General features: G+C 35.8%; 1 protein-coding gene and 1 pseudogene across 1 annotated transcript; both read left to right on the top strand.

Moving 5' to 3' along the window:
• The first annotated feature begins 40,935 nt into the window (after window positions 1-40,935).
• Window positions 40,936-42,283, top strand: LOC149547465 (putative glutathione S-transferase parC). The gene is made up of 3 exons (XM_089791655.1): window positions 40,936-41,013; window positions 41,156-41,475; window positions 41,565-42,283. The coding sequence occupies exons 2-3, from the start codon at window positions 41,167-41,169 to the stop codon at window positions 41,931-41,933; spliced, it is 678 nt and encodes a 225-aa protein (XP_089647781.1). The 5' UTR covers window positions 40,936-41,013; window positions 41,156-41,166; the 3' UTR covers window positions 41,934-42,283.
• A 2,640-nt stretch (window positions 42,284-44,923) lies between these two features.
• On the top strand, window positions 44,924-68,430 carry LOC149547464 (putative glutathione S-transferase; annotated as a pseudogene).
• Window positions 68,431-72,089: the final 3,659 nt, after the last annotated feature.

The following is a 72,089-nucleotide window of genomic DNA, read 5'->3' as shown; positions in this document are numbered from 1 at the left end:
TTCAAATTCTAAGCTCTAGGTCAAAAGTTATGGCCCTGACAAGTTGGGGTAATTAGACACCTAGTTTTGAATATTTAGTTTAATTTTTTTGTTTTTTATTTTAGCCACATAAAAAATTTGAATTCATGACTATGGTGGTTGTTGATATTTCATCATTGTATATATTATTTCATTTTCAATGAATAAGATGGCTTTTAGTTTGCATACAACTCTTTCAAGTTTTACAAGATTTTCCAAAACTTGAACATTGGTATCGCAGGTAATTGATTCACCAGATATCATGTTTGCATCCCACTTCATCAACTTAGATCAATGGTATCAGAGAAAAATGCTCCTATATTCCAAATAACACAAGAACTTCCTATCAAAGACTAGGATTGGTTACAAGAAATTTGTCATAATACCTTCCTTTGCAGTGCACAAAACCAAAGATGTTAGAAAATTCGGCAGAATCTATGAAAAAGATAGTGGAAGAGGCTTTGGCTAGGCAATGAGAAGATATGATGAGTAAATTTTCAGAAATTTTGAAGACCCAACAAGTGCTAAATTTAGTAGCAACATTCCATGGGAACACCCCTTTTAAAGTACAAGTGAATTTTGAAGGAAAAATTGATGTTGATGCTTTTGATAATTGGTTATCCAAGTTAGAATGATACTTCTCCATAAATAATTTTTCTTATGTGAAAAAGATAACATATTCCCTCTTGAAAGCTAAAATCCATGTCAAACTAGCATGGGAAACTAGAGTATTAAATAAAAAAAGCAAAGTGGGAGAAGAGCTAGAAATACTCTCTAATGAAAAACCCACTTGGGGAGAATTTGTGGAATACATAAAAGAAGCATACTTGCTTGAAGATGTATATGAACATAAATATATAGAATGGCAGTTGCTTTGACAAAAGAGGGACCAATCTATGCAAGATTACACCAATAAATTCCATGCACTCTCTGTAAAACTTGGTATAGAAGATTTAAAGAAGCATCAAATTTTGAAATATCATAGTGGGCTTCATAGATACATTCAAAGTGAAATGTAATTCTTGAATATTAAAACATTGGAAAGTGCTTACAAATATGCTAGAAAACTTGAATTAAAATAGAAAGGAAAAAGGGATTACTTTTCAAATAATAAGCCAAGGGGTGAACGTAGTAATAAATTTTGAGGAAAATTAGTGGGGAAGGACCCTCCCTTGAATCCACCCAAGAATACCTATTGGGCTACCAAAAAGACACAAATAGATACAAGCATGTGGTGTGAGATACATAAGAGTCCAAATCATAACACAAAGGATTGTCAAAGAATTAAGAACTTGATGAAAAAAATACAAGGAGAGGAAGTTGAGCCTGAATCCACACCAATAGAAACTCTTGAAAATGATTCATTAATAGAAGCAGACCCATATGCGATAGTTGCAACAGAAAAAGTAGTTCCAGGAGAAGATGAAGAGAGACTGTTACATTCATATATGTGGGTTGATGGAAAGCCTCTACATTTTATTGTTGATAGTGGTAGCCAAAAGAACTTAATTTCCATGAAGACAACCAAGAGATTAAGTTTTAAAACAACAAGACACCCACAACCATACTCTATGGGATGCATTCATGAAGGAAAAGACATTTAGATAAATTAGTCGTGTCACCTATCATACTCAATCAAACCATTCAAGGATGAAGTAATATGTGATGTAGGACCTTTAGATGTATGTGATGTTTTGCTGGGACAACCATACATGTATCAAAGGCATGGGGTGTATGAATCCAAACCACGTAGTGTCACAATCAAGCTCGGTGAAAAGAGATATCAAATACTTGAGGTATGCCCAATTCAAGTTGCTTTGTTAATAAGTGTTGAATAATGTAAACATTTAATTGCTCAAACTAGAAATTTTGTACTCCTCATGATTCATTCTGAGAAAACAAAGTCAGTTGTTCTTAACGCACATACTAAGGTGGCCACCATAGTAGACCAGAAAAAGGAGATGGATAAAATCTTAGAAGCATACCATAGTGTGTTTAAACCACTAGGAGGGGTCCCAACACACTGTCAAGTCAAGCATTCTATTGATCTGGTTCTAGGAACACCATTGCCACATGAACCAATATATGGAGATCAGTTTTGGAAAATGAAGAAATTAAGAGACAAATTTTGGAATCGATTGAAAAGGGACATATCAAGACAAGTGCTCCACCTTGTGGTGGCCCTATTGTTTGGCCAGAAAGAAAGATGAGACATGGAGACTTTGTATTGATTATAGGGCACTTAACAAAATTATTGTGAAAAATAGATATCCAATTCCTCAAGTTGATGAACTTTTGGATCAACTTAAGGGGCTAAGTTCTTTATAAAAATTGAGTTGAAATCTAGATATCACCAAGTACCAATTGATCCAGAGGATGTATGCAAGACTACATTCAAGTGCAAGGAAGGTTTTTTTGAATGGTTGGTTATGCCTTTTGGCTTGACAAATGCTCTAGCCACATTTATGAGGTTGATGAATGATGTGCTTAAACCCTTAATTGATTCTTTTGTATTTGTTTATTTGGATGATGTCCTCATATTTAGTAAAACTTGGTATGAACACTTGCAACATGATGAACAAGTACTCTTGAGTTTGTAGAAACATAAACTCAATGCCAAATTAGGCAAGTTATCTTTTGGTATATAAAGCATCCAGTACTTAGGGTACATCATTGATCATGAGGGTGTTCACATGGATCTTACAAAAGTACAAATAATCAGAGATTGACCACCTCATAAAAATTTCACAAAACTTCACAATTTGTTGGGTCTAGCCAACTTCTATCATAGATTTGTATTTGGTTTTTCACATTTATCATGGCCTCTTAATCAGTCACTCAAACGTGGAACACAAGAAAAATTTTGGTGGACAGAGGACAAACAAAAGGCATTTGAGGAATTAAAACTTAGACTATGTTCAACTCTAGTATTGGTCCTTCCAGATTTGCAACTATCATTTGAAATAAAAACAAATGCACCAGATTACACTCTTGGCATTGTAATCATGCAACATGGACATCCCATTGCATATCATAGTGAGACATTTTCTGAAATAGTTTGAAGGTACCCAACCTATGACAAGGATTTGTATGCCATTGTTCTGGCCTATAAATAGTGGAAGCACTATATTTTGGGAAAGGAAAATGTGATATATACAGATCATAAACCTCTGCAATTCTTGCAAACATAAGTTGCAGAATCATAGGCATTAGTGGTGGTCAACTTATTTGCAACAATTTCACCTTAACATTTGTCATAAAAATGGCATAACTAATAAAGTAGCAGACTATTTGAGTAGGCCTCCAATCATAGGTTTGACAATGGTGTTGGATTCCTGTGACCATCAAACAAAAGTTTGGGCTCAACTATATGGGAAGGATCCTAATTTTTGTAACATTTACAATGCAGTATTAGAAGGGAAGAATGTTCCTAGATTTTATATATAGGATGGGTTACTTTTTCATATCGGTCACATATCTGTCCCTAATGAAGAAAGAAAGAAATTAATATGGGAAGCACGCTATAGCTAGGTGGCAGGACATTTTGTTATTGGTAAAACTACTACAATTCTCCAAAAGTATTTCTATTGGCCAAAAATGAAACATGATATGATTTTATATATAAAATCTTGTGTTGCATGTGCAATTGCAAAGCCTTCAAACCATAAATTGGGCCTCTATCTACCATTATGTATCCCTGATAAACCATGGAATTCTGTTTCAATTGATTTTATGTCTAGGCTCCCAAGTAGTAGAAGGGGAAATGATTGTATATATGTGGTAGTAGATAGATTCTCTAAAATGGCTATCATGGTGGCTTGTAAAAAAATTAGTTTAGCAGAGGAGATCCAGCTAAGCTATTTTTTAGCATGTTTGGGTTCACTTTGGGTTACAAAAAAACATTATTTCAAATAGGGATAGTAGGTTCCTCGACAATTTTTGGTCCTCATTATGGGCTAGAATGGACACTAAGTTGACAAAGTCTACAGCATTCCATCCTCAAACAAATGGCAAATAGAGGTAGTCAATAGAATGATTATCCATATCCTTTGATTGTACCACTCCAAACACCCATGCACATGGGATGAGAGCTTGCATTATGTACAACATAGCTATAATCGTGCACTCCACACTACTATAGAACATAGTCCATTTGAAGTTTTTCTTGGGTATCAACCATTGGCACCTATAGATGTAGCACTACCCATCTTGCAATCTACTCAGCTACTTTATACTAAAAAGGAGATAGATAAAGCAAACAAATTTATTGAAAGGATCAAACAGTTACAAGAACAATTTCATGATATTTTAGAATAGAGCAACAAGAAGTATAAGGAAAGACATGATCAACATAGAACTCCCCATAGTTTCCAGATTGGGGACAAGGTATGGCCACATCTTCAAAAGGAGCACCTTCAAGGACCTTATAGAAAGTTGTGTCCTATTTGATATGGGTCATATACCATTAAGAAAAAAGTTGGTGAGAATGCTTTGGAACTTGATCTGCCATAGTTTTTGGGATTACATCCAGTTTTTAATGTGGAACTGTTGCAACCCTATTGTCCTCCATTATTGAACATCTCTCAAGCTACTGAACATATTCATTCTATAGAATTAAATCTATTCACTAATACACCATTGCAGTGTGATCATGTCATTGAAGTCATGTTGAAATCTTTAAGGAATCATAAAACTTCACTTTATAGGATGGTTTGAGCTGGTCAATTCTCTCATTAGGGAAAATGGTTAACCAAGGAACTGATTACAGCACAATTCCCTCATCTACTATAGAAGATTGATGCAATGGGGCCCATTTCCTCTTAAGGGGGGGGGAATGATCCATATTATATAGAAGATCTAATTTTTGAAAGTATTTTTTCATGTTTTTTTTTAAGTTTTTCTATATGTTTTTGTTTGGCCTTTTTGGAGGTCTTCTGCTCAAAATTTCAAGCTGAAATTGTAGTCAATCCCTAAAATTGGGCAGCCATAGGCTTACTATTTTGGGGATGGAAACTAGATTTTTATTCTTCTTTCCAATGATGTATGGCCATTAGAGACCTAGTTTTGAATAGTTTAGTTTAATTTTGTTGTTTTTTTTTTAAATTTTAGCCACATAAACATTTTGAATTCATGGCTATGGTAGCTGTTGACATTCCATTATTGTATATATTCTTTCATTTTCAATGAATAAGATGGCTTTTGGTTTGCATACAACTCTTTCGAGTTTTGCAAGATTTTCTAGAACTTGAACATTGGTATCATAGGTAACTGATTCACTAACTATCGTGTTTACAGCCCACTTCATCAATTTAGATCACATACTAACGAAACAAGTTCATAACCAAGCATCCTCTCTAATCCCATCCTAGCCTGAACTAGCACTCAAGGCATTGTTGAGGGAAAAAAATGACTCTTATTAATTCATTTTACTCTCATTTAATGAAATGTTATCACTTATTAAATTAACCTACAATGGGTTACAAATGTTAGAGTAACTAATTATTTACACTTATTAATTAAATCATGTTGATTTAATTAATTATGTCATCCATTACTCTAGTCTACTTAAGCTTACACTTAGTTGCATATAATTAATATTTTATATTAATTATAATGTGCAAACCTATTTTTCTTTCCCTTTAGGGTTTCGTTCACCTTTAAGGTTGAACTTTTGTACTTTTTGTTTTCATAACTTGGAATACAATTTTTCTCTCACATCGTTGAGATTTTCCAAGCTTTGCTTTTTCCTTTTCTGGTTTCTCTTCAATATAGGTTATTTACATGTAGGTTTTCTTGGTGTTCTTGGTGTTCTTGGTGTTATTTACATGGTATCAGAGCATCCCTGTTGTTTCCTGGTTTGAAGAATCTTAAAGCCGCAATTTGAAAATATAAACCCAACTTTTTCAAGGTTTTTTTCTTCAATTGAGAGAACGGCATTTTTTTGGCTCACTTTGGGCCAAAATAGATATTGTCATCATGCTCAGAAGGCCCAGTACAATAAAAAATCATGGAAAATTTTTTATTTTTGGTCACTATAGCTTCTGGGAAAAAATTTTGGCCCTCGAAAGGCCATATGAACATGATTTTCAAAAATAAAAAATTAAAATGTTCTTTTGGGCCACTCCGCCAACTGGCCACCCCGACACCACCCCACAATTGTCAGAGTGTTGCCAGTGCCTAGCCTGCGCTCAGCCATAGTCGGCTCACCACTCGCAGTGCGACCTCTGCCCCACCATCACCAACAGGCAGCCCTTCAGCCACCACTGCCAGCACTGTGCCACTCGATGACCACCACCACCAATGTTGCTCCACCCAGCCACTGCCAACTTATTGACATAGTTCTCTGGCCAACTGACACAGAAATCTGACATGTGACATCAATTTTTTTTGGTTGCCATGTCTGCGTTTTTTGTGATGACATCATCTTCTAGATGGCTGACATCATCACCCTTCGCCACCCTGCTGACCTCACTTTTTGGTAGGCTAACATCATATTTTGGCTACTAACATCAACAATCTAGTGGCGAAATTTTTTTCTAGCGACGTCCTCTTGATGGTCATATGGTCATCAAATGTTTTGTTGTGTCTATAATTTTCCAATGAGCTTATCTTTTGGAGCAGTAGTTGGTTTTTTGGCCATAACTTGAGCATACGAAGGTTTTTTTTTTTATCTGAAAGAAGCACTAGAAAGCTAGTTCAGAGATAGAGACAATGATGCTAGTTTCATCTCATTCTAATTTTTTTTGAGCTCTAATTTTTGGTGTTGAAGTAGAGGCTTCTATTTCCTCCTTCTCTGCATCCAAAATCAAAGTTTTTTTCTCAATTTTTTGTGCTTTCTATAGTTGTCTTTCTTTGGTATTTGAGGGATATCTTTATACATTGTGGGGGGGCATTTTATTTTCTGCACTTTACTTCAAAATAAGACCCTTATGCTTCCATCTTCTTCTCTCAATTTTGGATCCTTTTGTGACCCATCTCATGTGGCACAACTATCACACTTGGAAAGCATGAATGACTAGGCTTCTCATGTCACAAGGCTTATGGTCATGTCTAGATGTGAACCAACCTACTCTACAGTGCCCTTTTGAGGTTCTTCAGCACGGGAACAAAATGGATGAAGCCATGGGATTACTTGCACTAAACATCTCTGATAGTCTATTGTTTCACCTGGATGGTTTGACCAGTCCTCAAGCTATTTGGACCAAGTTTCACAACTTGTTTGGCACAGTGAATGAGTTCTAGGCACTACAACTTGATGCAGAGTTGACTTCTTTGGACCAAGTTTCATAGCTTGTTTGGCACAGTGAATGAGTTCTAGGCACTACAACTTGATGTAGAGTTGACTTCTTTGACACCTACCAATTTCCCCACCATTGAGGACTTCTTGATGAAGTTCAAATCTCCATGTATAGTTTTGTAGGGATGTGGGAAAAATAAAACAGATGATGAGTGTATTTTTTTGATACTCTCAAAGCTACGAGCACAGTATCAAATTTTTCTTCCACTTTCTACTCCACTATGGATGCCTTGGGTAACAGACATCATATGCCTTCTTTTGAGATATTCTGTGATAGGTTAACTCATGAGTAGTACAAGCTCACTCGGATTGATTCACTTATAGTCACCATGAGCATTTCTTGCCAAGGATACACAAGAGTAGAAGCTGAAGCAAATATCCGATTCCTCTTCTCAATACTCTACTGGTCCATCCTCTTCTTCTAAGAAGAAGGAGAAAAATAAGACTAAGACTCCTACATGTTCCTATTGTTGGAAAGGATCTCATAATGAGGCACATTATTTTTAGAAGAAATTTGATGACTATGAGAAACAGATTGCATATTTGCAAGCTCTTCTTCAAAAGAGCATTATTTCATCTCCATCTTCTTCTACCTCACAAGGGTCTACCTTTTAGTCTTCTTCTATATCTTTGACATCTAAATCATATTTTGGATAGGGTCATGCATTAAAGGCATCCATTGCATCCCCTTCCCATGTTCCTTGGATACTGGACTTAGGTGCTTCTCACCATATGACATCTTCTTACGGTGTCTTCTCTACTCTTGAGGCTTCTCCCATTCCTCATGTTCTCATGGGGAATAACGTTTCCCTATTAGTCTGCTAGAAAGGTTCAATTAGAATTTAAGATGGCACCTTCAATGATGTATTGTATGTTCCATCTCTATCTACAAACCTTTTCTCGATTTCTCAAATTACACACAGTGGATCAGGGAAGACAGTTGAGTTCACTGTTGATTCAGTCTTCATTCGGGATTGTGCAATCAGATGTCTTATTACTACAGGGATAGTTGATCATTCCACCCATCTCTACACATTCATGTACTTTGGTCCACCATCTTCATTATCGAAGCATACTTCTTCTCTTTTGTGAGAGCATCATGTGGTGTAGTCAGGACACTTGAACCTTTTTATTGTTCCTGAGATCACCACACCACATCTAGTTGAAGTATTTTCTCTTCCATAGGATTCTTCTTCAGCTCTACTAGACCCTTTAGCTCCACTCATCGAGTCTTCAGGTGCACTTGTTGCAAATTCTACAAAGGATGTTCATCTCCTCTTTCATGACAGCGTTAGCACACATGCATTAGGGATTCCCTTTTAGGATCCTAATGTTTTCTCCTTTGAGCATCAGTTAGGCCTTCCAGTCATTTAGTGGTTTCCTTATTCTATGCCCTTGTTTCTTCTACATTGGAGTTCCATTGGTTCATTCACTTCTATAGTGGCTCCATCATTTCGGGGGGGCTTTGGTGTCTCATCTCTCTCTCATGGGGGACTGCTTCTGGTTTTGAGAGAGTCTCTTGAGCCATTTTCTTTTTCTCATTTTTTCATCTCTTTTTGGAGAGGAGTTTTTCTCATTGGGTTTTCTCCTTTGTCTCTGGTTTACAGAGATTTCCTTGTATTGGGTACCTGATCAGGCCTTGTTGTCGAGACCCTTTTTCCTACTTTCATAGCTTTACTAGGTTAGCTTACCTCCTAAGCTTCGCTTAAAGGGGGGTGTTAGAGTAACTACTTATTTATGCTTATTAATTAAATCATGTTGATTTAATTAATTAAGTCATCTATTACTCTAGTCTACTTAAGCTTACTCTTAGGTGCATATAATTAATATTTTATATTAATTATAATGCGCAAACCTAGTTTTCTTTCCCTTTAGGGGTCCATTCACCTTTAAGGTTGAACTTTTGTACTTTTTGTTTTCATAACTTGGAATACAATTTTTCTCTCACATCGTTGAGATTTTCCAAGCTCTGCTTTTTCCCTTTCTGATTTCTCTTCAATACAGGTTACTTGCATGAAGGTGTTCTTGGTGATCTGTGAAGCTAGTTTTCACAACTTCTACAACCTAGGCAAACACTTTAGGGCTCTGACCTCCATTGCAAGCCACTTCCCAACATGACATAAAGACAACCTATCCTAAGCTCAATATATGCAAAAGGTCTCATATGACCATAAAATACACATTAGTTCTTAAACAAGCAATTGGAAAGCACTAAAATATCAGTAATCAAAATTCATAGATTCCATTGATACAATCATCCAAAAAGGAATGATCCAAGATCAAGTACACAAAACACAAGCACGACATCACATGACATGACCAAAACAATAACTCTTGGCCTCTAGTAGACATCTCAAAATTGGTCAACAATCTAAGTCAACCCCAAACCCAACACACAAAAAAACATACAACTGGCACTGTAGTTTCATAGTTTCTATTTGGTTTTGAAAACACATAGCTTGATATAATAGTAAAGTTCAAGTTTACATTTCGTTGTAAGTTTTTCATTTGATAAAGTTTACATATTTATCCCTTATAACTGAACCCCTTTTAACAAATCAATAATTTATTTAATCAAATCAACATCATATTTAAAATAAATAATTCAAATATAATCTTGTTGGTCTAAAATATAAAATCATTTTCAAATTCATAATTTAATAATGATCATTAGAAGCCATAGTCATTAAACAATAATATAATACAAAATTTATTTAAAATTCATTAAATAATATCTAATATTAATTTAATTAATTAAATATAATTTAGAACATTATTAATTACATTAAATAACATAACAATTTAAACAATATTAAAATATTTATTAATTTTTAAAAATTTAATAGAATTTTAAAAAATTATTTTTAAAACTTTTTTTTAAAAACAATTATTAAATAGATTTTTAAAGGCTCGTCGGCCTAAAAAGGACTATCGCAATAGAGTATTGTTGCATCACTAGAAGTATCTGTTGTTGCTACAACAATTTTGTTGTGTGTGCAGCACAATACCATTGTCGTGGAGCAGAGGAGGGGAGGTGGGGTATGGTGACCTGCTTGCCACTCACAATTTTTTTTTTTTTTGTATAATAAAACAAACAAATCCCCCTCCCCCCAACTCAATTTCAATTTCACAATTTTCGATAAAATATTATATGTGATAAAAATTAACACGGTAAAATATTTACTGTGGTAGTTTTTATTAACATATTTTATTTTTATTTTATTTTCTATAAAATTATGAATTAGATTTGATAGGGAAAACTCGAATAACCAATCAAATTTTTCATTTTAAAATTTGATTTCTTTTCCAAACCCTACCCGATTAAAATACCATACTCTAAAGATTTACAAAGATGAGGGTTTCTAATTTAGAATTCATATATAGATAATCTCAAAAATGAAGAATGATAAATTTACAATAAGGGTTTCAACCCAATTTAAAACTCTAAAAATATAATCATCCAAACACAAAGAAGATAGAGAATACAAAGAATGGAAAACTACTTTGCAAATAAACCCATAAGATCCTACCTGAATCTAATGCTAAAACAACAAACACACAAAGCATGCAAGTAATCCCTCTTCTTCTAAAAACCTTCTTCTCAAAAAATTGCTCCTCCAAATGGTAATCGAGAAATGAACTCTAAATTCCTAATAAGGAGTTTTCCCCTAATTTAGGGCTTAGATTGTGCAATTAAGTGAAATTCATTTTCTTAATTACTTTATTATATTTTAACTTTCATGTGCAACCTATTTTGCAATTTTAATTAGAATATCTTTGTTAAATCAATTCCTTTCTTTCTTTAAAGAATTTTTGAGATGTTTTTGATAAAATGTTTATTAATGTAAATAATATTAATATTTAGAGTTTATTATAAAATAAAACTCCTAAATATATATTATTAAATTAAATAAATATGATAACACCAAAATTAGAACTTTAAAAATATCTTTAAATTTAATAATTTTATTTACCTAATTTCTCAATTAATTAAATATAATTAAATATTAAATTTTCTTTATAAAATTTTCATTAAATTAAATCATTAAATACTCTTTTTTAATTTTTTATTTAATTATAATAGAAAATCATCACAGACCCACAAGACTAAATATGAAAACACATAATAAAGTACAAAAAAATAGATCAAACTCAATGGTCATAATCATGAATTTACATCACTTGACAAATTTGGAAGGGTAAACAACTCAAATACTTGTCTTACTTTCTAGGACAAATAGCTTAAGGTTAGGATTTGGACTTAAGAATTATCTCTCCTCTTTTACCATTGAGATAATGTGATAGGGTATGCTCATACTAGCAATTCAGGAAAGTTGGTACTCGATATCTATAATCTGCATAAAATCCATGCATGCATATACTCATATATTCTAAACTAAATGGGCAATGGCAGGGTAGATCCCAACAAGCAGGTGACTATGACTCCCTCTCTCAACCATATCAAAAACATCACACATAAAGTAAAACATACAAGTACACCATACACATGCAAGTATGGGGTAAGTATCAATAGAAAATGCATATAAATAATCCATCTAACTATCATAATGAAAAAATTGAAAACATTGTATACTAGCATCATCATCAAAAGAATAATTATGCATGTAGACACCTAAATTTGATTACACTGCTTTGGTAATCTAATTTAGCCATCTCTAAAGGAATCATTAATTAAATTCTTATTTAATTAATCCTTTGCCATCCCTAGTTGATTAATTTAATTAATCATCTATAGTCCTAATTGATAAATCAAATAATCTATTATTTATCAATTAAATCCTTTTCTCCTATCTAATTCCAAAAATCCCCATTTATTAAATAAATCTATTTGATAAATGAAATCCTCAAATTCAAAAACCCCTAACCTATCTCTAATCCTCCATTTAGCCTAATCCACCCCATCCACCCATACTAACCAAGCTTAGCCACTAACTCACCCACCCTCATTAATGCCATCCACTTGCACATCTCTAACATCCCTAATCTAATCCTAAACCCAAGCCTAATCCACCCCCTAATGTTGTCACATTCCTTAAACAAGTTTAAGACTTTCCTAATCCAAACCAAAGTCTCCCCTCAAAAAACCCAACCACTAATTCATGAGTGCTCTTACAAAACATAAAAGACTCTTACAAGCCCACTCATGACTCTTACACCCATCTTCCACACTCTTCCCTCTTCCACACTCATTCCTCTTACATCCCTCTTACATACTCAACCCCACTCATCATGCCTTTAACCAACCCTTTACCCTACCCTCTCACACTCATCCTCCTTGTGACAAGTGTCACCTTCCCATTGGTGCTAAAAAAGCACAATCCATGTGCTCTCCTTTGAGTGCATCCTAGCTCTCCTTAAGCCTTCATCCATCCTTGCATCTAAGCCCTCCATCCCTCTACCCCTTAGCCTATAAAATGAATCCCATCCCAAGCCATTTCATCAACAATCTTTGAGCTAAAGTTACCATGCTATTTTGAGAACCAAAGCCATCAATCTTACCCTTATAATGCCAAATTGAGAGCTCACAAAGCTACCAATTTGCCATTACCCATCTCCATTGAAGCAGCTTTTGAGCATCTTGAGCATACATCCACAGCAAAAGGACACATCTACATAATCAAGAAAGCATGGAGTGTTTTCTCTTGTGAAGTTTGCACTTCTTGTTTGCTTTCTTTGTCTAAGCATATGTGTGAATTTAGTTTTTGGTTTGTGAATGTTTACTTTATTTGTTAATATTCTTTGCATACTAAATCTTGTTCTACATTTTGGCACGCCCGGTGGGACCCCACTATGGGTCATTTTTTTCTAACCATCTAATGTTTGTTGTTGTTTGAGTGTGTTGTGAGGGTGTTTTTCTTTTTTTTGCAAGTTAAAGAATGCACTTAGGAAGAAGAAATACCATCTGGAAAAAAAAAATTTACATTTTTCAACTTTTTTGGCCCAGTGTCATCTCTGCAGTTTTGGCATCTGCAACCTATTCTGTCGTCTCCATCGCCGCCAATCCAAATCGTCATCTGCGAAAATCCACATCTGCATAAATCGACGTCTCCGCCACCGCCAATCCAAATTGTCGTCTGCGAAAATCCACATCTGCGCAAATCGGCATCTCTGCTTGTCACCTGTTTTCTACGTCGCAAATCTGTTCTGTCGTCTCTGAATACTAGCGTCTTTGTATTTCAACATCTTCGTATTTTGGCATCTTCGCTTGATAGACTGTCGTCTCTGCCTTCTTATGTTGCATTTATGTTTTAAAATCTTTATTTCTACACTTTGTAGCTAAAAAAAAAAAAAAAAAAAAAAAGAGTATAAATCAAAATTTGACTTTTGGTGGTTCCGTAGGATTTAGACCATTTTAAGCATTTTTACGGGTAGGAAAAACAGCAAAAACAGTTTTAAAAAAATTTTCCATAGTTAAGCTCTCATTTTTGAAGATTTTGGCTAACTAACTAAATTGCTTTTTTTTTTTTTTGTCTCATTGCAGGTTGGAGCACATATGGAACCACTAACCATGTTTCTTGCAGGTTTTCATGTTGCTAAAAAATGAACTTGAATGTTTAACCATTTTTCTTTGAATGCATGTTGCTAAAAATGAACTTGAATGGTTAAACACATTTTCCATTGAATGAATGTTGCTCAAAACACACTCTTGAATGCCATGGATTAAAATCAACTTTCCTTGGAATGCATGCTTAAAACAACAAATCCAATCTTGAATGCCAAGGATCAATTAACCGTTGCAATATCAAACACTTCATTTGGAGCTTCTAAAATTGAACAAAACAAATCTCTTTTCCACATGCAATCTAGGTAAAGTTTGATTTTTGGACATTTAAGAAACTTTGTTAAGTTAAAATACAAATTTACAAAAATCAATTTGAGTAGTTCCTTGGACTCACCTCTTTTCTAATCACCCATCAAATATTAACCATTGGTTGCAATCTCAGCACCATTTATGGGGATGGGTCTACTTGAAAAAGGTGTTAAATGTTCCACAATCTAACTCACTCACTTGGTCTTTGAACGTTTGCTTTAACTTTATCAAAATTCTTAAATGGCCAAAACTCTAGATTAAATCGATCACACTTCAAGTTTGGGCACTAAAATTGAACAACAGCTGACGTGGTGAGCCTCCGAGCGCGCGCTTGAAATCGAATCTCACACACTTTTGTTTTGGGCTTAAAACAAACTCACACTCCATCTTGAATGCCTTAAAGAAAATTAATCGATACTTGACGTGGAGGGCCTCCGGGCGCGCGAGTTTGCTTTTGTTGACCCTAACTCTTCTTATTGTTTGCATTCTTCGATCGATTTACTTTTGTTGGCGCTTCAAGTTGGAATTGAACATTGTCTCTTAAACATGAGTGCTTGCAGAGTCTAGATTAGCACACATAAGAGTCAGTTGGTAAAAGAACAAGCGTGTTTTTTAGCCCAAGGTCATCCAAGTCTTCTCTCCCCTTGTCGTCTTTCGAGGCCATCTTGGGTGCATAAGATTAGGATCCAAAACCTTGGTTCTTTTTAGGAGGCCTGCTTGGGGATTTCATCACCTCTTGGACGACCTCAACTCCAGCGTTCCAGCAGAGTATAAGAATCGGGAGGTGAATCGAAAGACACCTCTCTTGGGATCAAGATTTTGTCATTCGGGCTAAGCCTCAAGGAACTTTATACCCTTGAGAAGTGAAAGAGGAGAAGTGGGTTACCGCTCCTCTCGGTTGTGTGACATCCTTTTGGTCTCATCTACGGATTTGGGCCTCACGTACCTTGCATATATCGAGGACTCCCTAGCTAAATCAACTGTCAGCCTTACAGAAAACCATCTAGGATGTTAATGTGTTTGGAGTGACTGATCAAAATATTTGTAGAACATACACACTCCTCGACACAAGTATCACATTCTGAGAACCACAAACTTCTATCTGGGTGTTCCTATCTATTGCTTGTTTTTATTTTACTTGTTGAATGAATGTTTGCCAAATTTGGTCAATCCTAGCTTAGGGCACACTTAGCATAGTCACTGCCTATTTTAGAAGTTGAACAAGTTGAAGCAAAACAACCAGAATCTCCCAAAGCCAAGCAAATTCAGAAATTTATGTCGGAACAACCCAAACCCAAATAGAAGTTTCACAAAGTCAAACTCAAGCCATCTCTAGCATACCAAGAACTTTCAGCCAAGAGAAAAGAAATAACACCAAGTCCACGAATTGCCAAACTCCACAAAGCAGAAGACAAAGCTACCGAAGAAGCACTTCAAGAGGCCTGGTTAGAGCACACCATCAAATTTAGCCAACATCCAAGAGTTAATACTACTTATGCCTTACCAACTAGGCATGATTTCTATGATTAGACACCCTTGTTTCTCCACATCTTCTTGGATAAGCTTCACTTTAGAGTCATCTTTGTAGAAAAGCCAGCCATCTTAGGTTATCCCCTTAAGTATTATTAGCTCATCCATCTCATTTAGAATCAAACCATCTAGCCAACAATCAAAAATCTACACATCTAAGCTTTCAAAATTGTTGTCACCTTGCTAAAAGTTTGCCATTCCTAAAATCTTCCAAATCCACCAATCTCACCAAGGTTATCCCTTTGACAGAGCTTTGTCTAGAGTAATCTAGCTTTGTCACTTGTTATCCCTCATCACCTTGAGCTAAAGGTTGGGATCCGCGAGTGGTCAATCTCATGTTCTTCCTAAAGGATCATTAGTCTATCCTTAAGTTGACACAATCACCACCAAGCTTGCACATAGGAAAGCAGACCTTTTGTGCTTTGACAACATATCTTTGAAGTTAGAATCCCCAACCCAATCCTCCTTAGGTTTTGTCATATAGCTTTGCCTCAACCTAGGAAATCATTTGCATAGAAAAGCCTTCCCCCTTTTGCATCCATCAGCATTATTGCATCTCATCCCTAGGAGCATTTCTCATGCCACCTGTCACTCGCTTAGCCAAGAAGAAAGAAACAATAGAGCCCTATCATTTGGATTGAACAGCCTCACCCCCCTTGAGCACTCAGCCATCCTTCAACCCAAAGCAAGCTATGCCATCACCTACTGACATTGAAGCTTTCATGAACCAACCAGGAAATGCAGTATTGGTAAACGCCATTATAGACAAAAACAAAAAGACAATCATGGCTAATTTTCGAAGGGACAATGTAGGAACCTTTGACTTTGGAAGACCCCCTCCATTATTAGATCCATCTCACCCTTTGTTTGGGCAGTTGCCACCACCCATAGGCTCTTATGATCCAAATTATCCTCAATATATTCCAAAAGAAGAGCCTCCAACCAATCCATATGACCCAAAAGACCCAAACATACCATCATCCACCCAAGTTGAAATCTCCATGCCGCAAGCCAACCCAGCCACCACCACTCCATCCTTGGTTCATACCTCTCCGCTCCAAACCCCCTTTACCCAAAACACCTCACCATTCACCCCCTTCACTATTGCTGCTGCTCCCCAACCCAGCCTTCCAAATCCACCCATTTCCCAAATCAGTGCTAGCATCTTTGGCCAACCTCAGCAACATACAACAGGGATGCCATGTATGGGGCCAAGTAATCTACCTTTCATCACCCCCAGCTTGTTCACCATAGCCCAAAGCACAATCCCATCATTTCCATTAGGTCTTGGGAACTCAATACCATCAGCCACAAATCCACAAGCTACTACCTTCACTCCACAAAGATATCAAATCCCACAAGCTACTGCCAATCTTCTACCAAGCTCCCAAGTGACCCCAGCTCCCACCACCACTCTACCAAGCTTCCAAATCTAGCCACAAAGCCATCAAACCCCATCAGTTCCATTCCCAAGCTTTCAATTCCCACCACCTCCACCACCAACTAATCCATTACCTCCAATTACCAACTACTTTTCAATGCCACTTCTAGGAGGTAATCCACCACCCCAGCCAACCACCAATTATTTGCAGATACCATCCCAAATGGGGGCACAACCCACATATATTGGTCAAACCCCACAAGCCCCCCGATCCTTTCCCCAAGCCTCACAACCATCTTATACCTTACTCCCACAAAGCAATCCATTTATCCCATAGCCAGCTTATGTTCCTCAATCCCAACCTCAAATCCCATATCAACAGCAAGCCTCGCAGCACATGCAGTAATATGTGCCACCTCCCCCTCAACAATCCGTCATCCACCATGCAGCTGCCCAAACAATGTACAATCCCTCACAGCCATCCATATTTAGTGGCCCCATCCAGCACATACCTACCTCAAGGCACTCCTACATTGGGGGCACCCCAACCATCACCTATCAATTCAGAGTGGGAGCAAATGAAGACAGCTCTAAAAGCCATCCAAGAAGGGAATGATCCAAAGACATTCAAGTTTGAGAATGTGTGTCCTTACCCATTTGACAGATCCATTACCACGACACCATTTACCAAACACTTTGAGGTACCTAAATTTGACAAATTCAGAGGAAAAGGAGACCCTGTCACACATATCAAAGAATTTTACATGCACTACCAGGACATGGCATACAATGATGTCTTCCTCTTGCGCCTTTTTCCCAAAAGCTTGGCTGGACCAGCTCTTGAATGGTTTTATAGAATCCCCTATGGCACAATTAAAAACTTTGCTGAATTATCTGAGGCATTTGTAGCCCAATATGCCCATCTTGTTGAAACAAAGCTATCAATAGTTGATCTTGTCCACACCAAGCAAAAAGGTGGAGAAAGCCTTGCTGAATACCTGCAAAGATGGCAAACCCTTACCACCCGCATATCCTGCACCTTGCCAGAATGCCATGTGGTGAAAATGTTTATTGATAATGCACATCCTAGCTTGGCTCACCACATGACCATGAACTGTTTGCAGACCTATAAGGATATCAAAGAGAAAGGAATGATCCTTGAGCAAGGACTCATCAAAGATGGTGTGGTAAAGATTTACAAAGAGGCCAACCAAAATCAATCACATTCCAATGACAAGTCTAGGTATTGGAACAAAAACAAGCATGTTGCAACAGATGGGGTTACTGACACCAGACATGTGAATATCGTTGGTCCTTCTCAAAACTAGTCTAACCCACCATATCAAACAAACAACCAACAAGCTATCAATTACCAACAACGAAATAACCAAAGCTATCAAAACCACAATACAAGACCCAACTTTCAAGGGTCTAACAATCAAGCTAATGCCATCAATGTAGCTGCAGGGCAAAAGCCCAGATTCCAACCTGCACCTAGAAACTATACACCCCTTGGTGAGCCATTGGATGTTATTTTTGAGAAATTGGCTAAGGAAAAACTCATCAAATTTCCTCCTACCCAGCAAATTGATCCAAGCCAATCCAAAGCTGCATGGTACAAGGACAATGAGTATTGCAAGTTCCATAGGGTTAACGGTCACACCACCCTCAGATGCATGAAACTGAAAGACTATGTGTAGGACCTCATTGATCATAAGGAAATCACTGTTGGTGCCCAAACCTCTCTCAATGCAGGCTTACAAATTTATCAAAATGCTTTTCCTCCACACAACAACCAAAATCCTAGAAAAGCACCTATCCAAAACAACACCACCAACCGCCAGCCAAACCAATAGCATGGGAAGAACAATGACCACACTTCATCCTATATAGACTATGGTAGCCTTATAGGTTGTATATCTAAGAAAGAGCCTTCTGTCAATGTTATCAATATCCGAGGACCAGACAATGAGTGTGCGGTCACCACTCAAAGAGCACGATTTAACATCGCAGGCCCACCAGTTTCATCAGCACCATCAGCTCCATCAAAAATTTGGTACAATATCTTGGAACACCTTGGGAACATGCCAGCCCAAATATCCATTTTAGACCTTCTCCGCACTAGTCCTGTGTACAAAGACATCCTTGACAGTGCTCTCATAGAATCCCGTGTCCCTTCTGATATCAATGCTACTGATTTTTGTAATCTTGTTGGACACCTTTCATCCTCATGTGCCCTATCTTTTAAACCCACCGACATACCCGCGGTTGAGCCAGATCACACCCTTTCGCTTCGCATAGCCATCATGGTATCCAATTTTGCCGTGAAAAGAGTAATGATAGATAATGGATCAGCCTTGAACATTTGCACCCTAAAATTCATAAAACAAGCTGGGTATACTGAGGCAGATATGATAAGTGAGGTTATCACCATCAAAGCTTATGACAACTTGGAAATGACCACAGAAGGGACTATTTTGCTACCAATCAAGGTTGGGCCGGTCATTCAAGAGAAAGTTTGCCATGTTGTTGATCTAAACCTACCATTTAACATCCTCCTCGGTCGCCCATGGATTCATGCTATGAAGGCCGTTCCATCCACCTACCATCAGTGCATCAAATTTCTGCATCAGGGCACTGAGGTAACCATCCATGCCGATCCAGAACCCTTTTCTTACTGCAATGCGGTTGAAGCTTCATATACAAACCATTTCCCTGGAATAGACATCGGCACAGTCATCGCCAGCTCATCCCACACTTGTAATGACGCAGAAACCATCCTCGCCTCCACCCTATCTACTGTAAAGATCGACAACAAAGGTTGTGGAGAATATAGTCTATCAGATGCATTTGCTGTCGGAGCAATCCCACTTGATCCACATACCCATGGACGGCCAACATATCACAAAGCTAAGGAGATTCCACCTCCTCGATACAAACAGTTTGGCCCAACCACCTTTGTGTCCTCAAAAACCCCTCTTCATGAGGAGCTCACTCCAGATATCAACAATTGGTTACATAAGGATGCACCTCCAAGAAATCAAGCACGCCTTGATCACTTCAGCCAGAAGTATCCCCAACAACATAAGCTCATCACTGAAAAATGGAACTATCAAGGAGGTGGACTAGGACCAGAAGAAAGGGGCATGCAATGTCCCATCGAAGCACATAATTGGGAAATGAAGTCAGGTCTTGGCTTTGGCATACCCACAACTGGGGGCACCAATGAGAACGGTCACGCTTTTTCGAACATCCATCGCGACCTTGTCGAAATCGAAGACATTCCTGAGGAAGTTGAAAAGAGAGCCTACGACAATATCCCATACCAAATCTTCCTAGGAGACTCTATTCTCCGAGAACTATCCATCCATTTCATTGACCTACCACTCGCTCATCCACAACTCATAGATTGGGACCAACCAAGTGTCATACATATTGATGAGTTCGCATCAGAGGAAGCTCTTCTAAGATTCATGGGAGCCGAAACTCCTCATAAGAAGATAAAGCCAGATTTTGCCTACATCTACAAGCTAGATCCCAAGGGGTATTTTGGAGAAAATCCCCAACCTAGTTTCGATACACCCAAAACTGAAACTAAGGCAAATCTGGGACTAGCTAAGGTAGCGAAGAGAACCCCTCAGCAAGAAAATCTAGAGCCACAAGCAGAACATGAGGATTTAGTATTGCCTCCTCAAGATAATCGACCAGAGGTGTCTTCTATTCTAATAGAGGATACTAGAGAAGTCAACATTGGTTCTTCAGAGATCCCTAGAATTGTTCACATTGTTGCATCCCTATCACAAGACCAAGCTGACCTCCTCTTTGAGGTTTTACGAGAGAACATTGGCCGATTTGCATGGTCATATCAGGACATGCCAGGACTTGATCCAAAGGTTGTAGTTCATCATCTTGCAGTCGATCCAAAGATCAAGCCCGTCAGACAAAAGCTTAGAAAAATGCACCCCAAGGTGGCATTACTAGTCAAAGCTGAACTAGAAAGAATGTTAGCTGCTAAGGTTATCCGACCTATCGACTACTCAGAATGGATCTCCAACATGGTCCCTGTCACTAAGCCTTCTGGTGACATCAGAATCTGCACTGATTTTAGAGATCTTAACAAAGCTTGTCCAAAGGATGATTTTCCCTTGCCCAACATAGATATGATTGTAGATCTTACAGGTGGACATGAAATTCTGTCCCTTATGGATGGATTTTTCGGGTATAATCAGATCAAGATTGCAGAAAAGGACAAGCATAAGACAGCATTCACTACCCCTTGGGGAACCTTTTGCTACACCATGATGCCTTTTGGCCTAAAGAATGCTGGGGCTACCTATCAAAGAGCTATGACAACCATTTTCCATGATCTTATCCATAGCATTTTGGAGGATTATGTGGATGATATCCTAGTCAAATATCACACCTTCATGGATCATCTTGCTGACCTGGAGAAAGTCTTTGATAGGTTGGCCCAATATCATCTCATGCTAAATCCTGAGAAGTGTGTCTTTGGGGTCACATCTGGCAAGCTTCTAGGCTTCATAGTTTCTAAACGAGGTATAGAGATCGACCCCAAAAAGGTCAAGGCTATCTTAAACATGCCTCCTCCCCAGACACTGTGATAGCTTCGTTCTCTTCAGGAAAAACTTCAATCTGTCCGGCGCTTCATCTCCCAACTTGCAGATAAGTGTACACCATTTTCACACTTGCTAAAGAAGAATGAGAACTTCAAGTGGGATCTTTTATGTCAGCGCAGCTTCAATCAGCTCAAGCAGTATCTCACCAATCCCCCTATCTTGGTTCCACCAGTTCCTGGTCGTCCCTTGATCTTGTATATATCAGCAACACCTACTGCTCTAGGAGCACTTCTAGCACAACATGATGATTATAGCAAAGAGAGAGCCATCTACTATATCAGTAGAACCCTAGTTGGTTATGAACTCAATTACACTCCTATGGAAAAAGCTTGTTTGGCAGTTGTTTTCTCAACTCAAAAGCTTCGCCACTACATGCTAAGTCATACCATCCAACTAGTCTCCAAGATTGACCCTCTCAAGTATATGCTCTCCGGAACAACACTTACAGGTCATTTGGCCAAATGGGTTATGCTACTAAGTGAGTTTGACATCCAGTATGTGGACAGAAAGGCAATCAAAGGGCAAGCTATAGCAGATCACCTAGCTGATGCACCTCTAGTAGATGCATATCCTTTGCTCACAGAATTTCCAGATCAGCATATCTGCCTAATTGAAGAATAGCCCCCATGGAAGCTTTATTTTGATGGCTCATACACCTCTCATGGATCAGGGGCAAGAATATTATTAGTTACACCTCAAGGAGATTACATTCCAAAAGCCTTCAAGCTACAATTCCCTAGCACCAACAATATAGCAGAATATGAAGCTCTTGTAGCAGGATTAAAGATAGCTGCAGAATGGAATATCACTGAGTTACAAGTCTTTGGTGATTCCCAACTCATCATCAAACAAGTCTTAAATGAATATCAAACCAAAGATGACAAGCTATTACCCTACAAAGAGATAATTGATCAGATGACCCAGCATTTTACAAAGCTTCAGTTTACACAAGTGCCATGAATGCAAAATAATGCAGTAGACGCCATGGCCACTATCGGCTCGCTCTTGGAAATTCCCCAAGACGCTACGCAGTATGAATTTTTAGTTGAGCAGCTCCTCACACCCACTTATGCGAATGAGGATTCAAACCATGTTTGTATCTTGGTTGGTCCCCAATCCCCTTGGTACCATGAAATTCACGCTTACCTTAATGATGGTATCATATCCCCTCACCTCACACGCACCCAACGCCAGAACCTTATTCGAAAATCATCCCGCTATGTTATCATAGCCAATACCCTATATCGTCGGGGTTATCACGATACTCTCTCTCAATGTTTAAATGAAAATGAGGCCGCGATGGCATTAAAAGAAGTACATTTCAGACTTTGTGGTGCCCACACGAGTGGTATTGTCCTAGCACGAAAAATCCTTAGAGCAGGCTACTATTGGCCTACCATTGAAGAAGACTCTTGTGACTTTGTCAAAAAGTGTCTCCCATGTCAGCAGCATGCAAATCTTGTGCACGCTCCAGCACAAGATCTACAGCCTATTGCACCACCTTGGCCTTTCACTTGTTGGGGCCTTGATCTAGTTGGAACTATCACCCCTCTCTCATCTGATGGACATAAATGGATAATAACAGCTACAAACTATTTCACTAAGTGGGTGGAAGCAGTCCCCCTAGTCTCAGCTACAGGAGTTCAAGTCTCCAAGTTCATCTTGTACCACATTGTTTGCCGCTTCGGCATCCCATCCACCATCTTCACTGACCACAGAGGTAACTTTGAAAATCTCAACATGAAAGAATTATGCACTTCCCTCCACATCCATCACCGCTTTTCTAGCCCATATTTCCCACAAGGTAACGGCCAGGCAGAGGCAACTAATAAAACCCTCCTCAAAATCCTAAAGAAAGTTGTCAATGATTCCGGCCATGATTGGCACCTTCAAATAAATCCAGCTCTATGGGCCTATCAAACTTCCTTCCGTACATCCACAGGCACAACTCCATACTCCCTAGTCTATGGTGCCGAAGCGGTATTACCTATAGAAGTTGAACTTCCCTCACTACGCATATCTTTGCGAGGCAAATCTCAGATGAAGAATACAGAGTAGCTCGACTCACCCAGCTAGATCTCTTAGACGAGAAGAGACAACAAGCCTATGACCATCTCACAGACTATCAAACTCGTCTCAAAAGGAATTTCAACAAGAAGGTGCTCCCATGACACTTTCAACCAGGTGACATGGTCCTCAAAGAAAATATGAAAGTCCAAGCAAATCGAGAAAAGAAAGGCAAGTTTGAACCTACATGGCTTGGTCCCTATGTGGTTACTACCTCCTTTGGCACCGGAGCCTATCAATTATCTACACCAGAAGGAGAACTCTTGAATGATCCCACTAACATCATTCATCTCAAGAAGTTCTATGCTTGAAGATCCTTGGTATACCCAGCTTTTGAAAAAAATACAAAAAAAATAGTAAAGAGAAATAAGCATCCAATGGTGAAAACTTGGCAATTCAAGCGCCTTGGATAGGTACCTTGGTGAAAACCTAGTAATTCAGGCGCCTTGTGTGCTAAAGACTAATCCATTATCCATCACTACCCTATCCCTCATCCATTCACCCACCATCCCATAAAACACTTGCTTGTTCCCTTGGTGTTCCAATCAAATATCCAAAATCTGATGGAGCTTGTCAATACCTCCTGTACAGCTTGTAAATCTTGTACCAAAGCTTGTATTATACCTTGTAAATCTTGTACCATACCTTGTATATATTCGAATCTTGTCTGAAGCTTGTACCATATTCCAGCTTGTAAATAATCTTGTATCCTAGCCTGTATCCTATCACATGCACACACAGAATCCCATTTTCCTTAAGCTTTTCACAAACCATCTATCTATCCACCTATCAACTATTATAGACATCCCATCCTTCACAAACATTTCCATCTCACAAAAAACCAAAACATGAACAAACTTGTACATTTGTAACATATCTTGGTCTATCAGCTTGTATATCCTCTTTAGCTTAGTATCATTGTATCTATTCGGCTTTCGTGTTAGTTCATCCTTGGTCAACATCTTGCACACATCGCACACCTTGGTTAGATATTCCAATGCATCCTTTAGCTAGATCTCCTGTCACCAAAGTGTTATCCTTCTTAGTTCAGCTTGCCAGACGCATCACTCATCCAGATCCATCAGCTTAGGTGCTCTCTGATAGATCCTTGCAGGATATAGCTTTCCTCATGTCTGATCTTGGTCCGTTAGTACCTCGTCCTACCCATCTCGTTGGCAAATAGTTCTCTTTTGGATTTTTGCTTTCTTTTGATTTGGGATCTTCCCTTTTGGGTCTTGAAATATCTTTTCCAAGCAATCTCCTTGTTCCCTCCTCAAGGTTGCCACGATCTTCCATATCATGGTATGCTGCGAATGGGGCAATTAGAGCGTAAGGTCTTGATCAGGTCTTTTGCTTGTTTTCTTTTTCTGCTTGTGGGTTACCTAGTGTCGTTTCCACGCTGCTTCCTCTGGGATTCATGTGTGATACTGGGGCAATCCTTGTGTGTTTGTTTTGAGTCAGTTCGTCAGTCCTCTGGACGGTTGGTAAAAAGGCCTTGATGTTCTTGGTAACCCTGGCAATTAACCAACAGTCCTATAGCAAATCTAGTGCTCAACTACAGGGTGGTACTTCTCTTTTAAGTATCCCCCCGCTCAAAAAGCTTCAATGGATTCCCTTCATCTCCATTATCCCCCATCCATATCCTACATCTGTCGCTCCTACCCCAGCTTATACATCAGTATCTCTTTGAATCACTCCTCACGCTTAGCTTTAGGGATCCACAATCCTAGTCTTAGGGATCCACCAATCAAATCAATCCACCAAGCCTCATCTTTCGAGATCCACAATCCTAGTCCTAGGGATCTCCGAAACCCATCGTCCACCAATCTGACTCTTTGAAATCCTGTTGCATCATCTTTATCATTCTATCATCCATCTCCCTACCATGGATTCCTTTTATAGTGCTCCGCTCCTCCATCTCCCCCCCCCCCCCCCAATCCTAGAAAGTCTTAAGCTTGCTTTACTATTGTGCCTCTAATTTCCCTTTATCATTCTCCCGTAGTGAGAGTTTGAGCTAATTCAGCCCCTTCTCTTCGCCAACCTGCGTCTCAGCTCGTCTCAATTTCTTGTACTTTTCAAGAAGTCGTCGAGCCTCATTTCTCTCCCCACCGCCTTCTTGAGGGGGCATCATCTAAGTCTAGTCTCTCCTCTTCTTATTCGAGACTGGGGCAACCTTGTTGCTAAAACATCTTCCTCGTGTCGTCTTCATTCAAACTTCTTTGAAATAGTGTTGTCTCAACACTATGTCAAAGAGGGGCAAAATGTAGACACCTAAATTTGATTACACTGCTTTGGTAATCTAATTTAGCCATCTCTAAAGGCATCATTAATTAAATTCTTATTTAATTAATCCTTTGCCATCCCTAGTTGATTAATTTAATTAATCATCTATAGTCCTAATTGATAAATCAAATAATCTATTATTTATCAATTAAATCCTTTTCTCCTATCTAATTCCAAAAATCCCCATTTATTAAATAAATCTATTTGATAAATGAAATCCTCAAATTCAAAAACCCCTAACCTATCTCTAATCCTCCATTTAGCCTAATCCACCCCATCCACCCATACTAACCAAGCTTAGCCACTAACTCACCCACCCTCATTAATGCCATCCACTTGCACATCTCTAACATCCCTAATCTAATCCTAAACCCAAGCCTAATCCACCCCCTAATGTTGTCACATTCCTTAAACAAGTTTAAGACTTTCCTAATCCAAACCAAAGTCTCCCCTCAAAAAACCCAACCACTAAGTCATGAGTGCTCTTACAAAACATAAAAGACTCTTACAAGCCCACTCATGACTCTTACACCCATCTTCCACACTCTTCCCTCTTCCACACTCATTCCTCTTACATCCCTCTTACATACTCAACCCCACTCATCATGCCTTTAACCAACCCTTTACCCTACCCTCTCACACTCATCCTCGTTGTGACAAGTGTCACCTTCCCATTGGTGCTAAACAAGCACAATCCATGTGCTCTCCTTTGAGTGCATCCTATCCCTCCTTAAGCCTTCATCCATCCTTGCATCTAAGCCCTCCATCCCTCTACCCCTTAGCCTATAAATTGAATCCCATCCCAAGCCATTTCATCAACAATCTTTGAGCTAAAGTTACCATGCTATTTTGAGAACCAAAGCCATCAATATTACCCTTATAATGCCAAATTGAGAGCTCACAAAGCTACCAATTTGCCATTACCCATCTCCATTGAAGCAGCTTTTGAGCATCTTGAGCATACATCCACAGCAAAAAGACACATCTACAGAATCAAGAAAGCATGGAGTGTTTTCTCTTGTGAAGTTTGCACTTCTTGTTTGCTTTCTTTGTCTAAGCATATGTGTGAATTTAGTTTTTGGTTTGTGAATGTTTACTTTATTTGTTAATGTTCTTTGCATACTAAATCTTGTTCTACAATGCATACATGAAATAAATACTACCAAGGTAACTCATCATATAATCAACTAAGTAGGAAATAATATCCAAAGATTTGGAAAACAAATGTCACTAATCATCAAGCATAATCATCAAGCTGGCCTAAAAGAATTCGACAATAATAACTGAATAGTAAACTAGGGGTAGGCACTACATGATTGAGTGATGGTTGCCAGACATAGCTTCATAAGTTCTTACCATGTCTTGAAGTTATATTTTTTCACCTTGGGAATCTCACTCCTGTAAGACATCCTAATCTTTAGCTTAGGTCCTTGAAAGTTTCTCTTCAAGCACCAAAAGCTCTAATACCAATTATTGGAAATATAAGAGGAGTATCTAAGAGGGGAGGGCTGAATTAGTTACCACTAAAATAAATCCCAAATCCCTTAGATGTCAATACAAAACATAAACTCTGTTCAAAACTGTTGTTACTCGGTTAACACACAGGCACTCAATTAACACTAATAGTATGTTGTAACTCAGCAAACACTATAAAATCAACTATTACTTAACAAATACTAAACATGCAAATCTTAAGATATTAACTGTGATTAACCTTAATTAACTTAGTTCCATGCACATAAAAGAAATAGCATAAACACAGGTGATACCAAGATTTAATGTGGAAACCCAATTTGGAAAAACCATCAATTGCAACTAGTTACTATTTTTCACTCTTCTGAAGTAAGCCCTATTAGGAACCAACCCTGTTAAAGGCTACAAAATACACTATTAGGTGCGTCCCCACTAGAGGATTCAATCACCCTATTAGGAGTAGCCTTGTTAGAGGTATTTAGACACTTCAATTTAGAAATGCCAATCTTGTTAGAGGATTTGGAAAATAGTTGTTAAGCCAACTCGGTTAAGGGATTTGATACATTGCTACAATGGTTAGAGAGTAACAATGGTATGACGTAATTGTTGATGCAACTATATTGTTGATTGTAGATCTTAATTATGACTTGAATACTTGGTCCTTCTTAATCAAATTAATCTTTTCCACCCAACAAAGATATTTTTCTTATCCTTCCAATTCGCTTCCTCGAAGCATCTTCTTATCTTCCACACATTCTCACACATTCAATCCTCAACTTGACCTTATACTTATATCACATACATTGTCAAGTAGGCTTGAATACAACTTAGAATAATTAATATTCATCTCCTCAATCGGCTAGAACCAACAAGAAAATCCATTAAACTCAATATGCCATAGTAAGAAAATCCTTTGTTAGCTAACCCTACTCAGTAGACACTAACATTGAAATGATTTTCTTGTGTTGATCAAGTGAACTCAATCAACATTGCATCTTCATAAACTTCCTTTGGTAATGAGTTAGCTCGGTTAACATTGGTTATATCCAACTTTCCTTTGTTAACCAAGTGAGCTCGGTTAACATTCAACTTCTGTGAACTTCTCTTCGACACCCAAGTGAACTCGGTAGACAATGTCTTATGAACTTAGCAAACACTGGAATGCTTGGCAAACACAAGAATTGTCTTCATCATCCTAGTGAGCTCGGCGTACACTAACTAGTAAAGCTATGACATTTTGTGTAACATCAAAGACAATATAAAATTGATCAATTGTTTTCAACACATACATCATGTGTTTGAATGGGTTGAATCAAGTTATAGGGTGCCCTATGACCCCTTTTGACCCATTAAATGAGAACATATGTTCCTAGGATTATATATCATGTATTTAAATGAGTCGAAAAGGGTTGTAGAGTACTCTAGGACCCCCTTTTGACCCATTGTATGACAACACATATTACCCCTAGGGACATACATCATGTTTTTGAATGGATTCAAAGGGGTCATATGGCATGCTTTGACCCCTCTCGACCTATTATATGACAACATATCTTCCTAGGAATATACATCATGTGTTTGAATGGGTTGAATGGGGTCATAGATTTCTCTATGACCCCTTTTGACCCATTAAATGATAACATATGTTCCTAGGGGTCCTATGACCCCTAGTAAGATATTTCATGTGTTTGAATAAATCAAAAGGGGTCATGGAGTACCTTATAACCTGTTTCAACCCATTATATGATAACATATGTTCCTAGGGCTCCTAGGACCCCCAAGGACATACATTATGTATTTGAATGGGTCAAAAGGGGTCATATGGTACCCTGTGACGCTATTTGACCCATTAAATGATAACATATGTTCCCAAGGTTCCTAGAATGCCAAAGAACATATATCATGTGTTCAAATGAGTTGAAAGGGGCCAAAGAGTACCCCATGACCCCTTTTAACCCATTATATGACAAAATATGTTTATAAGTGTACTAGGACCCCTAAGGACATATGTCATGTGTTTGAATGGATCCAAATGGGTCATAAGGTACCCTATGATCCCTTCATTATATGACAATGTATGTTTCTATGGGTACTAAGAACCATAAGGACATACAACATGTGTTCGAATGGATCAAAATGGGTCATAGTGTACATTGTAAACCCTCTCGACCCATTATATGACAACATATGCTCTTAGGGGTCCTAGGACCCCTAGGGAGATAGATCATGTGCTTGAATGGGTCGAATGTGGTCATAGGGTTCCTATGACACCTTTTGACCCATTAAATGATATTGTATGTTCCTAGGGGTCCTAGGACCCCTAACATATATATTGTGTTCAAATGAGTCAAAAGGGGTCATAGAATACCCTATGACCCCTTTTGATGCATTATGTGTCAACATATATTCCTAGGGGTACTAGGAACCCTAGTGACATATAACATGTGTCTGAATTGATCTAATGGGGTCATAGGGTGCCCTATGACCCCCTTTGACCCATTAAATGAGAACTGATGTTTCTAGCAGTCTTAGGATCCCTTCGAACATATATCATTTGTTTGAATGAGTCAAAAGGGGTCATAGAGTACCTTATGACCCATTTCAATGCATTATATGAAAACCTATGTTCCTAGGACCCTTGTGGACATACATTATGCATTTGAATGGTTCGAATGGGATCATAAAGTTCTCTATGACCCCTTTTGACCCATTAAACAAGAAAATACATTCCTAGGGGTCCTAGGAATGTATATCATGTGTTCAAATGAGTGGAAAGGGGTAATAGAGTATCCTATGACCCCTGAGCACACTTAATGTCATCAAATGGGTCAAAGGGGGTCATAGGGTACTCTAAGGCCCATTTTGAGCCATTAGATTACATCATTTATGTGATTAAGGGTCCTAGGATCCATAAGCACACATATTGTGATTGAATGGGTCAAAGAGTGTCAAAGGGTAACCTATGACCCCTTTTAATCCTTTTGAACCATTATATGTATGGTTAAGGATCCTAAAGCCTTTAAAGAAACATATTAAGGAACCTAAAAAGGGGTCACACTATTATTATTATAAAAAAAATGAAAATTGAATTTTTTTTTTAAAGATTAATTTTTTTTAGAATTGGTATTCGATTTGAGAATGGGTATCCAATTTGGTAATGGGTACCCAATTTGGGAACAGGTACCCAATTAGGCTTGGTTTTGCTTTGGATGCTATCCCTCCATGGTCAACACCAAAAATGTCACAAAAACATGTTTTTGGCTTGTTATTGTGTGTTTCTGACTTCGATGAAGTAGCTAATGACTTTTTTCATCCAAATTTGATGAAATGAAAATGGTTTCTTGATAACGTTCTCAAGTTTCCATCAATATAGTGTCTATTAAATTAATTTAGTAAGTAATTATTACTTAATTTCTAATTGAGTTAGCTACAAAGTGTTGATTGACATACTAATTGAAAAATAGTTATAACTTTCAAACCGTATAAGTTTTTTAAAATCTAAAAGATGCATCACATTCTATGCTTCAACTATTATAAGGAGAAAAAAATCTAATTTTTTTTTTTTTTAAATTAGTTAAGGTGGTCAAACATGAGAGTTTTTTAATTCTAAAAATGTTATAGTAGAAAATTCATAATTATTTATTTGGAATAAAAATACCTAGAAATATGCATCACATCCAGGTATGAGTATAGTTTTTATATCTATGATAATATTAAAATATATTATCATTTGATTTTGATTAAGCTGGTCAGACATAAACCTACTTTTTATTGTCACCTTGAAATTTTTGTAGTACTGTATTAAAATCCAAAATTTTGACCAATCAAATAATTTCTTCTCCTGACAAGGCCTAGTAGTTTAGAAACTACATTCAATTTCTTACAAATTCTTTTCTTACATTTTTTTTAGATAAAGTTTAGAACTACTTTAAAATTACATGTCAAGTTGACATAACCCCAATTTGTTGGTTTTTCATTGCCACTTAAGGCCATAGTTTGGTTGACCATGATCCTGCACATACCCAGATATATGTGGGATAGATTTTCATATCAATTTGATTAGGGAATGGTGGGAGGGACACTTCTAGCTCAAAATGAATTTTTTGCATCACTATTCAAGAGATGAGAAATCCTCGTCTAATTAAACAACTTCTGTTAGATCTAAATAGAGTAGGAGAAATGAATTAGGAGATGAGGAATAATATCTTTATCATTATTACACAACACACACACCAAACAAGGAGATAAGATATGGAAACCGAAGGAAATTATGAACCATGAAGGAGGCACCAAGCAAAAATAGGAGGACCAAGTGGGAGCCCAACCCTTGGTAGTTGTAGAGGTTCAAGGGGCAAAATTTGGAGGAATCTCCATTGTGGAATTTGATATTATTAAGCCTTTGGTAGCTCATTAGTAGGCTACGGATGAGGTTAGTACTAAGGTTGTTTCACATTGAAAAGAATATGAGGATAATGCTATCCCTTAGATTTCTAATCCTACGGAGGATAATTTCAATGTGGATCTTTTTTGGAGGGAGCGAGGGATTGTAAACATTAATTGTGCAGCAGAAGAAGCCATATTTCAAGTTCCCAACTCCTAGGCTCTTAAAGGGTGTAAGGATGCTACTCAAAAGAGTAGACCCTCCCCTAGAGAATCTACTATCAACCACAATCTAGAGGTAGCATCCCCTGGGAAGGTTTCAAGAGTGATGGAAATGGTTAGATCATCATCACTAGGCCAATTAACTAGAATGGAGGTTGTTTTTGTGAGTTGTGCAGATGAGCAATGGGGGGAGTGGACTATGGTTAGAAAGAAAAATAAAAGTAGAGACCCTTATCCGGTTTCCCCAACTACTATCAGGAGTAGAGAAAAGGTTGATGTTGGAGCAAAACCTAAAACCCTTGGAAGGAATAGTAAAAACCAGAACAAGAAAGAGGAAACTAGAAGGAATCTAGCGGATGGGAGTCAAAAGACCATCCAAGAGGTCTACCTTGTAAAGAAGAGATGAAGGTCATATCCTAGAATATATGTGGGCTAAATGGAGCCCACAAACAAGAGGGAACTAGAAATATGATTAGGTATCATAGACTAGAATTTATGCTAATTCAAGAAACCAAAATGAAAAAGGAGTATGTGGAGAGAATCTCTTTCACTAGTAGTTTGGAGAGGTTTGCTATGAATTCTAATGGGGCTTCGACGCATTTTCTTACCCTCTACAACTCTAGAATTTTCACACCCCAAGTCTTATATTGTGAAGGTAATATTCTTCTCATTCAAGTACTCAATATCAAAAGTCAGGAAAGCTGGTATCTTTTGATTGTTTATGCTCCTAACTCTAAGATTGGTAGGAGGAACAATTGGGTAAATATTATAAATATTTTATCTAAATACCAAGTGGAAAATTGTATCATTATGGGGGACTTTAATACCCCCTTAAGGGTCGATGAGAAATAGGGGGGTTTGGCTCTGGATCTAGAGAGTAGGCAAAACCTTTTAGACTTCATCAATGATTTGGTTTTACTAGATGTTGAACTTCAAGGAGGCTTCTTCACCTGGTCTAATAGGAGAGTCAATGAAGATTACATCCAAGTGTGGCTAGACATAGCTCTCATATCTTTAGATTGGATGAATTTCAACAACTATAATTTATCTTTATTGCCTCAGATTGGATTGGATCACTCTCTTATTTCTCTCACTATGGACCCCATTGCCATCAAACATAACTTCCACTTTAGATTCAAAAGAATGTGGACTTCCCACCCATATATCTCTCTTCATATCTTGGAGTGGTGGAACATTCACATAGAGGGCACTACCAAGTTCAAGGTGGCCAAGAAGTTGAAACATATCAAGATCAATATCAAGAAGTGGAATAAGTCAAATTTTGGTAAGATTTTCAAATCCAAAACAAAGATCTTAGAGGACCTCATCATTATTCATGGATTTATTCAAAAGGAGGGCTATAATGAGGTGAGGTTGGAGGAGGAAAAAATTATTCTTTTTAAGCTTCATAATGTTATTGGTCAAGAGGAGGCTTACTGGAAATAGAGATCAAGATTTGTCTAGTTAAAATAGGGGAAACCAAAACACAAGATTCTTCCATATCTCTACTTTGAAACACAGAGTCCATAACAAAATTAGTAGAATCAAAATGGGGATTTTTGTTTTGGAGGAAGAAAAATATATAGTGGCAAAGGCCATCTCTTTCTTCTCTAACCTTTTTATGAGAGATCTTAATCTTGTGGAAAAAGGTCAACGAGATATTATCTCTAATATCCCAGCTTTGATCTAGCCATAACACAACTCTGTGATTGAGGCTATTCCTTCCTCTTTCGAAATTGAGCAAGAAGTTTTCTCCCTCCCTACAAAAAAATCTCCAGGTCCATATGGTTTCCCTACTTTCTTCTTTCAAATGTTCTAGGAAGTGGTTCAACTGGATGTTATCAAACCAGTTCAAGAGCTTTTCAGAGCTAAAAGTCTACTCAAGGAGATAAATGCTACTTTCTTAGTGCTTATCCCAAAAGCTTCAGGGGTAGATTCTATGGATCCTTTTAGACCTATTATCCTCTGCAACTCTCTCTAGAAGATTATTTCCAAAGTCGTGGCTAATAGGATTATCAAGATCTTCCCTACTATTATTACTCCTCAACAGTCTGGTTTTGTTTTGGGGAGGCAAATTATCCTAGATTTTATCATGACTGTTCATGAAGTCATCTACTCTTTGGAAGAAGGCAAGAGAGAAGGATTTCTCCTCAAGCTTGACTTATCCAAGGCTTATGATCGGGTTAACTAGTCTTTTCTCTTCAAGGTTCTTAGAGCCTTTGGGTTCGATTCTAAGGTTTGAAAGCTTTTAAACCAATTGATTTCTACTTCATCTTTGGTTGTTTTGATCAATGGTTCTCCATCAACATTCTTCAAACCCTCAAGGAGGTTAAGGCAAGGGGACCCCCTATCACCCATTCTCTCTATCATTTTGGTTGTGTGTTTGGGAAGGATGATTTCAACCAACAAAATTTCAAGGGCTTTGAAAGGAATCAAACCTTCTTTTGGTCCCTTGGTCTTCTCTCATCAACAATTTGTGGATGACACTATTATGGTTGGGGGGGGGGGGGGGGAGGGTGGGGCAATGGGGGAAGCCAGGGTGTTCAGAAATATTTTGAGCTCTTACACTAGGGGATTGGGGTGGCTTATCAATTGGAACAAGAGCTATGTCTTCTTCATCAATACTTTGGCTATGAGGCAGAGGAAGATGGCTAATATTTTGGGATGTGGCATAGGTAGCCTTCCCTCAACCTATTTGGGGCTCCCTATAGGCCTCAAAACTCATGATTCTTTCTGGATTAGTCTTATTGATAGGTTTAATAAGAAGTTGGTTGGTTGGAAGAGTATCACCCTAAGCCAAGCAGACAAAATTCAGTTGGTCAAATCCACCCTTTAGAATCTTCCAACCTATGCATTGATTTTTTTTGGGATTCCCAGCAAGTTTTATGACCTTATGGAGAAGATCCAAAGGAATTTTCTATGGTCTGGTTCAGAAGATCACAAGATATATCCTCTCATTGCTTGGGACAATGTGTGCCTTTGCAAACACTATGGGGGTTTGGGTATTAGAAAATTGAGACCTTTCAATAAAGCTCTTCAAGCAAAATAGATTTGAAGAATCTTTTTTAGCAAGGGGGATTGGCGAGATATCATGGAAGATAAATACCTTTAGAGATACTTCATTAGCTACATGTTCAATGATGACACTATTCCCAATGGCTCAAATATTTGGAATGGTATGCTCAAAGCCAAAGATGCAACCAAATGCAAGGCAAAGTGGAGAGTGAGAAATGGTAATGCCATTCTTTTCTGGAAGGACAACTAGCTATTCCAAGGGCCTCTCCTTAATTTTCCTACTTTTGACAGATGTGCATTCAAAAGTTTGGTAGTAAAGTCAGTGACTATAGATTAGGCCTAGAATGGAGAGACCTTTCTTTAATCTTTGAGGATCTTAAACCTTTGATGACTATCCTCCACTCAGTGATTTTGATTGTTGATCAGGACCAGTTAGTGTGGGAGAATACTTCTAGTAGCATTTACTCGGTGGCTTCTGGATACTAAGCTTTGATGTAGGATTCCAAACCTTTATGGGTGAATGCATGGTACCATGGCCTAATTCCTAAATTCAACATTTTCTTTTAGCTTTCCCTCTGGAATAGGGTTCTAACTAATGATAATCTCATCAAAAGGGGACTCTATATTCCTAATAGATGTGTTCTATGCAAAAACTAGGTTGAGTCTATGGACTACTTGTTTATTCATTGCTCTTTGTTCTAGTCAAGGTTTTGGTTTGGACTATGCCTTGACCATTGACTTCTTTAGGTAATGGGATGATTCTTAGAAGGGTTCTGGTCTTCATGCCATTAGCAAATGGTCTCTTCCCCACTTTGGTTGGCGAATATGGAAAGAACACAATAATTGAATCTTCAGCAATGCCAACCTTCTTGCCAAGATTGTGTCAAGTAAAATTCTAAATGCCCTTATGGAAAATTATCTTTTTTTTGCAAAGGTTCTAACCCATTTGTAGGAGACACCAGTATAGGTAATGACACGTAGAAAATAAGAAAATAATGTCATTGGTCATTGCCCCCAAAGGGGTGGCACAAAGTGAATTTTGATGGGGCAGCAAAAGGTAATCTTGGTGAAGCTAGCAGTGGTGGGGTAATTAGAAATATTTTTAGTTATGGCATAGTGGTAGTAACCTTCCCTTTGGGGCACCAAACTAACCACTTTATTGAGGTGTGTGTTGCCCTTCATACAACTAAGCTAGCAAAACATATTGGTGTTAAATGCCTCTAGCTTGAGGGGCACTCTAATAACATCATAAAATGCCTCAAAGGTAAACATCCTCCTACCTACTCTATTAAGAATTTGGTGGAAGAAACCAAACAAATCTTGCTAACTTTTGAGAGGGTCTATGTGTCTCATGAATATAGAGAGGCAAATTCAATAGCTGACTAGATGGCTAACGAAGTGGTCAAAAGGGACACGTCATATAGGTGAATTAATGGTGACAGGCTCCCAGAATCAACTAAAAGCATGATTAAGATTGAAAGAATCCAAGGGAGGACAAGAAGTATTAAGAGTAATGATGAAAGCTAATGTTGTCAATTCCACATATAACTTAATGAAAGGTAAGCACAGGCCAAACACGATTAAACTTAATTTGGAGGATTTTTGGCATGCTTTCTGGGTGTTTTGTATTCTTAATTACTCTTGTATTCCCGAGGACAAAAGAAAGTTTTGTTTCAGTGAGATTTACTAGAGTTTTGTTCTTCGCTCCCAGAGTTTGTAGAGAGTTTTCCCTAATCTTAACAACACAATAGTGGGTGAAAGACATCACAGAGAGCCAGAGGATGAAGTGGCAAAATGGAAAAGGAGGTCAAAGGTTTGAGAGAAGTTGAGGGAAGGTGGAATTTCAAATTACAATGAGAAATTACATGGCTCCATAACCCTAAGGCTACTGAACTTATGGTCACGTCTTGGAGAGAAGGGAAAGAAAAGATTGACAAAATTGATTTCCAGGTTAATGAAGGTGTTATTGCGGAGGTCACTAACTCCCCTTCCGAGGGCATTAAATTCTTTAGGGATAAGAAAGTTTCCATCAATGATGTTAAAGACTTTGCCAAGAATGCCAAGGAAATGAAATATTTGGTGAAGACAGGAGCATACTATGAACCAACTTAAAAGAAAAAAAAAAACTATGGAGGTTTGTTCTTAGGGCAATCATCTCTTACATTGTGTTGGACACAAGGTATGATAGAGTCCATGCCCATCACTTTTTCATCCTTAACCACTTCAGGTATGACACTAAGGTCTCCATCCCCTACTACCTCTTTTTCTCTGTAAATAAGAATATCATGGGATATAAGAATAAATCATACGCTAACCTAGCTTTCAATGAGGGCATGTTGTTACTTATTTATGAGCACTTTAAGGCTCACACCTATGGTAGATCTATAGCCCATAAAGTGGAGTCCTTGGAGGACATAGAAAGCTTCTATCTCTCGTTTAACATTGAGGATAGTGATGGGCTTCATTTGGGTAATGAAGAGGAGGTAGCCAAGATTATAACGGATCTGAGTAAAAATAAGAAGAAAAGTGAACCCAAAAAGAATATAAACAAGGTTGGGAAAGGCTTGATGGGTAAAATTATTAAGTCTGAGGTTAATTTTGTCAAGGACTATAATGAAGACGATGGGGGAATGGAAATAGAGGAGGAGAATAATGTGAAAGATGAGGGTACTAGCAAGGTCTCGGTTTGTAGGAAGGTGGAAAAACTAACCAAGAGGAGAAGGGGCATTGAAATGGATGTTGATCAGGATTCTAGTTAGGGACAGGAGTCCCCTCTCCATGCCTAGGAGGAGACCAATGAGGATTATGGCACAGAAAAAACCACTTGTACTTTCAGCTCTAAGGGAAGGAAAACGATCTGGAGGAACTTTGAAACTCGAACGGTGAAAACAGGCATTGTGAGAGAAACTATCCAGCCCAAGGTCTTGGAGGGAAATGATGGTATAATTCATTTGGAGGAACTTATTGATCTAGCCATGGTGATTCTTAGTGACAATGCCAAGTAAGTGGGGATGAATCTCCTTAACAATGCCCGCAACAACATGGTGGACAACTTTCGGTCTATCAAATATATTTTTCATGAAACAAAGGAGATATAGAACAAGTTGCAAGGTCTAGAAAGGAAGGAAGGGGAAGACGGGATTGATAGAATCAACAAACTGGATACCAGGGTTACTGAGGTGGAAACGAGAATGGAAAGGACAAAGATCTCTCTCTACAACACTGCTAACCAGAGCCTCAATATTATCAAAGGCTTAAATGATAATATCAAATAACTGCATACTGTGATGGAGGTTAGCACAAGGGTGAAAGAAGACATGGAAAATGAGGATAATAGGGTAACAAAAGAGGGATGTCAACACCCTTGTTGAGAATATGAGCAATAAAACAAGATCGAACAAGAAGAAGAGGGACAGGGAGGAATCTCCAGATGACATACAACTGATGAGTGAAGCAACATAGACCATGGAAAAGTTGGGGCTCAAGGTTGTAGAGTTGGTCAATGATATAGTGCCCTAATTGGTTCTCCTAGCTTTTCTATTTTTCCTTTGGTTTTAGATTTGCTAGCCTTGTCTGCTCATTTTGGAGGGTTTGTTTTATTTTGTCAACTTCTAGTGGCCTTCTATGGCCTATTGTTTCTTGCTAATTTGCTTCATGCTCAGGACATAATGTCGTTTTATTTTTTTTACTATTGGGTTTCAAACACCTGTTAAAACCTATTTTACTTAATTAAAAACATGCACTGATTGACCAGCTGGAAGCCATACTTTTGAATATTATCAATTGTGAGTATACTATTTTGCATAACATACCACCAAAAGAAATTAATCTTGGGAAGGAGATGCAATTGCCAAACATATCTCCTGTCCAAGGAGTCTCCCTCATCAATAATAATAAAATAGGCTGACTTAACACTAAAGTCCCCCTAGGAGTTATTGTCCCAAATAACTTTCCCTTTGGGAAGGAAGGGATGCAGGTTTCTTTTAGGTGGTTCTCCAACTCCTCATATAACACTTTCTCTGCTAGGTGAAGATTGACCATGACAGGCTCTTTCCATTTTCCATTATCGATGTAATTGACTATCTTGGTACCATAGTTAGCCACCCCATGATTCTTTAAAACTACTAATTTAGTATAAATTAGAGGAGAGGCACCAAGCCATCTATCTTCCCAAAATCTAACAAAATTCCCATCCCCAATGTTCCATCTTATTCTCTCACCCCTCTTAAATGCGTCCTAATCTTAATAATATTGGACCACATCCTTGATCCAACTAGGAGGCATTCATTATATAAAACCTAGTTAAAAGGCTTCCACCCAAGTAACATGTCCAATATACCTAGGTCGAGTTGTGCGTGTTGTGTCTTAGAAAGTTCACACTCGCTATTTTTGTTGTAGGTTCTTGGTTTTTCTCTACCATAACAAAAATATTCTCTTTCTTCATCTAATGAGTTTTGTGTTTGCCATTTTTAAAGGTTTAGTTATTAGATTGTATTGATAATGGTGCCTAGATTCAAATTTTGGTTGTGACAATACAAATAAATTGATTTTACTCTCCAAGTAATTAATGTTTAGGGAAAGGCCACAAAAGTTGCAACCATAATTTTCATATGAATGGTTTAGATGAACTATTTGTTCTTTAAAAATTAATGTCATTTTGCTATTGTTCTTTAGGTCTTAAAGACAAAGAACACCAACAAAAATATCATACATGACTACTATAAAACGAATGATTAAAATGTCTCATAATATTTAAGTTAATTTTTATCTTCTATTAAATACAAATTTTTTTAAAAAATTTCACAAAATTACACAAATATATCTTCCTTTCCAAATAACCATTGTACCTTGTTAGAGTGCAATTACTAGTAATATTATAAAATCAACCTAAAATTACAAGCATTCAAAACATTTACTAAATAGTTTAACCAAGAAGATTGTAAATTAATATTCGTGAAATAAGGAGAGCTCATGTCATAGAACTATAGAGGAAACTCCGTAATTAAGCGCTCTCAGGCTGAAGTAGTACTGGGATGGGTGACCTCTCGGCAAGTCCCGGTGCTTCACCCCTATGAGCATCACCTAGATCCAATGAGTGCTAAGTGTTCCATTTATTCTCATGAGAGATGGATTCATGCTGAATCACTACTCATGAAACATGGGTCATTGAGTTTGACTCAAAATCACAGAGTTAAATCTTGATATTCATATCACAAATTATTTTCCAATAAATCATTTAAAAGGTACTATTTTACTCAATGAATATTAAGCAGTTTACTTGCGGTGTCTCCTACTTATCAATTTAAAATTCAATACACTAATAAATGGTCGAAAGACCCACTACAATAATAAATGCCCAAAGATTTTCATAGCATCTCGATGATAAAGGAAATCGAGCATCGGTTGACGTGGGCCAATCCCCAAGTGGTGAGGAATATGTGCCGTGCTTTACAAGGCAGCAGGTCAATCTCCCTTCGATATTCCACGGCCACTAGGTATGGCCCTTATGATAATGTTCTAGTTTATTTAGTGACTGCTAGGTTTGACTGACTTCTTTACTGTAACACGAAAAATATCATTATTGTTCATCTTACGTAAGAGCATACGTCAACACAACACTTTGCTCTAAGCGGCCAGGGGCCTCCCTCAATGGGGGCTACATCGGTGCCTTTGTGGTGCTTCATGTGACCTACCCCCGAACTTTCTAGAAATCGAGCGAATGGCCGAAAATATCTATATCCTCCATATGTACCGACTTGGGCTTTCTTATATATGCTCGTGCCATCATAGCCAAAATCTCATAAGATCAGAAGAGAAGTTTTACAGCCAAAGATCAAGAGGAATTTGAAGCTTTGGGGCGGTCAGTGATCATCTACAGGTATTTGAGCCTAAGGGTTTTTTTATTTGTTTTTCGTTTGACGTCTATGTATTGTGTGGGATATCGATATCGACGGTTGTTTAAATTTTAGTTTCGTGTTAGATCGTGCACAGTTGTGTGACTTTGGGGTTTTGGGTTTTAGGTGTGGTTGAAATGGAGCAAGTGAAGGTACTCAACACATGGGTCAGTATGTTTGGCATGCGCGTCTTAATTGCTTTGGAAGAGAAGGGTGTGAAGTATGAATACCAAGAAGAGGTGCTCTCTAGTAAGAGTGAAGAACTCCTCAAAATGAATCCTGTTCACAAGAAAATCCCCGTTCTGATCCACAATGGGAAACCCGTATGCGAGTCTCTCATTATTGTTCAGTACATCGACGAGGCCTGGGATTCAACGCAGTTTTTGCCTTCCAAGCCATATGACCGTGCGCTTTCCCGCTTCTGGGCAGATTTCATTGATAAGAAGGTAATGCATCTTATTCATTTAGTAGAGTTTGACGGTATATTTCCTTTGTGTTGGGGTATTATCTAACAAATTTATTTATGTGGGTGTAGTTTTATGATGCGGGGTCTCGTATAACGAGGTTTAAGGACGAGGCTCAAGAGCAGGCCAAGAGTGAGCTGTTGGAATGCTTTCAACTGTTGGAAGGTGCACTGAATGAGATGTCGGCAGGGGGGTCCCTCCCTTTCTTTAGTGGAAAGGATTTTGGGTTCGTGGATATTGCATTCATTCCCTTTGCTTCATGGTTTCATACATACGAAGCTCTTGGGAATTTCAAGATACCCTTCGAGAGTGAGTATCCATTGCTCAATGCATGGGTTCACAGATGTATGGAGAGGGAGGGTGTCAAGAAGATCCTTCCCTCTCCAGAGAAGGTTTTGGATTTCGCAATGCAAGTAAGGAAGAGGGTTTTGGGAGAATAGATCGATTATTATAGTTGTTGGGACCGCAATACGATGGTGTCGGGTAGTGGAGTGTGTCCGTAATATATGAGTGGTTCAAATGTGTCCAAAGAGTTCCGAGGGTATTTTGTTCAATCTGTCGTTGAACTATGTTGTTGGTAGTAACTATAGTAGTGTTCAAACACAATTTTTGAAATGTATTGTTCGATTTCATCGTTGAACAATTGGGCATCTTTTGGATGTTTTGAATGGTTATGTAATGCATAATGATAAATGGACAGGCATTGCTTGTTATCCAATATTGAATAATAGATTGTATGGTGAGGGTTTACAAAAATCTAATTACTATCCAACTTTCAATATTGTTCTAATTCTTTTGGTGATGTGTTTTTTACAATATGGTACATCAAAATCTATGAGTTAATTTTGCAAATACTTTGATCAAATTTAGTGAATTAATTTTGCAAATACATTGATCAAATTTAGCAACTTTCAACATTGTCCTAATTCTTTTGATGATGTGTTTTTTTACAATAGCGTACATCAAAATCTATGGATTTTATTAGTTTTTATTGATTGAGATTTGATTGTTTGAATTCTAATAACTGAAATATTAATTATTAATTATCAGTAATTTTATATTTTTATTTAATTGAATAATGCTGAATTACCAATCAATACTAATTAGTATATGAGTAAAATCTTCAAATTATAAAAATATCTTTAATTATCAATATAAAATAATTAAATTTATCAAGTTTCAATTTAATAAATACATAAAATGGAATGAGAAGAATGTAATGAGTCTTTTTATTTAAAAAACCCCATGTGTATACGTTTGAAAAAGGGAGATTTAAATATATAAGAAGTGGGGGATGAAATGAGGGGAAGATTTAGTTTAGATTTTATTGGGGAAGAAAAGAGAGAGTTGGAGAGAGATATATACAGACATGGGGAGATGGGAAAAAATAAATTTGAAATTTATTTTAAAATATAAAAAAGTTCAAATTATAACAACTTTATAATTATTAAAATTTAAATATAATATATAATTATAAATTAAATTAATTCTTGTATCTTTTAATTTTTCTTTGTAATATTTTAAAAATTCATAAATATTTATAATAAATTTTAAACTTAAGTTCAAATTAACTAAAAGAGAAAATATTGAGTGCACATTCATTTTTGGCTCTTTTTTACCTTACCCTTTCTCACCATAGAGCAATGTGCTTGAAAAGTATGATGAAAAAGGAGTTAATCTTGAAATCTGTTAAATAATTTCTTTTGAATGTGAAATTTTGATTTCTTTAATTAATATATTTTCTATATTTAGAATATTACTTTTCCACAATCTATTTGATTTAATTTTAGTGTTCTCTATTTTAATTGTGTGAAATTTTTGATTCAATTAGTTTTTTACTAAATTAGTTCATAACAATATTGCAAAGCCAAAAAATAAATTTTATTTATTAAAATTAAAAGATTAATGAAAAATGTAATTGAAATATATAATCAATATTATTAAATTTTAGATGCGGGTCCATCATTTTATGTCCTTTAATAGAGGGCTTTGGATATTTGCTTGTCTTTGCCATTTTTGCTTGAGTCAAGGGAAATGTTCTAGATTCATCTTTCCACTAGTTAATAGCCACTTCATTTCTACCTTGATTGAAGATTTAAAAAATATTTAAAATGTGCATCATTGGCCACATTTTTTTTTGTTTAGTTTTCGGATCAGCATTCCAATGGTGCAAAACCCTCTATTACAAAATTTTCTACCAGCGCCAAATTAGAGTGTTCAATTTGGTTGGAAATATATTCAACATGGAGAAGTTTTCTTCCTTTTGGGTATCCCTTTTATTTTCCAAGGCTCAACCATTGACTTTTGGAATCTCCTCATGGCCAAGATTGAGAAGAAGCTTTCCTACTAGATACAAAACCTCTCTCCAGAAGGGAAGCTTTGGAAGTGCTTGCAGCCACCTATGTTTATTATTCCTCCTTTTGGGCCCCTTGAAAATATTCCCACAACAAACTTGAAATGTTATTGTGTACTTTTATTTGGGCCACAAGCACGAAAAAAACATGGTTTTCATGGGAGTGTATGGACATTTTGTCGCCTTTCTAGAGAATTTGGAGATATGGGAATTATTTCCATTGAGAAATAAGGGCTTTCCTTGTGTGTTAAATGGGTGATTTGAGCCATCTTTAGCAATGAAGCCTAAAAGATTCTCCCCTAACATTCATATGGCTTCCTAGTTCATAGATTGATATGGAAGGGGATTGGCTTTTAAACCCTTCTCTTAATGGGAGATGCAATTCAAATTCAATGCTCATTTGTTACTAAAGGAATTTGGTTTTCTAGTGAAACGGACGAGTCTTGGCTCTATTGCGATAACATTGACATTTGTGATTGAGTTTTCTTTAACTAACATATGTAATCTTTGGTGATGTATGTTGAATCAAGTTCAAGGATTTCATCTTGCGTAACCTAGGTATCTATGCTATTTTCTTTTGTAAGCATGAAATTTAGAACCTTCAGACCTTTTCTTGGACCATCTATGAATCTATAAGCTCAATTTTTCTTTAATGTCCAAGACTTTCATACTCTTGACTTGTTGATTTTAGATTTTCCTTTGGTGTTGGTACACAAGAATAGTATTTCATCCATCAATCCATTATGGAAGGTTGGTATTGGTATCTACAAACAATATTTTTTCATCTATAAACCTTAGTTTATTATTGGCTTTCTATTGTGTGTGTGTGTGTGTGTGTGTGTGTGTGTGTGTGATGATAGCTATAATACCATAAGATCAAGAGAAAATCTTTACAACCAAATATCAAGAAGAATTTGAAGCTTTGGTGGCCGTCACTGAGCATCTACAGGTATTTGAACGTAAGGGTTTTTTTTAATTTGGTTTTCGTTTGACGTCTATGCATTTTAAATTTTAGTTTCGTGTTAGATCATGTACACTTGTATGACTTGGGGTGTTTGGGTTTTAGGTGTCATTGAAATGGAGCAAGTGAAGGTACTCAACAAATGGGGAAGTATGTCTAGCATGTGCATCTTAATTGCATTGGAGGAGAAAGATGTGAAGTATGAATACCGAGAAGAGGTGCTCTCTAATAAGAGTGAGGAGCTCCTCAAAATGAATCCTATGCACACAAAAATTCTCATTCTAATCCATAATGGGAAACCTGTAATGCCCCGCCAAGGGATCCAAAGAATTTCACTAAGTTTGCCAAACAAATTTTTTTCTTTAAAACATGAAAGTAAAACCATTCACAACACTTGCGGAAGCAATAGTAACATCCAACTGAAAATAACATAACATAACATATTACATTCTTTAAAGATCCCTTAACATTGAATTACTTCTAATCATAACTTATTCATCTAACATTACATCCTTAACAATGAAATAACAAGGATACATCCAATGTTCTTAAATAATATACAAGTGTCCTTTTTAGAGTTTTAGTTTAGCTCAATCATCCACTGTACATGTTACAAGGTATGAAAAGCTTAAAAGAATAAACATCCATGTAAATAAAGTACATCATCATCCAATATTAATCCATGATGCAATAACATAATGAGACCATAAACCATACATGATACATCATCACAAAAGACATAAACATCCATTATAAAATATGGCCATATATCACAAAACATAAATAACTAAGTGCACGGTTCCTCCCAACCGTAAATAGCATCATTAGACCATCATGGATCCTAGCCATCCCTTCGTGCGTAACATTCCAAAGCACCGAAGAGATCATCGGCTATAAACATAGTAGGAATGTCACTCCTAAAACATCCTACTAACATGCAAAGCAAAGCATAATATATCATCATCTAACATATGCAAATCATCAATATAAGAATCATACCAATAAATACATCCATCATAAGGTATATCAACTATCATAATTATCCAAGAACATAATGAAGATAAATACCAACCAATAATACTCCAGCCACAGTGTCTCGGACAGATCTCAAATGATAAGAGTGGAAAATACACTACCACCCGACCGCGTGGAACCTAAGTGGTCCACTCCCACCGTGCTGAGGAGATAATCTCAAGTCCCAAAGAGGATATCAAAACCACAAAGCATAAATCTCTTAAGTCCAGGAATCCTAAAAGTATACTAACTCAAAGGTTCCAACACACACAAAATCGACATCTAATTCCCAGAGGCACACAATGACATGTAGGAAACCTCCTTTGCAAGCAGGAAAGTGTCATCGCATTCATCTCGTACAAGTTACCCTAGCAGTTAGCTAAACTCCATGGGTCCATACAGATCTCATGCGGCCACTAGTATCCTCTCATACTGACGAGGCATACTACGGAATGCAAGGTCGCAATCATGTGTCTCACTACTCCCATCCTAGCCTGTACAAGCACTCAAGGCATGGGCGAGAACCAAAACAATTATCTTTTTAGGTTCATTTAATCCCCATTTAGTGTGTAAATGTTATCACTTATTAACCAAACTTACAATGAGTTACCCTGGCAGCCACTTAGGGCCCCAGCCCCCATTGCAAGCCACTTCCTGACACTACAAGTAGATTACCTACCCTAATGCTCATGGAACCATAATCACCACAGTTCTGTACAAGCGACTGTAAAGAAATCCAAAAGATAATCCATAAAAAGAATCATCAAATATCCACAATAAGAATCATCAAATCTCCAAGATAAGAACCATCAAATCTCCATGAGCATCTGAAAAGAATCCATAAAAAATCATGACCACAACAGTTCTCTATTGGCAACTGAAGGCATCACTGATAATCATAAGTATCAATTGGTTCTCAATAACCAAAATATATCTCAAAATAAATCACAATATCCATTGGTTCTCAACAAGCAACCAAGAATATCTCAAAATCATACTGATCGAAGACTCCAAAATGGTTGAGTCAAACATGTCACAACATGACATCATCAAGAAATAAATCCACATCATAGTCCCATCATGGCGACTAGAAAATAATCCAAGGATAACTAATCGATGACTCAAAAATGATTAGCTCAGGTATCTCATACACATACATCTCAACTTCACACATGAAGACTGATGACCAAATACAAACATTTCATAGAGCATATGATCACATAACCATGGTTGGGCTTATAAAGATCGAGACCAAATAAGATCAACATGCCAACACATCTCATAACCCCCGAACCTCTGGTAACAACCTAGGACTGGTCATCACTAGTCAACCCAAAACCCAAAATAAGAAGCATATAGAATACACGATGCAAACACATGTTTTGGTTTACTAAATTCACATAGTTGAATAATGTGTAGGGATTTCCAGTTTCCATTTTCAAGTATACTTCAAATGTCTAAGTTTCATCATTTGACTTACAAGTCAACCCAATTGTTCCCCGACAGCATTATTCTTTCCATTATTTAAAAACGATTTTCTAAAATAATCAAAAGATATTTATTTACTTATTTAAATCATTGAACTAACTTCCATTGACTTTTTAGATAAAACCATTCACATTATTCAAAACGTTAGAATGATACTTATCAACTGTCAAATAAGTAGTTTTACAATTTCCTAAATACACTTTAATGATAATCTTTAAAAAAAAAAAAAGTAATCTTCATTGATTTACACAAAATAACCACTAACCCTATTTAAAACAATCCTATTTAAAATGTAATAATTTCATTAGACACTTATATCCATGTCTCTAATCTTTTAATTCGCTCTTAATTCATTTACCTAAGTTAACTAATAGTTAATTTCTCTTCTTCAAATAATAGCTACCCTTAATTCAATTAATGAATCTTATGACACTAATGCATATTAATAGGATTTTATCTTCAATATTCACCTACATTACTAAATTAATAATTAATAATTATTTCATAATTATTAATTTATTAATAACTTTTAACATTTATATCGTTAACTAACGATCATTAACGAACTCCTTAATAAACAATATCTATACCATTAATTAGATTTACTCAAACTAATATCTCCTTCCAATCTAGTAATAATTGTCAGATTATTATTGAATTCATGACCCAATATCTACGATTGTAAACATTAGCATCAATATACTCGTAAAATGGCCAATGTTAATATCAACTATTGAATACATATGTATACATAACATGTGTTGATACTGAAGCATATGCATCTCATCAAACATAAACATAATTACATGAAAGACTTATAACATTAAGACATTTTCGATCATGCATTTCATCACTGATTCCTTATAAGGAAATATTCCTATGCTCTTCATAACTCCTACTATGGAAGCCTCTATATTGAGACACATTCTATTCAACGTTCTTCTTTTATATTATCTATGGGCATTTTAAGTCTGATCATCTTCCTATTACAAGAGAAATTTTGCATTGCGAAGAACAAGTGAATCAGATGAATTATAGCTTGGCCAAACTCCAGCAAGTCAAATCTTTCACAAAATATTCCAGCATATGAATGAGGAGGGTTTTGACTGAAGTGTTCCTCATAATCCGATTGGGTTTTTGTGAATGATGTATTGAAATCAGATAGGAAGGTTTATCTGTTGGAGACGAGCTCTCTAACACAATAGTCTAATGTGTAGCTAGGAGATTAGATTGCTGTTGGCAATGAGCTCTTGTTTAAAATGCGATCTCCAACATAGCTATGCAAAACACGTAGAACACGAGGGAAATAGGAGTCCCACTACATCTGCGAGGTTTTGGAAGGGATGTGAGAGATGCCAAATGGCCACCAGTTTACTGAGATGTGCGGTCCTTCATTTTTAATTCGTGCAGTCGGTTATATTGTGGTCGCAGTGCTAAAGCCCATGAAAGCCATCAGACAAGGTAGGAAAAGGTGAGTGGAGGTCTTGTAAACTCGCCCCCATCGCAAGTATATTGCACCATATATGTATAACACTGTGATTATCACAGTGTAGGCGTGCAACGATTGCCGTTGAGAGAGTGCAGTACCGCTGATGAAAGAGGTAATAGGATGGCGGGTGGGTGCAGTCGATGTCACTCCTGCCCATCCCATGCTTTATGAAATATAATAGAGTTTTTAAATTACAAAACCTGTCTTTGCCAGTTAAGAGGCCATCGGGTTATTGAGAACAACCATGTGGTGGTGCAATAGCGTTGCCCCACCACAGATGCATAGGTTCCGTGGGTTCCCTACGACGATCATCATCGCTGAAAGTTGTAGCCCGTGGGGAAAAATATAACTTGATTCCAAACACAGATATCCTTAACAATAATCGAATACCTCAAATCGAATTTCATAATCTCCTCCGGGAATAGCAAAAGGGTTTATTTAAATTACCATCTCTTACACATGACAGTCGTGTTGTGTTCTCACTGATTCTGCCATCGCAGAGACATTAGGAACACTGAATCATAATGGTTAAGTGGGGAGTACACGTCCATTCCCAGTTTACATTTTTGTTTTAATTACATATTGGAGGAGTGCTCGCCTCGATGTGATGAATATCACTTGGACCTAGGGAACGGATCTCTAAATTGGACCGACGACAATCATAATTTTGATGGGAAGCCGAAGACATGGCTGAATGTGTTTGCAACAGAAATAGTCTCGTGGGTATTATCTCCACCCTTGCGACCCTGCTATATAGTAGCCTATTCAGCTAGTTGATTGTATTGCTTTTAACAAGGTCTCAATCAGAGTATAATAGGTCTATTTTAACTTAAGGATATCATGATTATCAAAAGTTCACATAAATAAGATAGAAGTCAAAGTAAGTCAGATATTATATCTTCAATTCAACCTTCTATCAAATTTCCAAATTCAATCCCTATTAATCTGAAATTCAATTCGAATCGCAAACCCGTTTTAGGACTAATTTTCTTCCATTAGAGAGATGAGAGTTTCCTAAATGGGTTTACTCTAAAATTATCTCATTGTTTTTCCTTCGTAAATAAATAGAATCAACATGCGTATACATTTCACAATATAGCAGTCATAATAAAGACGAGAGAGAGAGATAAATGGAATATGTGGAATGATCATGGGTACTTAGCTAGACTCTGATGCTAATCCACTACGCCTTTGAAGTTCGCAGGTAAGCCCCCTCCTTCAACATTCGCAATTCCTCCCGCAATCGAACCTCCCTTGAAGTGATTAGGAGTACTTGTAGAAACATAAGAGGATGTAGAAGCATATGAGCTTCTCAAATGCAGGTAAGCTTTGAAGCTTCCATTTTAGCTTGAAGCTCGTAGTTGTAGCTTCCAATCAGCTTCTACTTTAGCTTGTCCAAACACACTAGGACAACCTCAATTTAAAGGCCTCTAAAATGCATCTAGAGTGTCTCTAGAAACAACTAGAAGATAAGCATGACAACCAAGCATGAGCCTTCTCGAACCTTCTAGATAAGTCTTAAGGTTGTAGACACCATGTGCTCAAATAAAATGCTAACTTCTAAAGTGTAGACAACCAGTGCATTCTTAGAGTGCAAACTTCTGTGTTGTCTATATGACAATTTTTGAGAATTTGCCAACTCCTATCTGAGCAAATATTAATATAATACACATTAATTAATATAATATTTAATTTACTCTTTTCAATTTAATTAATTAATTTATTAAATCTCATGCACTAACTTTAATAATTTCACTTTTCAATCTTAATATATTTATATTTTAATTACATGAGATTTATAATCTTTTATTAATTTAAATATATCTTCCACTTTTAAATTTCATTTTCCAAAACTTAATTGCTAAAATATTTATTAGCTTTAACAATAATATTATTTAGTCATTTATTTAAAAATGAACTCCAAATATATTATTATTAAAATAAATATTGTCACATTCCAAATTTAAACTTTTAACTTTTTATTTTCAAATTTAATTATTTTATTTAATTAATTTCCCAATTAATTAAATAAAATAAATATTAAAATACCATATTAATTTTTCATTAAATTAAACCATTAATTAAATCTTTTAATTAGGCTTAATTAATAGAAAATACTCCAAAGACTCACCAAGGTAAAACATGAAAATCTATCATAGCCAAAATACATACAAAATCAAACCGAAGGTTTAAATCACGAATTACGTTATCCAACGTATTCGGAGGGTACTCAACTCAAATACTTGTCCTAATTTTCCAATTAGAACAAATGGCTTAAAGGGTTGGGATTTGGACTTGAGAATTTATCTCCCCTCTCTTATCATTGAGATAGTGTGATAGGGTACACTCATCCTGGTGATTCAGGGAAGTCAATACCCGGTACCTGCAACCTGCATAAAAACCATGCATGTACAAGAACAATATATATTAAACTAAACAGACAATGGCAGGAAGTGGTGCATCGTGTAGATCCTGACTAGCAGGTGACTACGACTCCCTTCCTTAACCACATCAGACACGCCATACAAAAGCAAACACGCAAAGAAAAAACGCACACCATACACATGCAAGTATGGGGTAAGTATCCATAAGAAAACACATATGATAATAAATCATCTTACTAATCACCATTAATAACTGCAAACACTTGAAAATAATCATCATGCATACATGAAATGTAAAGTCTAAGTGATATCATCACATAATAAACTGAATCCATAGCAAAATATCTGTTAATCTCATAACAATACTGCTAACCATCAACATAAAACTAGCTCTAAAAGAGTTCGACAATGATAACAAAATGCGAACTAGGGGCAGGCACTACAACCTACATGTGAGTCTCTCATTATTGTTCAGTACATTGACTAGGATTGGGATTCAACACTTTTTCTACCCTCCAAGCCATATGACCACGCCCTTTCTCGCTTTTGGGCAGATTTCACAAATAAGAATGTAATGCATTTTATCCATTTAATGCATTTATAATTAGTTTGATAGTTTATTTACAATGGTATATTTCCTTTTGTTTGGAATTTAGAAGAAAAATATAACAACAAATAAAAAATAATAATGCTTCCAAAATCAAATATATTTTCACCCAAACAGGGAGAGCGGTGGATTCATAGAGATGGTTTCTATGTATCTAACCATGTCGTGGAATGGACCAAATAACTATGGAGACAATGCTAGTGTTGGAGCATGCAATAGATTATATCACTTTCTATTGAAATAAAAAACTAACTAATACAAACTTGTAAACATCTACAACCAGTATATCTTACTGTTGGGTAAAAGCACAAACCTGTGTCACCTTTTATAAAGGAAAAGGATATCCAAATTTAAACTGTTCAACTTTAAAGACATAAAAGTGGCATTTGTGTTTAGAATTTGAAGATGATGTAAACTAATGAAATGTGTAAAATTGGATGAAGTTTTAGTTTATAATTTTATTTTTTTTAAATTGAGAAAGATTTTTTACATTTTTTTAATTTTTTAAAGTCAATTTTTTAATTTTTATAAAATGCTGAAAAATATAGAGTTTTGTTCTCACCAAACAAATATATGCAAATGGTTTTTTTTTTTTTTTTTTGATTTTGTAATATGTTATAGTTGACATGTATGCCTAGTGGACAAAAAAATATATTTTATTTTTTATTTTTATTCTTATTTTTAAGTTACAAGTGTTCAAAGTCAAACTTATCATAAATTGATAGCTTTTTTTCTTGCCAAATGTTTCTTATCAAATCTACATATTTTGAAAACAAGTTACATATTCTTGAAGATGAATCTCTCCTCTAGAGGTACATCTAAATTTTTAATTTTTTGCACATGACATAGAATTTTTTTTAAAATTTTTTAAAGTAACATCTTGAATCTAAAAATACCTAATTGTAATATTTTAAAAGTATAACATATTATAACTACTCAAAATACTTTAAAATTTATATGACCACAATCTTGACTTTGCGATCTACTAAAGGGTATTTTTAGTTTTTGAATAAACTTCATTTTTAATGGACAAATTAGCCTTAGAAGTGAGAAGTTTTATAAAACTCTATTTTTTGCTTGTCTGGTTGCCACATAGGATGACACATAGACAATTTCAACCCAAAGGGTTTCGTCCAAAACCTATGGTTATTTTTTATACCAACTTACGTGACCTCATTTATGAGAAACACTTTTCTTTGTTTATTTTCAAATAACTGTTTCAGTCGAAAGTGTTATGGCCAAAATCATTTCAACTGTAACCATTTTGCCATCTTTGCGCCACATTGACGCTTTTAGCCATAACACTTTCAGTCATAACCATTTTGATCATAACCCTCCAAGATATCCCAAATGGTGACATAGGTTTGTGCTTTTACCCTACTATTACAAAACCAAAAACTACAGCATTGCAAGGCTATGCACAAACTAGTTTTGCCTGGAGCAATCATTGCTCTACAGGGAAACAAAATTTAATACCAAATCTCACTGATAAAATAGGGTATACAAAAAGGCTATTTACTGCTGCAAATATGACTCTTGTATATGCCCTACTACAAGCTTTGTTCTAAGCTCTGCCTTAGATTACATACGCATGTGATCAAATTGAAAAACATTCCTTCCTTTTATAAATTAGTAAACTTAATAGCTAAGTTAAATCAATGTCCTCCTTGGAGACTTCACCGCTAAGTTCTGAAGGGGACAAAAAATAAGATTTTTGAACAAGAATAAAGATTGACCTATTGACAACCTTCAACTGCTCAAGCTCCTGCAAGCTACTAGGAAGTAAATGAGTTGCTTGGAAAGTTTTTGACAGATCTGGGCAAGATCTAATTAATAAAATTAGTGATTCCAACACTCCCCCTTTGTCCTGAGTTGTCAAAACAAACAAAAAAACTAGATCATGCTTGATCCAAAACAAAAATGCCTAAATCCTTTCTTAGTCATTGAAAATTTTCAATGCTTAAAGGCTTGTTGAAGATGTTTGTCAATTGCTACTCGGACCTACAAAACTCCATATGTATTTCATCATGTTCAACCTATTCACGAATAAAATGATATATGATTTCTATATGTTTACTTCTAGCATGAAACCCACATTGGAAGAAATATTATCACAAAATATGGTGGTTTCTTCCACTTCTTCTTCCTTCAAATCAGCCAAGATTCTTCTCAGCCAAACCGCTTGACATGTTGCTGCATTTTCTGCCATATACTCAACCTCAACTGTAGATTGGGAAAGTATGGGTTTCTTCTTGGAACACCAAGAAATTACTCTTGAAACCATGTGAAAAACATAACTGAAAGTACTTTTTCTACCATCTAGACTTCCAACCCAATTACTATTTGTATAACCAACTAGCCTAGAATCATTATCAACAGTATATAAAATACCATATCCTTTGGTTCCTTTCACATAACTTAGGATCCTTTTTCTCGCTTTCCAATGAGTTTCCTTTGAAGTTTCCATAAATCTAGAAATCAAACTCATAGCATGCATAATGTCAGGCCTAGTTGTTGTTAAGTACATCAAACTTCCAACCAAACTTTTAAACATAGTTGGATCCACACTGTTGTTGCAATCTTCCTTACTCAACTTAAGACCTACTGTTGTTGGTGCTGGGGCTACCTCGCTATTCAACATTATAAACCCTTCTAAAATTGGATGTGCATACTTCTCTTGAGAAATAAAAATGCCTTCATCCATTTGCTTAACTTCTATGCCTAGAAAATATCTCAAGATTGTCATTTCAAACTCATGCTTCATAGCTTGTTTGAAATTAGCAATAAGACAATCATCATCCCTAGTAAAAATTAGATCATCAACATATAAGACAATAATTAAAATCTTACCATCTGTTGTCTTAATGTAAAGAGTAGGCTAACTGTTGGTTTTGCTAAAATCAGTGCTCAACAAATATGAGTCAATCTAGGTGTACCACACTCTTGGCACTTACTTCAACCCATAAAGAGATCTCTTCAGTCTATATACTTTACCTTCTTCACCCAAAACTTCATAACCAGGCGGCTGATCCACATAGACTTCTTCTTTCAACACTCCATTAAGGAAAGCAGGTTTCACATCCATTTGAAATACCTTCAACTTGTGCTGGGTTTCAATTTCTATGATAGCACACAATTTCCATCCTTTCCATAGGTGCATATGTCTCATCATAGTCTCTACCAAAATTTTGTTTGTATCCCTTGGTCACCAAACATGTTTTATGCTTATTTATTTTTCCATTAGCATTACACTTGGTGTTATACACCCATTTCACACCAATAACTTTCTTGTTGGGAGGCAAATTAGTTAGCTCCCAAGTTTCATTTCTTTCTATTGCATCTATCTCCTCATCCATGGCCTCACACCATTTTTCTTCTTTCACAACTTCTTCAAAGTAAACTGGATCATTATGAAAAAATAATGCAAAAGTACTATTCTCATCAAAATAATTATACCTTTCATTTTGGTATATCTCCTTAAGACTTAAAAATTAGTCTTTCTTGGTAGAAGGGAGCCAAGAGTAGGATCTAAACTCTCACTACTACTATTGTGTTGTGTAGGTTGAATCCATAGTTGTTTGGAACTATCATAAATTCTCTATGTTAATCCTGAGCTGTCTGGACCTATCCAAAGCTAACTATGTGGTTGTCTCTAGTTGTTTTCCTTTCAGTCTATTTCTGTCAAGAGCAATCCAGAGCTATTCAGAGCCTTCTATTTCTTCTAGTGCTCATCTAGCTCATCATCTTCATCAATAATAGGCACTTTACTTGAAGTGCTAATGATCAAAACATAGCCCAGGAAGATGCAGAGAATGTTGACACAAGCAAAAATGGGAAAATATCGAAATCCATTTTTTTGATATTTTCTATGTTTTAGTATTTTGCATTTTTAGAGGTCTCCAGGGCATTTATGGGCTTTGGTAGGGAAAATAAGTCATAGCACTATGCTTAAGACTTTGGACAATAAATGTAGAACTCTAGAATATCTCTCCAAAAATTCTGACGGTTCATGATTTCGAGCTACGAGAAGAAAGTTATGACTTCTATAAGTAGACATAAATTTTAATATAATTTTTAATAGTTTTTATAGTTGTTAGAGTTTATTTTATAATTAATTAGCTTGTGAACTTTTTGTTTTCATATCCAAGGGATAATGGTGACCCTTGGGGTCCATCAAACTTGTATAAACTCTTATTTTTGAAATGAATGGATCACTTTTTAGCTTGCAGAACATCTACTATTAGATTTTAAGTGTTTTCAATTTAGTCACAATACTACAAGTTCTACACCAGGTATTGTAATCTAGATTCATAATTCAGATAAGCTAGATGATGCATCCACTGATCCATCCCATGACTCATTTTCTCAAAACTCAACATCTTTTAAAATATAATCGTCTTGGCATGAGAGGTTTATATAATCTATATGCTTTAAATGTTGAACTATAACTTGTGAAAATACACTTCTCACCTTTATCATCAAACTTTTGTCTTTTCTCCTTTAGTACATGTGCATATGTTATACACCCAAACACTCTCAAGTGTTCAACTATCGATCTATGTCTTTCGCATGCCTTAAGAGGTATATTATCATGAGGACTTCTATTAATCAAATAAATTGTTGTTGCTACAACCTCTCCCCAATAATCATTTGGGAGACCTTTTGCTTTCGACATACTTCTTGCTATCTCAATGATATTTCTATTCTTTCTTTTAGCCACTCCATTTTTTGTGGAGTATAACTGGTTGTTATCTCTTTCCTTATACCTTTTTTCCTACAAAAATTCACAAAAATATTAGAGGTATACTCTCCTCCTCTATCTAACCCTAGGAATTTGATGCAATGTCCACTTCCCTTTTCATCTTGGGCTTTAATCTCTAAAAACTTATTAAAAGCTTCAGATTTATTTTTCAAATAATACACCCATGTTCAATAGATGAAATCATCAATAATGGTTATAAAATAAATACTCCCTCCTATAGAAGTAACTTGCACAGGGCCTACCAAATTAGTATGCACCAACTCCAATGGTGCTCTACCCCTTGAAGAATTACTAGATTTAAAGGGAAACCTTTGTTTCTTACCCAAAATACAAGCCTCACACTTGCTACTAGACTCTCCAATACTTGGCAAACCATCCACCATTCTTTTCTTGGATAAAAAATTCAAATCAGCATAGCCAAGATGTCCATAACTTAAATGTCATAACTTGGACGGGTCTTCAATCACACTTTTAAAAGTTGATTGCTTTTGTACTGATGTACACACTTACTTGGGAGGTGCAACATCAAATTGAGAGCTAAAAGATGTCTCAATCTTTAATGAAAACATCTGGTTCTTTGTCCTTTGGACTCCTACAACAAGTTTTTTGCTTCAATCTTTCTCATTAATTAATGACACACTTGTCATTCTCCGAAAATGCTTTGTATCCATTCTAAATGAGTTGACCAACACTCATTAGATTGTGTTTTATATCGAGGGAAAAATAAACATTTTGAATTTCTTTCTTTTCTCCTTGCTTAATATAGATCATAACAGATCCCTTGCCCAAAATAGGAACAATTACATTTTTCCCCATCTTGTTTTTAGATTTGTAATTTTTATCAATGAAATAAAACATACTTTGATTACCACTCATGTGGTTACTGCAGTTGTTGTCCAATTACCAAACTTCAGGGATGCCTTCTTCACCAATATTGCACATGGTGAAGGTTGTAGTGTTCTTTCTTTCTCCCACATTTTCATCAACAACATTAACATGTTGTTGTGGTTGATCACTTTGTTTCTTCTAGCATTTATTTGCATAATGCTCAAACTTGTGGGAATAATAGCATTCAACATTTCTCTTAGTAGAGCTGTTATTTCTTCTTCCTCCTAGGGGCTATTCTGAGAGCTACATGTTGAGCTTTCTCCTTCAACATTCCTTTGTTCAGAGCTACCATGTCCTCTTCCTCTAGAACCACGTCCAAAGTTGTTTCTTCCTCCCCCTTCCTCTTGCATTGCCTTTACCTCTGAAAACTAGCTCTTGACAGGAATTTGTTGATCTATTAATATGGTGCTCATGAGTATGGAAAGATCCCATCAACTCATCAACAATCAACTTGGACAAGTCTTTCGACTCTTCAATGGCAATCACAAGTATATCAAACTTTTGAGGTAAATGTTAGAGTAATAAAGCCTTTTTCTAATGAATTAAATTATATTGATTTAATTATTAAGTCACTTTTATCTTTAGTTTCCCTAAGCTAAACTTTAGGCATCTAATAATTAATTCTTTTATTGATCATTATGATGCAACCTAGGTTAGACCTTTTTAGGTTTTTGATCTCCATTATAAGGACAATCTCTCTTTGTAAACATTGATTTCACTTTTGATTATAGAAATTTCTCTTTTTGCTCATCAAGAATGTCTCATCCATGGATCTAGGAATTCCAGCCTCCATAGCTTTTGTTTCTCTCTTTTTGTGATAGGTGTTTGCATATAGGTGATTGTTGGGAGTTGTGGGGTTGATCTTTCATCAACTTCAACATGGTATATGTTAGAAATACCAATGGGAAAGTAAGTTCTGAGAAAGGGGGGTGGGGGTGAATCAACACTTTAAAACTTTAACCTTAAAAATAATTCACCATACATCCATCTCATAACTTAGCATGTAAATTGAAATAACTAACAATTCATCACATCCATAGCATAAACTAAATCCACACATAACACATAAGATTTTGGTTACCCAAAAACCCTCCAAGGAGAAGGTAAAACTAGGGTGGGCATGTCACCTACAAATCTTCACTACTACAGTTGTAAAGTGTGGCCAATTATGGCTACAAAGTTTTGACCATAAACTATGATCTACCCTGTGAGGCATTTGCCCTATTAAAGGCTTACAAAGACTGTTAGGTCTCACATTGCTAAAGGATTTTAACTCACAATTAATTAAGCACTCAGTTAAGAGATTTACAACACCTTGTTAGGACTTCTTGATTAAGAGATTTACTGTATATCACCTGTCAGAATGATTCAACACTTGATCTTCTGTTAGCACCTTTCTACTTGATGTTAGATCTCCTTTTTGCTGGTTGTTTCTTGATCCTTCTGATAATATCTATCCTTTCTAAACCTCTTAGTACTTGTCTATTTTCCTCTAGACTAATTTTTCTTTGTATAACTTTGTCATAGCCATCATAGCCACCATGAATGCCTTCTCAACTCTTAGCATTCGTGTCCTCGTGCATTGATAAGCTTAGGGTTTAGCTTTCTTAAATAAACATTGGTGGAGATGGATTAGGTCAGAATCAACAGCTATGGTTGACCCTTATTACTGCCTAATGCTTCCCTTAATATGATTGGTTGCATGCATTGCATAAGGATTCATAATATAACTCCATACTTATCTCTTATAATCATAAATTCATGATTATGTTAGCAAAAATGATTTACATAGAAGTTTGTGCCATAAAAAACATCTGTCATTCAACATTCACTTGGCATCAATAGGATCTGATGCTCGTCCTTTATTATGCTCTGAATGTTGTTATTTGACTCTTGTAGAACTCAACAATAACTATTGCTCGACACCTAAATCACTTGGCATGTATAGACTACTCGATATTGGAGTGACTTAACACATACTAGTGCTCAACATTGACTAACTATACTATACAACATATACTGTCTAGAAACTTATGGTCTGCATACTTTGATCACTCAACTCACACTGATTGCTTGGTTCGCTACGATTACTTGGCATGCACTATGCACTCGGCTTGCACTATTCTTTGCTAAATAATGACTAAGTGTTTTGTCACTATAATTTCAAAACCAAAATGAGATTAACAATCTCCCCCTTTGACATGAGTGGCAAAAACACTTTGTCATGGCATACACATTCCTTTATACATAAGTCAGACAATGTCTCTACTCTACTCAACTTCTATACAAAATCTTCAAATCCTCAAAATTTGGAAAATTGTTGAAGTTACCTTTGTGTTTTACTCCCCTTGAGTAAATGCTTCATTTATGTTCTCTAACTCCTAAGTAGATATCTGCATTGACAAAAATTTCTTTAAAATTGTATAATCCCCCTCTTTTGACACTATGTCATGTGGGTGGTACACTTACAGTGTGTTTATCCAAAAATGGCTTGTGTAGCTTCAAAATTATCTTTAAAGTTGCATCCCAATTATCACTTACCGCATCTAGTGAATAAATTTTTATTTCAAGATTAGAAGCCAGGTCAACTAAGCCTTCATGTGTAGAAAGATGGGAATCTTTCTTCATTAATGTTTTTGCATAGGTTAGTTCCTTGTGCAATACTTCCATGTGAGGTGTCAACATGGATTGGATATTGATCAGAGTAGATCTAATATTGGCATCTTTTGCTTGCAACTCAACAAGCCTACTCTGAGTCATTAGTAACTGCTAAAAATGCAAATGACTATTACCAAGAGATTATTTTAGTGTAGTATCCGTGAGTTGCAAATCTCCTTGTAGTTGATCAATATGAGATTATTTCAGTGTGGTACCTGTGAGTTGCAAATCTCCTTGTAGTTGGTCAACAGCCTGTTGAGTTTCCTTGGTGAATATATCAATGTTGCACAACTTAGTGGATAGAGAGAAAATGTTCCCTAACACCTTTACATTTTCCATCTTGGTTGCTAGATCAACCTATCTAAGTGCAATATTAGCACTAGATATCTTTTCTAGAACTTTTGTTTGAAAGTTCATTTCAGACCATTCTAAAGTTTTACATTTTTGTCTAGGTCTTCATCCTTGATCTTGTCCACAATGTCGAAAAGTTGCTCTATAATAGGCTTTTCTATAGTTGGATCTAGGAGGTTGGAAGCATCAATGAATATATCTTTGATTTCATGTAACACTTTCTCTTTCTTGTGCTCCCTCCTTAGAATTTCTTGCCTATGCTCATCTAGGTCATAAGAATAATCACATTTAACAATCTTGTAGCCAAGGTCAACTACCATGTAGGAAACACTATTCATTTGCCTTGATTGAAAGAATTTGTGCACTATAACTTTGATTGCAAGCACTACTAAGGGATTTGAAATTGTGTCAATTGACATCCTTCTTTTGTTCCACATGGCTCTAGTGTTCTTTGCAATAACTTCCTAAGCATCACTTCTCATACTTTTCTATCTATCTAGGGTAGGGTACCCTAATACTATGTTAACAATCCATCTTGAGATTCTGATTGGTCCATTCTCTAACCAAATCTAATTATCATGTGTACAACTCAATAAAATCTTAATCCACTCAGTTTTAAAACCCTAAGGAAAGTCCAGGGCACAGTTCAACCCTTTTTGCTCAATGATCTTATTTTCTTCCCTCAAAACACCATTATCACACAATTTCTGGTAGGTTTCCCTAATTTCCATGTCTCCAACTTCCCCAAATTTTCTAGTGTCGCAACACGACACATCCTAAATCATTAGCACCTTTGGTGGTATCATGGATAATAAACTAGACAGATCTCCCTTATACATGATCTCAGGAATTACATGGAATGGGGGTTGTCTCACATCATTACTAATTAACTAAACATTGAAAACTTCCTTCCCCTCTTTCCTAGCTATTGTTGAAGAACTAACTACCATATTGATTCTCTAGGGGTTGTGAAATATGAAATAGTGTAACTGGACACAAGTTAAATACCTCTCAAATCTGATGAATGATGTCAAGTTACAATAGAATCTGGTTCACAAACACTTGAATCTCCTTTTTCTAATCACCTTCGTGCTCTTCATGCTCTCCATGCTCTTCAAACTCTAGTAGGTGCAAATGAGTCAAAAATTGACTATATAACCCTTCAAATTTGACATTATTTTCACAGTGCTTATACAACTGTAAACTCAACTATCATAGGAATTTCAACATGCTTGATTAACATAGCAAACTTGACTAACACTAGCATATCTCCATTACTCAGCTATAACTAAAATTTTCTAAATGCTTGGCAACAACATAGAAACCAACATAATGATAGAATAACTCTTGATTCTAACTTCTTCATTGCATCTTAATTCATGCATATATAATATTTTCAAATCTTAGATATTTAGAACTAATGCATAATATTACATTTCAAATATTAGTTCCACACATACCTTTGATTATCTAGTTGGAGGCGATGTGATCACTTGATCCATTGGATGAAGTGACCTCATCTAAACTTGATGTGTTGCAATCTTCCATCAGTAACCTTACCTTCTTAGCATCTACCTTTTCTTTGCCTTTGTTGTCTTTATTGCTTGGTGCAGGTGACTGAGTTGGACAATTTTTTCTGATCTGATTGGTCTTAAGACAACTAAAGCATATAATCTCATTCAACCATCTATTGTAATTACCTCTAAAATGTGTCCTAATGCAATTTTAAGGGATATGACCATATTCTTGGAAATAGTGACAACTTTACCTTATGTTTTAATCCCAATCATAACAATTTTCATTGTGATGTACCTTTGTTTGTTTGTTTGATGTCCACTTGGATTTGGATTTTCATTCATATTCCCTGTGCCCATATTTATGATAGTTGTAAGAATAACCTTCAACTCTTTGTGTTTTGGTAGTCTTGGTCCTGCATTCATGTTCTGATGTCCTTACTTCTTGCATTTATGATAGTGTCCCTTGAATTTCTACTTTAGGTTTTAATTTCCAATGTTTCCCCTACAAACATTTGCTATGTGACCAAATTTTCCACAATGATGACAAGTGGGTTTATTGTACTTTTCTTTAGTGTTCCTTTGTTCACTATTACTAGATGACTCTCCTTGCTCAGTAGTAGAATATCAAAAAATAGCAGTGTCATTATTTGGCCTTGGTGCTTCCATCAATTTTTCAAAGTACTTGATGGCTTTACTAGGCTTATTAAGATTTTCCTTCTCAACCTTCAATTCATTCTACAGTAGGGTATTCTGTGTTTCCAAAGTTGTAATCTCAATGTCTTTCCTATTCAGTTCTTAATTTGCAATCATCAATTGATTCATTGTATCCAATTGCATGTTTGCAAGCTATTGTACATCTTATGTCTTCTCCTCAAGTCTATTAGCTAGAAGTCTTTTATCTTCCTCAATCATGGCTATGTCTTGTTTAGCTTTCTTTCTTAGTTTAGTTGTCTCACACAACAATATTGATTGATCTTCTTGTTCTATTTTTAGGTTCCTGACTTCTTCACTTAGGACATTGTTCTTTTCCATTAGATCTTTAATTGTTGCATCAAACACTTTTGAGTTTCCATCCTTAAATAATCTAGTAGTGTCTACTTCTTGATATTGAGTGTCATCTTGTTGAATAGCTATCTCCTTTCTTCTTTTTAATGAATGTTTCAATTCATCTCTTGCCTCCTTGAGTTGATGTAGGGTAAGATGTATTTCAATCTTCAGGTTCTCAATAGTCTTTCCCAACTTGTAGACTTCCATCTTCAAGATCTTACCTCCAAAGTTGTCAAACTTTTATTTTAGAGAACTAAGCTCTGATACCAATTGTTAAAAATACCAACAAGAAAGTAAGTTCTTGGGGGAGGGAGAGGGAGGGGGTGAATCAACACTACTTTAACCTAAAAAACAATTCACCATACATCCATCTCATAACTTTGCATGTAAACTAAGATAACTAACCATTCATCAGATCCATAACATAAATTAAATAAACACATAAAACATAAGATTGTTGTTACCCAGAAACCTCCAAAGAGAAGGTGAAATTAGGGTGGGGATGACACCCACAAATCTTCATTACTACAGTTGCAAAGTGTGGCCAATTATGGTTGCAAAATTTTGACCATAAACTATGATCTACCTTGTGAGGGGTCTGTCCTATTAAAGGCTTACAAAGATTGTTAGGTCTCACCTTGCTAAAGGATTTTAACTCACAATAGGTAAGCACTCGGTTAAGAGATTTACAACAACCTATTAGGACTACTTGGTTAAGAGATATACATTGTATCACCTATTAGAATGATTCAACACTTGATCTTTGGTTTGCGCCTTTCTACTTGATGTTAGATCTCCTCTTTGCTAGTCATTTCTTGATCCTTTTGATTATATCTATCCTTTCTAAACCTCTCACTTCTTGTCTTTGTTCCTCCAGACTAATTCTACTTTGCATAACTCTATCATAGCCATCATAGCCACCATGAATGCCTTCTCCACTCTTAACATTTCTCTCCTCCCACGTTGATAACTTCTTAGGGTTTATCTTTCTTAAATAAATATTGTTGGAGATGGATTGGGTCTAAATTAATGGATGTGGTTGATCCTTATTGTTGACTATTGTTTCCCTTAATATGATTGGTTTCACACATTTCATATGGATTCCTAATATGACTCCATACTTATCTCTTATAATTGTAAATTCATGATTATGTTAGCCAAAATTATTTTACATAGAAGTTTGTGTCATAAAAAACGTCTATTTCATTCATTGTTCACTTTGCATCAATAGGCTCTGATGCTCAACCTTCACTGTGATTTGAATGCTATTATTAAGCTCTTGTAAAACTTGACACTAATTGCTACTCGACACCTAAATCACTCAGCATGTATAGACTACTTGACACTGGAGTGATCAGTACATACTAATTAGTTGACACATACTAGTGCTTGACACTAACTAATCATATTACATGGCATATACTGTTTGGAAACTTATGCTCAACATGCTTTGATCACTTGGCTCACATAGATTGTTCGACCTACTCTGACCACTCGGCATGCACTGTTCTTTGCTAAATGATGACTCAGCATTTTGTCACTATAATGTTAAAACCAAAATGAGATTAATAGTATAAAATCTCTATATCTTCATGCCCTTGTTCTACTTATGAGAGTTTTGGCTTGGCTTTTAGATTTGTAAATTATTTTCAGAGGGCTTCGGTTCTTCAGAATATTTTTTTTGGATCTCTAGGGGTCACTATTTCTTGGGTCACTTTGAGCCCAAACAGACATCATCGTTGAGTTTAGAGCACCAAAAAAAACCCTATTTTCATTTAAAATTTATCTAGTTTAGACATAGTTGGAATCTAAGGCAAAATAATATTGCTCCTAGATTGGACACATTTTTGAAGGTGGCAATTTAATGAATTTTTGACAAAATCAAGACTTTTTGGCATAAAAATCAGGATTTTTTGGCATGCAAATCAAGATAGTTTTGTTTTCAAAACTGGTTCACTTCTTGAGGTAATTTTGGTACTGGTAGGTATGCTTCCTAAAGCATTTTGGTACAAATCCCAAGGCAGTAAATATTTTGATTTTGCCCTTCCTACTCTTTTTTGACCTACATGTAGATTTTTTCCTATAACTTGCTCATCTGAACTCTATTTTTCACAAATGAGATGTTGTCGAAAAGCTAGTTCCAAGCTCATTCTAGTGGTATAGGTCATTTTTAGTTTTGGATCTTTTGTGATGGCTATTTTTTTGGTAAAGTCAGGATTTTATTTTGCACTATAGGAGACATATCTTGAGGCATTCTATTTTCTACATTCTGCTCAAGGCACATCCCATTCAATTTGTTTCTTTTTTGCATTCGAGTGGATATCTTGGTTATTTCAAGTTTAGAGATCATTTTTGTTGCTTCAGATGTTTTTCATGGGCTGCAAGTTATCTCTTGCATCAGCCTTATGTCTCTTTTGATATTTGTTGATATCCTTTTGTAGTATTTTTGCAAATGCACTGAGATAAAGTGCCACTCTATTGTGTTTTAGGATCTTGCACATCTTTGTGTTTTGTTGTACTCACACTACATTATAAACTGCCTTGAGTGGTTTCATGTTGGCCATATTCACTATCTTTTTTTGTCAAGTGAGTGTTCCTTCCATGATATTAGCCTCATGATGTGTTGATGACATGTGCCATTATAGGTGTTTGCACTTCTTTTGCACTCTCAGTGTTTCTAGTTTTTCTTTCTGTAGGAGATATTGTATTTAGTTTTAGTGTTCATGTCTTACCTCTTAGAATTATAGGTGGATTATGTTGTTTCTATTGCTTTCTTGGTTCGATGGAGTGAGCTATGTATTTAGTATTTGATCCTATGTACTAGGCAGTTGTAGTTACTAGATACCTATGCATTTCAATGAGATAGATCATTTACCATATAGGCATTCTTTCATCCCTATTTTTGGAGGCCATGAAGATATCTTCCATCTTCGATTGATAAACTCTTCAAACTTATTCTTCTCTACCTGGTCATGTTTTATTTAGTGGAGGTTCTTTAGATCAATAGTTTGGTAGTGTTTGTAGCTTCATGCTTCAATGGTGTTCTTCATGATCATCTTTTGTTCCTATCTTTTGGGGAATTCCCTAGTTTGGAGGCTTCTTTAGTCTTTCACTAGTTCTTTCAACATTATTTCCATCTCTTTTTGGAGTAAGGTTTTTCCCATGCGGTTTTCTCTATTTCTCCTCTTTTCAGAGATTTGGTTGTGCTTGGGTACCTCATCAGGCCTTGTTGCCGGGACTCAAATTTACTTTCAGTAGTAGTTCCTAGGTTTTTAGCTACTCCCTAAGTTTATCTTAAGGGGTTTGTTAGAGTAATAAAGTTTTCCTTATTCTTTAAATCATATTGATTTAATTTTTAAGTCACTTTTTATCTCTAGTTTTCTTAAGGTAAACTTTAGGCATCTAATAATTAATTCTTTTATTAATTTTTATGACGCAACCTAGGTTAGACCTTTTTAGGGTTTCAATCTCCTTTATAAGGATGATCTCTCTTTGTAAACATTGATTTCAATTTTGATTATAGAAATTTCTCTATTTTCTCATCAAGAATATCTCATTTATAGATCTGAGAATTCTAGCCTCCATAGCTTTTGCTTCTTTCTTTTTGTGACAAGTGTTTGCATGCAAGTGATTCTTTGGAGTTGGGTTGATCTTTCATTAACTTCAACAATAAACTCCTCAAGATCTTCTCCACAAAACATTGTTCTTCAATCTCTTCTCCATTAGCTTTTAATTAGTTTATCAAAGTGGAGACTCTAGTGTTGAACTCTAAATTAGATTCATTCTCTTTCATAAGTAGAGATTCAAACTCTCTTCAAAGCATCTGCAACTTTACAACATGAACTTGACCAGTTCCTTTGAATGTAGTCTCAAGAATATCCCAAGCTTCTTTGGAATAACAAGTTGTTTCTATTCTCGAAAATAACACCTCTGTCAAGGCTACTTCAATCATTCTCATTTCCTTAACATCTTTCCTTCTTGTCTCTCTTAATTGAGTCTCCTGATTGTTTGTGAGAGCAACAAACTCAGAAGGGTCTTTAGTATCTGTGAAACTACTGATCACAAGATCCCACAAATCATTAGCTATCATAATAGTCTTAATTTTCTTGTCCAAGCATGATAGTTTTGTCCATTAAAAGACATTAACTACTGCCACACCTTTCTCTCATCTCCAACCATGTCTCCTGCATAATAAATTCAAACACCCAATGGACACAAATGTTCAAACTCACTCGGATTAAGGGCTCTATAGCTCTAATATTATGTCAAGAATTTAGAAGCAAAACATAACAAAAAATATCAAAAAATAATGTTTCCAAAACCAAATTTATTTTCACTCAAACAAGGTGGAGCTGTGGATTCATAGAGATGTCTGCTTTGTATCCAACCATGCAACAAAATGAACCAAATAACTATGGAGACAATGGAAGTATGGGAGCATGCAATAGATTATATCATTTTCTATGAAATAAAAAACTAACTAATACAAACTTGTAAACATCTACAACCAATCTATCTCACTACTATTACAAAACCAAAAACTACAACACTACAGGGTTGTGCACAAACTAGCTTTCCTAGAGCAATCACTTCTCTATAGGGCAACAAAATTTAATACCAAATCTCTCTGATAATTTACAAAGTATACAAAAAGGCTATTTGTTGTTGCAAATATGACTACTATATATGCCCTACTACAAGCTCTATTTTGAGCTCTATCTTAGATTACATACACATGTGCTCAAATTGAAAAATATTCCTTCCTTTTATAAATTAGGAAACTTAATAGCTAAGTTAAATCAATGTCATGCTTGGAGACTTCACCGCTAAGTTATGAAGGGGACATAAAATAAGATTTCTGAACAAAAATAAAGATTGACCTACTGACAACCTTCAATTGCTCAAGTTGCTCATGCTCCTGCAAGCTCTTGGGAAGTAAACGAGCTACTCGAAAAGTCTTTGACAAATCTAGGAAAGATCTGATTAATAAGATTAGTGATTCCAACACCTATTTCTTCGGTCATTATCTAATTATTTTTTAAAATGTGGTTACAAAGTTTTATGATGTGGGGTCTCGTATAATGAGGTTTAACAATGAGTCTCAAGAGTAGGCCAAGAGTGGCTTGTTGGAACTATTGGGAAGGTGAATTGAATGAGATGTTGGAGGGGGGTTCCGTCCCTTTCTTCAGTGGAAAGGATTTTGGGTTCCTAGATATCACATTCATTCCCTTTGCTTCATGGTTTCATACTTACAAAGCTCTCAGAAATTTCAAGATACTCTATGAGAGTGAGTATCCATTGCTTAATGCATGGGTTAATAGATGTATGGAGAGGGAGTGTGTCAAGAAAATTCTTCCCTCTTCAGAGAAGGTTTTGGACTTTGCGGTGCAAGCAAGGAAGAGGGTTTTGGGGGAATAGATTGATTATTACAATTGTTGGGCTCATAATAGGTAGGTTTTAGGTAGTCGAGTGTGTCTGTAATATACGACTAGTTCAAATATGTCCGAAGAGGTCTGAGGGTATTGGTTCAATCTGTCATTGAGCTATGTTGTTGGTAGGAACTAGTAGTGTTCAAACACAATTTTTGAGTTGTATTGTTCAATTTTATCATTGAACAATTGGTATGTTTTGTATGATTAATTATTATCATATGTTGCAATTATTTATTATTATTTATTAAGCTCGTGTAAACTTGAACCCAAGACCTCCCACATAAGAGGCTCACAATTTAACGTTGTGTTGTAGGCTCTTGCCTATAAGACTACTTGCTTGTTATTGAATATTGAATAATAGATTTTATGGTGAGGAAGCTTTTGACAATCTAATTATTAGATTTTATGAAATAGAATTAGAAAATAAATAAAATTCTATTAATATTATTAATTGTATGAAATATTATTATTAATTTTTAATTTTTTAAAGATATTGATCAAATTTAGCAACTTTCAATATTGTTTTAATTCTTTTGATAGCGTGTTTTTTACAATATATAAATGGTACATCAAATTCTATGAGTTTTATTAATTTAAGTTGATTGAGTTTTGATTGTTCTAAATTTTAGTAATAGAAAATTTTATAAAATGACTAAAAAAATTAAAAGAAAATAAATATAAACTACATATTGATTTTTTCAATTGAAATGTAATATAAGATAAAAGAAGAGCTTAGTTCTATTGGCACACATAAAAGAACATAGATTTTTTCTTAATAGACCACACATACATATTATAACATATTCATGATATATTTTAAAACCTTATAATATATAAAAGGAGTTTTACAAACATAAAAATAAATTCAAACTTAAAACTTGAAACTAAGGGGGAATGATTTAATTTTTTAACTAATAGGTACCATTGGGATCAAATTACCTTAATTATAGGTAGATGTGTAGATGTGCAGCTTAAAAAATCAAGTACCTTAAGTATGGATGTAGGTAAAATATAGTAAGTAGCTGACAACACAATTAATATAATTAGGTAATGTTGACTCCTAGGAAATTTGGTAAGAGTCAATGAAAAAATAGAAATTAATGAAGAGAAAAAATTTTAAAATAAGTGCCATGTAGTGGCTAGTATTTGCCTAATAGTTAGTTATACTTTAATAGAAGACAATTTAATAAAAATTAATTTAAAAATATATTGTATTTTATAATATAAACTTACCAAAGATAATTTAGAATTATATATTCAGAGATATTAGTTTATTTATAATATAGTGAAATAACTATTTATTAAATTAAATTGAATGTTAAGATTTGAAGCAAAATAATTAATAAGTTTAAGGTTAATTTTGACATTGTTTTAATATAATTTAAAATGCTTAAAATAATTTTAGACATGTAAGTAATTAAAAGTGAAAAGCACAAATACATTTGAAAAATATAAAATATATTTGTATACAATATGATGGATTGTTAATATTAATAATTTTTATAAATCATATGTTTCTATTAATTTGGGTACCTCCTAAAATATTGGCTCATTTTGTCAAATTCGTCTTTAAGATGTGAAATCTATTAGCCAACCATTTAAAAAATAAGCATGTTAGCTTTGAAATATTTTTTTAAAAAATAAGAAAAGGAAAAGTAATGAATAGTAATTGGTGAAAATAATTTTTTAAAATAAAATAAACTCATTACAAATACTAATAAAGTCATTTCAAACTTTAGAGATACAAATATTTTAAATTGCACTAATTAATTAAGAAGGTCTATGGAAAACATTAGCTCCTTAGGCATAGACCAATAATTATCAATTATCTTGATATCTTTAATTGAAGTCCAATATAATGAAAAAAATTGACTTGAAGCCCAATATAATGGAAAAAATTGACAAATTTACAACATTGTTGCTTCATCTTTAAAAAAATAAATTAAAGATACGAATTATGTAACTAAAATGACAAATTCACAATATTGTTGCTCTATCTAAATTTTTTTTTTACAGATACAAATTACGTAACTTACACGATAATATGAAGAAAGGTTAATAGATTTCAATATTGGCATTTTATTTCAACGATCCTCTTCAAAATATAGGAAGTAGCCTATTGATACTTTGAAAGATGCTTTTCAAAGTTCTATATACTTTGGTAAAAATCATTCAGTAAAGCTAACAACAAAATGTAAGGAAATGACGGGCCAAAAATGGGATATAAGAACAAAGACCAATCGAATCACTTTAATTGCGGGTACGGTATTTTCTAAGGAATATAGGGAAGTTGAAAAGATGGTATTTAGTCCAGCAGGGCGATGATTTCGAGATTTGCTCGTATAATTAGGCATTTATCACGCATTCCATGGAGGGCATCACTGCTTACATCAGACACCTTAGACCCCTTGTGGATCCACCAAGGACCACTCCCATCACCTGCCAGGCACAAAGGTCGAGGTACATGCCCACTTGCGGCACCGGCTTTGGTGCAACATATTTGCACCGGCCGGGCCCCTCCTCCATCCTTTCTCCGACGACTCCAACCTTACTTGGCGCAGGTACAAACGACAGGCGCAGGTACAAACGGCAGGTGCAAGTACAAAGGTCCCTTCCACTGCGCCGTATGTTGTCCGACGCCGCCCTCCGCCATCTCCTCCGCCATCCAGCTTTTTACAATTAATATCAACCAAACTCATAAATGACAAAACTTATGCAATTAATTTTTTTGTTTTAAATATATAGTAATATAGAAATAAAATAAATGTTGTTTATTTTATAGAAATAATAAGTTTTTTAAAGAAAAATTAGTTGCTTGAAAGATAAGATTAAATCAATTGAATATTATATTAATTATATTATGAAATTCAATTAATAATTTAGTACATTAAAAAATAAAATAATATTTTTGCATAGTTATATTTAACATATTTAAGATTTCTAATTGATTTTGAAAATTTTTTTTAAAAAAAAATTGAAATGAAATAGTTTAAAATTAATAATTATAATAAATAAATAAATTAAATTTAACAATATTTTATTTCTTTTATAAATACAACATAAAAATACATATGTTTTCAAATTTGTTTATTTTTTAACATAGCTGTTTATGTGTTGTCTCGATTGTCATGTAACATTAATAGTTCCTCATTTATTTATTAAACTTATTTAATGACAACAAACTAAGCAAGTATCAATTTGTGATATTCTTCTCAAGATTTAAGTGTGTGATTTTGAGTCAAACTCATTGACCCATGTTTCATGAGTAGTGATTCAACATGAATCCATCTCTCATGAGTATAAATGTAACACTTAGCACTCATTGGATCTAGGTGATGCTCACAAGGGTGAAGCACCAAGACTTTCTGAGAGGTCACCCATCCTAGTACTACTCCAGCTTGAGTGCGCTTAATTATGGAGTTTCATCCATGGAAATGATCTCCTACTTATCAAGTATCAATTTTTTGTACAAAATAATTCATAAGACAACCATGTTGAATATAATTTCTTAGATAGTTAACCTACTTAATTGTTTCATTTTATATATTCTATATCTTGTCATCTTATTTTCTTCTAAGTAAGAATGAGAAAAATTACATGATTCTTAACCACATAAAATGTTACAAAAAAATTGCTTAATTTGAC

The sequence above is a fragment of the Cupressus sempervirens genome, chromosome 7 (genome assembly GCF_028749045.1).
Source record: "Cupressus sempervirens isolate cs-2001-9-10 chromosome 7, ASM2874904v1, whole genome shotgun sequence".
NCBI classification, from domain to species: domain Eukaryota; kingdom Viridiplantae; phylum Streptophyta; class Pinopsida; order Cupressales; family Cupressaceae; genus Cupressus; species Cupressus sempervirens.
The sequence above is the reverse complement of the archived record's forward strand: the minus strand, read 5'-3'. Positions and strand labels throughout refer to the sequence as shown.

Bases quoted from the DNA above. Each gene is read 5' to 3' on its own strand.
- LOC149547465 (XM_089791655.1), top strand. From the start codon at position 41,167: ATGGAGCAAGTGAAGGTACTCAACACATGGGTCAGTATGTTTGGCATG. The intron at 41,476-41,564 runs GTAATGCATCTT...ATGTGGGTGTAG, and splicing joins CAGATTTCATTGATAAGAAG to TTTTATGATGCGGGGTCTCG.